We start from the raw sequence: 51,735 nt of genomic DNA on the forward strand, positions 1-51,735 counted from the left end.
CACTGTAAATTAGCATAGTGTAAATCTAGCCAGTAGGACGCATGAAAACTAATGGCGTGATAAAATGTTCTAAAATATGTGTTAAAAACAGTTAATTAAAATTTTAATGAGCTATTTTAATTAACTGCTTTTAACACATATTTTAGAACATTTTATCACGCCATTAGTTTTTATGCGTCCTACTGGCTAGATTTACACTATGCTAATTTACAGTGGCACCTCCAACGTTTAAAACCATAGCGCAAATATTTTATCGTCCTCCCTGATGATGCCGTAGAACGGCGAAAGCTCGGAGTGAATAAAGAAAGAACCACAGTAGCACTTAAAGGCTTCATTTGATCAATATCCCACATCATTGAGTTTCTGAGCTTCACGGAAATTAATTTTAACTTTCACTAAGTAGGGAGGAGTAGCATGCGAGACTACTTCCGTTCACGGTCCACAATGGAAATTCCGCCCACGGAATACAACTTCCGTCCACGGTCGATAACTTCCGTTAACATCTGCTCCACCATGATACCTCATTCATTGCTTTCAGCATGAATGAGCTAAAAATGAATCGATACTTACCAAAGTATGAACTTGGTAACCATCGCTATGGGTGGACTTGTCTACTCGAGCGGTGTAAACAGTCATTTTGTAATCGTACGTGCACTTGGTGAGGGGCTTTAGTCATTCTTGTTTCTGATTGACAATTTTCCTTTACCAACTTTCTGCAAGTAAAATAGCAAAAAAGGCAAACAGGAACTTGCTGCTAATTTTTGTGGTAGCTATGCGCTCTTCTCTTTCAAAATGTTTGTATGGATATACTTGCTTTAATTGGGCCATTTTCACTGGCTGCGCCCGATTAAAAATGCAGCAGCAGATGAATTATTCTAGATCCACGGTAGCTACTAACGCTCTCGTTCAGCGAAACAAGGAAGTCAACACAATCGAGCAACACAGAGCTTATCAAAGAAACGGGGTGTCCGGAGAGCTAAGACCTAAGACCTAAGACCCGGAAAACTAAGACCTGGAAAACTAAGAAATTTTTTAAGGGGAAATCAACAAATTTCAGCTTCCCTTACCTTTAAGTGGTAAAATGAATAAAATAAATGCACTCAAACTTAAAAAATAACAATTTAGCTAGCCTCTTCCAGACATTCATTTTATAGTTAGGGCGCAGCGCGAAAGACGGGGCGCGAAAGAAAATAAAAACAAAAAAGCGCGGCGAGAAGGGGCTACGGTATGGCAAACGAAACTATTTCCGGTTGTCGCAGTGTGGCTTTACACTGTGCACTTAAGTTTGCGAAAACACGAATGAAGTGAAGCAGTGCTTTGTCTACCTTGCAAAACGGTATTTTTCGAAAAGGTGCTTTGCGTTTTTCGTTTTGTTATCTCCATATTATCACTAGAACGTATTACTCTGAAGCTACTTACTAACAAATATTCTTTCATATTGTCTAAACGTTTGAACGTGTCCTTTAGTAGCATGTCGTAGTGATGTGGGATATTGATCAAATGAAGCCTTTAAGTGCTACTGTGGTTCTTTTTTTATTCACTCCGAGCTTTCGCCGTTCTACGGCATCATCAGGGAGGACGATAAAATATTTGCGCTATGGGTTGCAAATGGTATGCGTTAAAACCATAGCGCAAATATTTCATCGTCCTCCCTGATGATGCCGTAGAACGGCGAAAGCTCGGAGTGAATAAAGAAAGAACCACAGTAGCACTTAAAGGCTTCATTTGATCAATATCCCACTTTCATATTGTCCTGATAACTTTCCCAATTTCCGATCCGGTCTGATGATTTCGTCGGCGGAAGCACGTGTTGCCTTGGTGCCAATGCTTTACTTTTCATGGTTAGGTATTTAAATAGCACCAGCTTCCATTTTTTTTAAGTTGTTTTTTTTTCTTTTGTTGTACGCTCACTCACTCTACAGCTTCGGCGAATTGTGACCCAGTTATAGTTACTCAAAGTTTCCGTCAGTAAACAATACGAAACTGGTAGAAATATATTATTCATGATAATTTAATGGCCATTTGGACATAACTGGCTTTGGTTGGGAATCGAATGGCAGCAAGGCCATCAGATAAGTGAAATTCTTTGCCGGTGGAAATTATTGGTTTTATTAGCCGGCCATAAATGTAAGTCTAGAGATGTGTCAAAAGTTATATAACCCAGAAGCACTCGAGATAATAGGTGTTGAAATAATTACTTCACCAAAAAAGTTATTTGACGTCTGAAGTTCCGTCACGGCTGCTTTTTATCGCGCGTAACGCCTTAACGGTTTAATATGTCTGAATGTCTGGAAGAGGCTAGCTAAATTGTTATTTTTAAGTGTGAGTGCATTTATTTTATTCATTTTACCACTTAAAGGTAAAGGAAGCTGAAGTTTGATGATTTCCCCTAAAAAAACACCAGGGTCTTAGTTTTCTGGTTCTTAGTCTTAGCTTTCCGGACACCCCAAAGAAACGTAACAATGACAAAGGCACAAAAAATGGCAAAAAATGAGGTTGGCACGTTTTGTATCATTTGCCATTCAGCATAAATTGCTACTCATGCAAAACAAAGTTAATCACTGAGAAAACGAAAACAGATAAAACAAATAAATATAAGAAACCCAAAATATATCACAAAAATGTCAGATGTCATTTCAAGGTACATGCAGAGAAGCTGAGTGGGAAATCTCTGTCCCAGGTCCACCTTTGTCATTAATAAAACAGCAAGGGATTTCTAGATTTCAAATTGCTCTGACAGTAAATATACCATACCCATTATTAAAGATATGGCATGAAAATATTCAGGATAGATGTGATTACATTGACTTTCTCAATGCCACAGTTTTCAGATCATGCATGGTTTAGAGCTGAGAGACAGGCTACCCTATCCAAGGCAGGCTAGAAAGAGAGGCAGGAGTTGTGTCATGCAAATATAGACAAACTAAAGGAAAAAATAGAGAACAGCTTAATTCATAATGTCTCACTTTAAGCATTCTACATAGTGAACTAGTGTCTATTAAGGGAGTGAAAAGGGACCTTCATCTCACAAAAGATGAGCTTTCAGACTGGAAGAAAAAAATAATGCTTTAGAGGCAGGAAAGCAAAAGCTGATAAACGAAATGAGGGATTTGCAAAGAAATGAAGAGGGAAAAAGGACTGAGTAAAATGAACAAAAACCCAACTTATTTCTCTTCTTCACTGACAATAGGAAGGCACTGCTGCACAAACTTCTATTTGGCTTGACTTCTATATTGCATTGACTTGCTTAACAATTTAAATTCCGCTACCTTTCAATAGCAAAAAATCAGGGAAAATAAAAATCAATTAAAAATAGAAACTTAAAAGCAATTCTAAGCACACTCAGTTTCATATAAAAACATGATTTAATGTTATTGATGACAGGCATATTGTACTGTCTTAAATACATCCAAATGTAACAATTTTATATCCTTCTTTACATGTATCTTTATCTACCAAATATCAATGCTTCGTTGGTGTTACTAAAAATATTAAATAGCTAAAAGTTAGGTTGGTAAATATTCTTTAAAATAAAAAAAATCAATAATAATAATAATTAATTAAAATAGAAACTTAAAAGCAATTCTAAGCACACTCAGTTTCATATAAAAACATGATTTAAAATATTATTGATGACAAGCATGTTGTACTGTCTTAAATACATCCAAATGTAAAAACTGTATGTCCTTTACATGTAACTCTATCTTCCAACTATCAATGCTTTGTTGGCTTTACTAAAAATACTAAATAGCTAAAATTTAGGTTGGTAAATATTCTTTACTGCATGTTTTAGTATTAATTGTGAGAGATAACCACCTCAAGGGGTATTGTTGGAGCTTGAATAAGTTTCCCTACTTTCACAATAAAATGCTTTGGTGAGTTTCCAACGTAAGCTTTCATCTTTAAAGGAAAATCAATAGCCTTTCCCTGAGCATCCACATATATACCACCAATGATAGGGTAGAGACAACATGTAAAAATCTTTAAGCTGAGCATGGTGTATTTAGAGTCCATTGATGTTATTCCTTTGAGTTAAAAAATATCAATAGACATCCTGCTTTATGTTGAATGAGCAAGTGTGCTGCACTTTGACAGCATTTGATTTTTAAATTCACTTGACTGCCAAATAAAAGCCACCAGATGCTGAAGCAATTTCACTTTCTGAGGATTGTGGAGGCTTATTACAAAGTCTAGAGGAGATTCAGAAAACAGATTTATTAGAACAAAAACAAATTTTTTAAAAATTTAAATATTGGAAGCCAACTAAAAAGCCTGTCTTGTTCTGAAGGCACTATATTTACTTCAGCTTTTTAAATTTTTTTTACATTTTAGTATAAATTGAAAAATTATGTTGTTGCAGTAATAATTCATCTCACCAGATAAGCTCTTTAGACAGATGGAGTGCAGGGTCCCAAGTACATGATGACATGGGCCATCCTTTCCACTTGATAAGGTACTCTTTCTCTTATGAGGAAATAAATAAGAAGTGGAACGGTCGAGTAAGTACTTCCATTGCCGCTTTTCCGTTTCGAAAGCAGTCTTTCGACTTGAAAAATCTTAGATTTGGACCGATATCGTTCCTTATCATTTACTTGATAATTATCCGTTGGAAAGAATTCGTAAAGCGCTTTATGATCATTCTGTTTTCATTTCTTGCTCTCTCCGTCCGCCATCTTGTTACATACTCTAAAGCATGCGCAGCTTATAAACTGGTCAGATTTACCGCCGGCGCTAAATGTCCGTGGTTTCCGGTAGTGCCAGACGATTTTTTAAGGTCTAACTAAGTAAAAGAAATTACTAAGCAAACAACTGACAGAAACGCGATATGAAAACCAGCATTTTGACAATTTGCTTTCTGCTCTTGTGCATTGAGATCAATTCGACTTTCTCGTGGAGGCGAAGACGAAGACGAATTCGAAGAGCACCATGCAATCCGGTAAACTGTCGGGTTGGAAGCTGGAGTGTTTGGAGTTCTTGCTCCCATCGTTGTGGAACTAGTGGCACGCAGAATCGCACGCGACAGAAAACTTTTTCCGCGCAGTGTGGTGGACAATGTCCATATCAGTTGGTGGTGACGCGATCGTGTAACAGGGGTAACTGCCATAACGGCGGCACCCCGAATAGTGGCGGATGTCGTTGCCGATTGGGATACGAAGGAACATGTTGCGAGAAAGGTGAGTCTCCATCCTGAAAAATTTTGCGTATTCAGGCAGCGAAACTATGGACTAATGTCTCGGTGTGGGCATCTTGAAGAAGTTAGTTTAGACTATTCAAATTTATAATCAGCGATACGCTAATCCTTTGTGGTGTATAATTGCTTCTAAAACGGGAGTCTATCTGTCTTAATAAATCCGTTTTTTGTATACCTCTTCGGCCGTATAGCATTTTGCTGCTTCAGAACTTGATTTTTTATGAGTAATTGTTATAAATGTAATCTTCCAGATCTTACACAAACTGTTAGTGTCGCTGACGTTCCTACAATTAAGTAGCTAAACGTTCGGCGGCTGCCACGGTCTTAAAATAATTGAACGTCCGGCAGTCCAATATTTTTCCATATTTCTCTTCGAAATCCAAAATATTTATACGAAATGTTCTACCTTAATTCAAAATCGTCAAGCGCTTCTAGGCAGCCAAAAATTTCGAACTTGATGTTTTTCGCCAACCCCGTATACAGAGTACAACGTTATCCGAGCGCTTGACACTTATAAAATTTTCAATGACACGACCGGACACGGTCCTCAAATAACTTCATATTTCTCTTTGAAATATACCAATTATTTTGCCAGTCGAAGAATAGGTAGAATATTTTGCCAGTCGAAGATTAACTCAGTCCACGGTTTTAAACAGCTCCTTTATTGAATCATCGCTTGGAGTAGTCGCGTTCAAAATCCAGTGGTGTCTCACAGTTCTTCTGACTAGCAAGTCGTAATACAGTGAATTCCGTTTATGACGTCATCACGTTATGCGATTAGTAATGATTAATTGAAAATTGTGGCCTTAATTAGCTAGCGCAGTAGATAACATATTAAACAATACACTCCCCCATCTGAAATGAGGTATAGTAAGTATACGATTTACAAGTAAATTTAAGAGTTCAGTCACTGTTCATCAATAGGCAGTATTAATATTAGGCGCTGTACTGGTCGCTGTACACTTATATAGCCTTTTCCTTTATATTTAGTTACAGGCTCATTTGTTATGTTCTTGTATTCGACGTCTACTTTCCGGACTCTCCCATCCGTTCCTGGATATGTATTAGAAACTCTCCCGATCTTCCATTTACCTCTTAACAAGCTCGAGTCCTGTATAAGAACGATATCTCCAGTTTTTAAGTTACGGTGGGATGTATGCCATTTTTGACGTATCAGCAAACTGGGAAAGTAATTTTGCGTCCACTTCTTCCAGAAAGAAGATATTATCGTTTGTACGAACGAAAACCGTTTTCTATTACTCGCTCGCTCGTCAAAGTTCATGCCACTTGGTATTCGTGCCGTTGCTCTACCAAGCAAAAGATCGTTTGGGCAAAGATATGCACCGTCATCAGGTGACGCAGGGTGCCTTCCTATTGGTCTTTCATTCAGCAAGTTGGCGACCTCGTAAAGTACTGTTTGTAACTCTGAGAATGTTAAGGTACTATCGCCAATAGAAGCGTTAATAGCTCGTTTTACAGATCTTATGAGAGCTTCTGTGACTCCGTTCTGCCAGGGTGCGTCTGCGTATGTAAAGATCCACTCAAATCCCTCAGTTATGCCAAAACCTTTTAGTTTGTTCCAATCCCAAGTCTTGGTCATATTAGAAAGCTCTTTATTTGCAGCGACGAGTTGGGTACCGTTATCTGAGAATAGCTTAGATGGGTAGCCATGTAGTGACACGAATCGTCTGAAGACCATTAGGAATTTCTCTGTACTATAGTCTGCTGCTATATCCAAGTAAACTGCTCTTGTCCCTAGACAGTTGAATATCACTCCATACGCCTTAGATGTTGTTTTTTTCTTTACTTCATCGCGAATCTTGTAAGGTCCAAACAAATCGATGCCTGTACTGCTCCATGGAGGGGCTGGTTTCAGCCTTTTAGTTGGAAGGTTGCCCATTACTTGTTCACTGACTTTTTTATCAAGTTTTCTACAAACGACGCATTTGGACTTGATTGATTGCACAAGTTTCAACAGTTTCGGGATCCAGTACCTGGTACGCACTTTGCTGGCTGTAGTTAATATTCCATGATGCCCTTTTAAGTGTATTTGCTCTGTAAATAAACGTGAGAATGGGTGATCGTATGGAAGGAATATTACTTCTCTCTTGTTGTAGCTCATCTCCATCCATAACTCGCTTCGTCCTCTAATCACATATATACCATCTTCTCGCATCTTAGGACATAATCTTATGTAATTCCCGTTCTCGATATATCGTAAATTCCGCTCAATTAACTCCAGTTCCCTTTCTTCCTGTATGGTATAATCTTTGGCGCCCAAGGAGCATTTTCCGCACTTGCATCCTCCGCACTTCGGTTTGCACTGTACACCAAGTGCCTCGATAGTGTAAAAATCTTCGACATTGACTTTGCCTACAAAGTGTACTCTCGCGTTTCCAAGATTATGGGTCATGCACGTTTCTTTAAGCAGTAGATGAGTTCCTCCAAGGCATCTTCCAAAACGATTTTTCAGTAGTACAAGATGCCCATTATTCTGTTCCCTTTCCGGGTGAAAGGCGGCGTATTCATAACCGATCAACACATCAACTGGACTAGCGGGTCACGCTATTTCATCCTTTGAAACGTTTCTAAATAGGTGGGCGATGCTCTCTATGTTTACATGCTCGATATCAGAGGTGATTTTAATGATCCCATATACTTCGAATTCCACGGCTTGACCTCGCTTGTCCAAAAGTGGTAGCTTGTATTTCATTGTTTCGATTTCCTCGTTCTGCCCTCCTATCTTCACTATTGAAAGATTCACTTTGACTCCACTGAGTTTCTCTTGTTTCGCTTTGGCGTTGGTTATGAAGCAAAGTGAGGCTGCGTTGTCCCACATTACATTAGCTGTCCCCTTCCTGGTTTTTACTCTCTGTACTTGGAGGAGACATGTATCGACGTTGGAGTCGCTGCATACATTGGCGGAGGCAGAAGCTTGCTGGGGTGTACTTTCATCGTTTTCGTGAATTGATGGGTGATGTTTCCTCGTGCAGCCATTCACGCCGCAATCTCTTTTTATCCTACAAGTCCGCTGCTTGTGACCAGGCTTAAGACAAGCCCAGCATGCTTGCTTTTCTTTGAGAAAATCCTTTTTTTCGTCAACTGTCTTAGCTTGATAAAGTCGGCAATTTGACGTCCAGTGCTTACCATTCTCGTGAATCAGACACTTAGGCCTAGGTTCTTTGGTACTTTCGTCTTTTCCAACTGTGATACCCTCCGAGTAATGTGCTGCGCCCTTGTGATATTGGTTGCTGCTTCCTGCACGGCTTGTAGCACTTTCGTATTCAATGGCATCCCTTTGACTCTGTAGAAAGTCGAGAAGACTTGGAAATTTGTTGCTTTTATCAACAAGACTGTCACGAGAGCTTACCCGTTCGGACCATTTCCGTTTGATATCTGACGGGAGTGCTTTCTCAATTACGCTGACTGAACTTGTGGTTGTGATCTCTGTTTCCAAGCCGAGTCCTTTTTTAGGTTACGATAACCATCCTCTATGAGGGTTACAAATTCTATAAAGCGTTTATCTTCTCCTTCTCTGAGCATTCTAAATCGCTTTATTTCGTCAATGATGACATCGGCAACTTTGGCTGGGTCTCCATATTTGTCGTCTAAACGATGCCACATCTCGTCTATGTCGTCGTCTACGCAGTTCACCAATCTCGCTGGCTCCCCCTTAAGACAGGTGCGTAGGACGTACGCTGCGTCACCTTTTCGGATTTGAGTCATAACTTGCTTCTGGAAATCTCTTTTAAATTGCGGATACTTGCGCAGTTCTCCGTCAAAGTGAGGCATTCGTACTTTTTCTAGTTGTAGAAAGGAAGCTGAGGCGTAGACTCCCGCTTTGTTTCTTTAGCTTCTTCCACATTAGTGTAGCTTAGCGCTATTTTCTCCTTTATTTCATGATAACAGGTTTGGATTGTAGCGATCCAATTTATTTCAGCTTCTGCTGAGTCTTGAGTTAATAATTGTAGCAGTTCTGCGTTTGATCGTTTGCATTCCAAAAATTATTCTTCAATTTGCATTTGTAAATCTCTCAATGCAAAATTGGGAATTTCTTTAGATTGCAGCGCGTGCGAGATACTTTTGTATGAAGCTTCGAAAACTGCGCGCGCTGTTTTCTGTCCTGTTCGTGCTTTATCAATGTATTCTTGACGCTCCGCGTACGCACGTGTTGATCTTTCTTTCACAGTGATTTGTTCCACATATTTGATTAAATAAAAAACTTCTCTTGGACTTCTGTCATCCACACTTCTGCTTCTTCAGACTGATCGTCTGGCAATAGCTCGATGTAGGCTTCATGTTTGCCTTCGAGTTCATCGTACGCTTCCGCGAGTTTCGCATAGTTTGTTTCAACTATTTCTACGCCTTGGTTGTTGTCTATCGAGTTGGTGAGGAAGTTCTTCTTTCTTTTGAATCTTCCTTTAGCTGTTGTACGCTTGCTTTTAGCCTTCTCGATTTCAGCTGCGTTTTCCATCTTCGCTTATCCAGTTGTCGCTTTGTAGCAGACCACCGTGGATTTTGAATATTTTGCCAGTCGAAGATTAACTCAGTCCACGGTTTTAAACAGCTCCTTTATTGAATCATCGCTTGGAGTAGTCGCGTTCAAAATCCAGTGGTGTCTCACAGTTCTTCTGACTAGCAAGTCGTAATACAGCGAATTCCGTTTATGACGTCATCACGTTATGCGATTAGTAATAATTAATTGAAAATTGTGGCCTTAATTAGCTAGCGCAGTAGATAACATATTAAACAATACACCAATTTTCCTTAAAAAATAGTCTACTTTCATTTACAATCCTCAAGCGCTTCTAGAGAATGAAAACATTCGAACTTTGTCCGTTTCGCCGACCCTGAACACAGACTACAAAGAGATCCAAGCGTGACACTTACAAAATTTTCTTCGGACACTATCGGACACGGTCTTTGAATAACTAAACGTCCGGCAGTCTGATTTTTTCCATATTTCTCTTTGACCAGTACCAATTCCTATTGAAAAATATTTTATCTTTATTTAGAATCCTCAAGTGCTTCTAGAGAGTGAGAGTCTAGTTTTTATTGAGGCGAAATAACTCCATTATTGACCAATATCGTTCATTTCTTTTTTGCGTCTCTATGTACCTTAACTTAGCGTCGGTCCATGAAAACGCAAGAAGAAGAGACCTCGACTAATATCCAGCCATCTTGACCTCACGCTTGGTCAATAACGCATTTTTAATTTATGAAATAAAAACTGGTGTTTTTAAATGATTCACAATCAAGCAGCTTTTTGACAATTTTAATATCGAGTGTGATAGGAAGTTGTAATGTTCAGCAATTTGATTGTTTGATCATTATTACTGTCATTACTATTTCTTTACGAGATACAAGTAATTTGCAAGTTTTCGCTCATGAATTGAAGATCTTCGTATTTCCTTTTTACTGTATTTCAACAGACGTTGATGAGTGCATCAACAATCCATGCCAACATAACTGCACCAACACACATGGCAGTTACACATGCAAATGCAATTCTTGCTACACCAAGCTGGGTACACAATGTGACTTGAGGCAGTGTAAGATCAATAACCACTGTCACGCGTATGGTACAGTTAACCCTAGCAATCAGTGTCAGGTAACATTTCTATTACTGTATAACTTTTTATACGTATTGTTCATCGGATAGAGGGAGAGAAATGAAATTTATTAGCGTGGGATAACATCTTGATAAAATCTAAAAGCTTCAAGGAAAACTTATGACGTCCACAAGGGAAGATTAAATTGTCATTTTTTCACTAAAAGGTCAACACAGGTCAAGACTGCCAGACGTTATACAGTAAAGAATACAGTTTCACTAATAACTCCTGAAAATGCCTATTCTCCCTAAAACTGTTACTGGGAAAATATTACCCTCTCTATGTTGCGATTAAGTCCATGAACTCCTCAATGTTTCGCTTGCCCGCTAAACAAAGGTAGACAACTTCTTCGTGATTCAACTGATTAATGTTTTATCTTTTTTTGTTGTTGGATAGGATTGTAACGACAGCAACAAGTTCGCCTGGACAAACAACGATACTTTACCATGCACCGATGGCATAGCGTGCACTATAAACGATCGCTGTTCTAATGGGGTTTGCTCAGGCACGCCTTTCTCGTGCCTCACGTGCGTGGAGTGCCACAATGACGTGTGCCGCGTGAAAACAGGATACTGCGTAATCAACGAAAGCGGTATACGACAGTGTTTCGATCACGGTTCACTAAGACCAGGTCATCAATGCCAGGTAATATGGTTGGCAGCCTTGTGTCTTTCATAAAATTAATATAGAACTTCCTGTAGGAATAACAATGAAGCACTATGGGAAGAAGGAAAAATATGCATGAATACTGAATCCTCTTGTGGATATCAATGGAAATATTATGAAAAAAAATTGGAATTGCTAACATTTTCCAATTTGTATCTCAATCTTAACGTGAATCAGTCTGAGAAGATAATAGAGAGACTATTTGTTCTGCCTGGAAGGCTCAATCAAGCTCTTGGATTTAATATTCTGTTTACAGAGATGCGACACTAGTAAAAATGTAAGTACTTGGTCAGACAATGATGGGGTAGCTTGCAACGATGGTGACCGCTGTACTCGAAATGATAATTGCAGTAATGGCCAATGTAGGGGCACACTTTTCAGTTGTGACTCTCTTTGTCAGTACTGTAATGGGAACAGTTGTAGCCTAAAGACTGGGTGTGGATTTTCCAGCAGCAAATCCAAATGTAAAAGAATCGGTGAGACGTTTATTTAGCTTACTTTTTCAATAAGACTTACTCAGTAATGCAGAAAGTTCAAAAGACTGAGAGGAAATGGCGCGACTTGGTCTTCAGTACACCAGACTACGAGGGATTTTTATTTTCTCTTGTTGGTTTACTTTTAATATGAGCTTGAATATAAAAGAGATCTTCGCAGTAATGAAAACTACTGTAGCAGTAGTGAAAATAAGACCCGAAAATTCAGGCCTGTATGGGATGTGAACCAATAACCTCTGCGATACCGGTGCAGTGCTCTGGTCATTACGCTGGTTCATAATGAAATTCGTCAAGTAATGAATCAATCGTTTTGAATATATGAAAATTTTCTGGGAAGATAACTTTCATATTCATTTCTCATTAGGCATTTCACATACATGATTTTCATATATCCACTTTCAATTAAACTGAGCTTACCCTTTTTTCCTTTCATTTAAGGTAATTATGTTTCTGTTGTAATACTAAAAGGGCCTATATATAAATTATAAGACAGCTTTTTAAGGGGAAAAACCGACTTTTAATTTCAGGCCAAGACTACGATTATCACGCCTTACATCCCTCAAATCCAAATGTAATGTAAATCCAAATTCTGCAAGGTCTTATAATGGCTTCTGTAATCAATTAGAATGTCACTTATGTTGATAAAAGGTAATCTTTCTGCCTTCTGCGCGTGAATTCGGCCTCATACAACCAATCCTGAATGGTTTCATAGTTCAAGACAAACGGATTTACCCACTGTCTATACGCCATGATATTCCTTTCATTGGTATTACTATTTCATGGACGCGATTTTTTTTTTCTGCCTTCTGCACACGATTTCGTTTTCATACAAACAACACCGAACGATTAAATGGTTTTTGGCGAACAGATTTGTTGGAATGTTAATAGTTTGAAAATTTTAAGATAAAATTTCAAATTTTATTAATAATTTCTCTACTCTTAGCATCTTATAAATTTGAATTTGGAAAACATTTATAAGAATCTAGAGAGGGAGACGTAAAAGCCAAAATGTTATATAAACCATCTTATAACGTGTTGGAATGTTCATAGTTTGAAACTTTAAGATAAAATTTCAAATTTTATTAATAATTTCTCCACTCTTAGCATCTTATAAATTTGAATTTGGAAAACATTCATAAGAATCTAGAGAGGGAGACGTAAAAGCCAAAATGTTATATAAACCATCTTATAACGTGTTGGAATGTTCATAGTTTGAAATTTTAAGATAAAATTTCAAATTTTATCAATAATTTCTCTACTCTTAGCATCTTATAAAGTTGAATTTGGAAAACATTTATAAGAATCTAGAGAGGGACCGGTACTGCTACACGATAAAGAGAATCTTTACACTTTCATTTCATCATACCATTCACTTAACCTGCAAAGCTTACTCATGTTAAAAGTTAAAATTATCATGATTTTGATACGATCTATTAATAATGTTTTTTTCTTTTTATAAGGTCTGAATCTACTGCTGCCCAAACTGTTAATAAGTTATAGATGTTAGCTGACTCAGTCGATTCAGTTGCCAAGCCGAACGAGGAAAACAAGTTTAGAAATCTTCATAGCTAGTTTTATTTCTCTTGGGTCAAGATTAGATGCCACGAAGGAAAGAAAATGGAAAACAAGGGTTTTTGAAAGTTTTTAGATAATTCAATATCAGGTTCAAACTTTTACCAAAATTTGAATTGTCTTATATCAGTTAGGTCTCGGCGAGTCTTTCTAAGGTCGAGTTTATCTTTAAAATTAGTTACTTCACAATTTTTCAAGAGCCAGTGCCTGCCATGCAGTTTTTTTTTTTATTTCAAATCATGCCTTGTGACTGAAAGCAATATATAGATCTATGGCTAACTCGTATTTTAGCGTTCTTTGGGAGTTTTCATCCACAGAACTTTGATGCAATGGTAACGTCTGACAGGCAATATGTACCTAGAACAACAATAACACGTCTTGTAAAGAACAAACAGTACCAAAGCTTCCAACCTATCGTTTGGCCCGAAGAGCCGAAGAGTCCGTCTCCTATGTAAGTCGCCATATGGAAAATCGCGTTGGAAGAGGAATACTCTCGAATGTCAACGACCATAACAGGTGGAGAAAGATACATCGTAGAATTTTAAATTTGTTTGCCATATCCTTATCTAGTCGAGTGTAAAACGACTCCCTTGCATGAATATCAATGCTCACTTAGAATTTTGATAAGGTTTAACCCGGCACTTTTAATCTCCACGATATACAACGCTTTTCATTTAACTAATTTATTCGTTTTTTTTCCTCGTAACCGTGTTCCCAACAATAACGTTGCTTCATTTTCATGCAAAGAAAACTGACACAACCCAAAATTCTTACTAATTTATCATTTTACACCCCTCGCCCACGCAGCACCACAGTTTCTTAAGGAACTTACCCCCCTCTATTCCAACAATTCTACATGTGTGGAAGTGATTATTGGAACAGTATTTAAGTCATGTGACAAACATTCACTTTCAATTTCCGCAAGTTTCTTATCATAGCGGGTAAATTTGGTAAAGTGTTTGTAATGGTAAATCTTAGACATAAAATTTTCCATGAACAGCGTCAACATTTTTGTTTCAGAGCAATAATACTCCGCAACATGGCTTAAATGATGTTGTGATCGAGCCTTTAAAGGTATGAATATGGAATAAGCTAATATTTCACATAACATTTACCAAACGTCTCGATGCAATGTTAACAAGAACTTTATGAGGGGATATCGAGAAAGAAATCTGAAAATAATACTATAAAAAATAGTATAAAATTTCTCTTCCAATTTTATGAATTCACAAAAAAGGTAGTAGGAATCCCCTCACAAGCAGAGAAAAGGACTGAATGGAGTTGTCTCGAGTAGTTTTTATTGCAATTTTATATATAACTTTTTTTTACTTAGAAGAAAAGGAAAGAAAAAAATTAAATCCCTCAAGATCACTCAATTTTGGCGGTATTCTGCTCCACTAAACCTTTTCAAAGAGGTATTTATGAATGACAAACAATAAAAATGTTTTGTTTACAACAGGACATGTGAGATGCTTTCTTAGCCATCTGTCTCCTACAAACCTTCCAAGAGGAACTCTACGACTCAAGAGAAATTGCTTCGGTTACTGACTTCCTATCGCTTCCAGGAGAGCTGTGACTTTAATACTTTCACAAAACAGACAGATAATCTCAACAACGATTTTGAGTGCAAGAATATTGGATTAATGAAAATTCGTTCATGAGCCTCTTTATAACATCTGCTTTACAATCGAAAAAAAGCAGTCAATTTTGCTTAAGTAGAAAATTAAAGCGATGGCATGTGTAGAACAATTTAAAATTTCCCAGCAAAAAGAGCTCGAAACAATTTTTTTAATCACAAGTTATTATCAGATTAAGAGTATATTTAATACCAACAACTGATTTGATAAGAGACATTTAATAATGAAAAAAAGGCAAACAGGTTACAAAATACAGAAACTTATCTGTAATGGGCTGGTGACAAAATAATTTTCTTAGCCTCTTATGAATCAGATCTAGTTTGGTTGACTTGTTAAGACAGCTATTCTTTGATTGGTGTATCATTAACTTTAATTCTAGATATATTAAAATAAAGAAATATATTTATTTATTTATTAAAAGGAAGTGATGTATAGAAACTCAGTATCTATACGAATTCATAAAGCCCGTACCTTTACACATGTAAATAAACACACCATAGCTAAACTTTTAGGTGATATGCAATTATGATGAATTAAAATTCTTTGATGGCTCCGAGGCAAGTGGGAATTAAAGAACAGAAACGATTTATTTATCCCTCAACCTCGATGTGATTTCTTTTGTTTAATTCCCCCCTAACCTCAGAGCTAAGTTTGAATTTTAACATATCCAAAATGGCCCTTTGGATTAAGTTGGACTTTGAGATTTTAACTTTCCAAAGGGTGCAGGGGGTAGGGAGGGGGTCCTAAATGACATATAACTTCGGAACCGAAGTCCTGAATAAGGCTTGAATGTTATCAACGCGCCGGCAGTACTTGCGAAATTAGTATTTTGCAAGTTTATTGGCCCTCTTGAGGCCAATTTCTTAAAATAAGTTCTCCTTACGGTCGCCATTCCTTTCCAATAATTTTAGCTTTTGACATTTTTTTGTTTGTTTGTTTCCGTCACCTTTCTGCGTGGCAATTGACTGATATTAAAAGGAGAAATCACTTATTGGTCACCTCTGAAAGGGATGGATTTGGCATCATAAGGTGGACATGCCACAATATATAAAATTGTTTCTTTATAGACTGGAGGGTGCAATGATGGGATTTGTCTAAAGAAAATCTGGGTTTAAGGGTCTTAGTTGCAAACTACTACCCAAATTTCCCCTCAGAATCCCCCTTCCAAGATCAGACTTTCTATTCACGCGTTCAAAAAACCCACATTTAGTTTCGACCAGCATCCTCACATGTCTTACAACAGAGGTCCAGCCACCCCCTTGTGGAGCAGAGGTCAAATCTCAGCACTGCTCGGCACTGCTTGCTGGAGTACTTATCTCTGTGACACACTGTCTCTAACACAACATCTGGTAAAAAATCATATTGAATAAAAATACGTTCGACGTTTTTCCCACAAGATTCGAGATGATGTTAAACAAAGCGTTTGAAAGCTGATGGTTTTAAGGGGGCGAATGATTGCATCGATGAAGGCACGGTTAGATAACCGTGAGTATTTTTTAAAAACGCAATTTTTCGGTAAAAGCCTTACAGTAATTAATAAGAGAAAGCAGTTATTTCAAAGGCGCCTTTATGTTCTAGCTATTCTCTTCCCTTTTGTGGATAAATGGAGAAACAAATAATGCTGAACACGAGTAGAAGTCATAAATATTGGCTCGAGTTCCCCTTAGCTTCTTGGAGGGGGGGCACCTTGGTTTTAGACGATTAACATCTCCGCTTGATAGAGCAATCATGACCAGTCACGGTTAAACCTCAAATCTCTGCAAAATTGGTAGAAGATGACTTACAGCTTTAAAGGAGCAATTGCTGTCCAATGAACACTATTTTAATTATGCCATGCATGGTTAAATACGTACACATACCTATTTTCTTGCATTCCTTGACTTTACACTGCCTTTGTGATGCTGGTTTAGAGTCTGCGCTGCATTTTTCACCGACTCGCCTTGTTAGTCTGTGCAAACAAGTCACTGACCGTCTTTGTACTCCTGAACCACAACCAGCGGAACACTGACAAAAAAAATATAACAGGGATAAAAAAAAAAAATGAACAGGAAACAGGAGAGAGTTTCGTTTATTAGGAATATTCATAATCGTCCCCCCCCCCCCTAAAAAAACATATTAGCTAGCGCTGAGCCTTAGCACCAAAGCGCGTTCGCGCTGAGGCTCAAGATGAAAAAATGCCTTGAATCATTACAAAAACAATGGGCGTAATTTTCAATATACAAAATTCTCGGTTATTGACTTTGTCCTTACCGACAGAGTAAGTCTTTCAGGTACACGACCAAAATCGGCCTGTGGCAAATCTTTCAGCAATCGATTATCGTTCTCAGCGGTGAGAAACGTCATTACCAAAGTCACTAAAAACATAACTTTCGGTTTTTCTTTTCGTATTTGGTTTTCTTCCGGTTCTAGAAAAGTTTAAACGTCATTGTCTGTAAGCGTTAGGGATTTGACGAAATTGTAGGTGTTGAGGTGAAATAGATAAAGTGCTTATATATTAACCTTGAATGGCTATATTGTAGTCTTAGAGGTACTCACACTGCTCCATCGTCCAATAATCCATTGATAGCACGATTCTCTTGAGCAGAATTTTCGGCTGGGCGGTTTCTTCCCGTGTGCACACTTACCAGCCACTGGACAGCGGACATTCCTCACACGGTGTCCAACACCGCAGAGACCGTGGCACTGCGAGATACCACAAGAAAAAAAAAAGTAAAGAGAAGTAAGGTGGTATGCACAGCAAGCTGGTTTATGATCAGTTTGTGGCTTGTGTCACTTCAAACAGTCAGGTAAAGTGTCAGCTACGAATTTGACTCGTGTGTGAACATTTCGCGAAAGCGATCGCGGGAATTTCAGCTGTTTTACAAAAACTTGCTTACGATTAGAACTTACATGAGACCATGGACCGACCACCCAATTCAAATGGCACGCTTTCTTTATGCAGTTTTGGACCCCAGAAGGTTTATCTCTGGGACACAAATGATTAGGGCTCTCCACAGTGGTGCCATTTGTAGTTTGACGCATGCAACGAACCGAGCGGTACTGGAGACCCTTTCCACAAGTCTTAGAGCAGGGTCTCCAGGGCGACACTGCCCACCTGTAAGAGAAGAATTTCATCAGCGCTCTTGTCATACGTTATCAGTTAGAACGCGTTCACTTTTTGGCCATATTTATTCTTATATAATGCTTCTTGCAGGAGCTTCACAGAGGATCAAGAATAGTAGTTGTCTACGTCTATACATCAAACATTGATACACTAATAACTAATAGCATATTTCATACAGGGGAAGCGTACCACTATCAGTGTTGTACCCTCAAACTTAAAAAGCTAGTATTTAAACAATGTACTAACTTCTTTTTAATCCCTGTTAAGTTAAAATCATTATGGATGACGTGAAAAGTTGAATCGGATAGTCTTTTTCTACAAACAGCAGTGTTCCTGCTGAGGTGAACATGCGAAATATTTCATTCACAATTTCGCGTGAAAGAACAGTTTGTTACTTTTAATACAGAAAAAATAAAACTGAAAAATGTGATCAACAATCTTACCATTTTTCAAAAATTTCAGACTTAGCTACGCCAATAGCATTCATTACTCAAGCCACATATGAAAATTGGACCTTGATGATTGTACTTAGGAAGATGTACCACTCACTTTACGACTTCAAGTCAGAAATTATGATGAAAGATCATTTTGACTTCTCTAGAACTGGCCATAGTAAATATACATCATTCCATTACTAACTCGTTTGTGAAAGAAGATAGCAATTTTAGTGTGCAATGCAGTTAATAGAGCCAATGGAAAAACAAACGCGAGAAAAAAATAAAGCATAGTTGCAAACTGACCCAAAGAGGTTTGTGGAATACTACAAAGAGCTATGTCAATGCAGTTGTTAAATTCCATACTTTAGGCTTCAGGGATGCTCACGACAGGCACGTTTTTAACACCTATAGCCAAGGGAAACGATGTCAATGCAGCGTACAAGCAGACCATAAGGACAAGAGGAGTACGACTTCCCTTTGATGATTTCAAAGACTCGAAATGATGGACAACGTGCTGGTATCTAACGATAGCTATGGCAGCCAGGCTGCCAAATATAGTCGATCGCCAAGTCCCTGAGAAGAAAAATACCAACTTGCAGAGAATTTGTTTGGTTGCGGACCTCGGAATGACAAAGTAAATAGTCAAAGGAAAGACAAGCAGGCGATAAACCAACTCTGTTGAACACAGGTGAAGTATAAAGAAGTTTGATGCGTTTCTTTTGTAACGCTTCCTCCTCACCATGGTCATGCAAATTCTGACGTTTAAAATGATTCCCAGAATTATCAAGAAGAGGATCGAGAGCCAATGAATAATAAATAGATTCACTGCGTCCTCATATGAGCGAATGCTGAGGAACACAGAGTTTCCCTGTCTACTTGAGTCATTTGCGCTATCGTTTTGTTAGTTACAGGGGAGCACCATTTCTCAACCTGACAGTCGAAAGAAAGACGGATGAAAGTTAGTTTGGTTACGCAATATTTTCACCCTTCTCAATCCGATCCTGAAACCGAGAATTCAAAAGATAATCTCTTGCAACATAAACTAACAGAGTAGATACTTCGGCAATAATTTCATTAAGAATGAATGCGAGTGTTAGCTTTTAGTCGGAGCGAAGGGAGAGCAGTTGGCCAGCGACAGAATGATCTGCAAGACTGATAAATGCGTAGTAAATCGTGAAGGATCAACAACCTACTTTATCGATTCTTCAAATTTTCATGTTTTTTTTTTTAATCTGCCCAAATAAAATCTTTTGTATGAAAAGGATGAAAGCCGCTTACGTCATACAATAAACAAAAACTGGAAATGAAACTGACAATTCATGGCAAATCACCAATCAAAATGAAGGCTCACGTTTTCATTAAATTCATTACTAGACGAGATCAATTTTTATCTCGTTAAGTTTGATTTTCTTACAGTTATACTCATTGGGAAAAATGATTTGAGATTGGATGGGGTAAATGCAATTTGACTTCCATGTTTAATATAACAGAGATTTCCGGGAAACTTTTTACAGTAATACTTATTGGGAAAAATGATTCAAACTTGGATGGGAAAATTCAGTTTGACTGCCATGTTTGATATAACAGAGACCTGCAAGAAACTTTTGAGTGAATGAGAAGCCTTAATAATGTTAAAAATGCGCATTTATGTACAAAGTTAAATAACCTAGTCACAAAAAAATTGTAAATACGTTACTATCAAATCTTACAGTACAGGTGTATATCTCTATGGGCGTAAGCTTGACAACATAGGTGAAAAGTTAATTAATTTTTTACTGTGCACCATCTGATTGCCGAAGACTATTTACATTCTATATTGTGCGTCAACACATTTTACAAAAATTAGATAGAAAGTCATCATATAAAACATCTCTACGTCTTAAGTTACAAAACTTATGGCCTACATCATAGTAGCTGTTGCTCATACATGGCAGAAAGTCTCTTGGCAAATGATGCTTTTCCTTCTAGACGGCTAGGCAAACCGCATCATGGCATTTTTACGGCAAATTTCCCTGTGACTAAGCAACAGCTGAAAAATGCTAGGCAGATTTCATAACTTTAACGCTTGTTGAGACATTTTAAATAAACACATTGAGAAACATCGCATGTCGCTGCCTTATAAAGTAAACAGGCCCACGTTCAATTTAAATGTTCATCTTTCGAAGGAAATAATTAAATTTTAAAAACCTAATCAAAGAAAAAGCTTTTTGATAAAAGCTGGGATTATTTGCAAGATTTCCAAGTAAGTAAAATAACTATCAAAAAGCGAGACTTAAATAAGTAAAATAATGTTTTGAAATCTAAGAGCACAAAATTAAATTTTTAAACTCCATTTACTGACATTGAATCCAAAACTTTACCATGCAGCTAATGGGGGTTAAAATGATTTCACATGTCACCATTTCGAAACTTAACAACATGCTTATATTACAGATCTAGAGTCACAGTTTAATGTCGAACATGTCACACATTAACACAGCTTGCCCTTCAGCATTTGACGGATCATATTACCGTCATCCCACATAATGCAAAATTGACTCTGCTTTACACGATTATCGTGAACACTGCCCTCGGTAGCAGTTATCTCTCAGAATATTTATAATTCTCAACACGTTTTCAGCATATCTAAAAGTTTCTTCAAACAGTCTCAAGGGCTGACAAGAGGATTTTAAATCTAACTTGGTTCAGAGTAAATAATACGCGCTTTCTAACTGCATGTGCGCGACTTGTAATTACCACTTGTCTTGTCCCTGAAGCTGAACCAACTCAACAGTGTGATATTCAGCTCCCACTGCGAGCCGTTCGCTGTCGAACGTATTGAACCAGACAAGAGAGATAAATCAAGACAAGAAATAGGGAATAAATCTCTCTTAACTTTGTACAGCTAAGTACTTAAAATGACCATAAAGTTAACCTGACAGAAGCACGTACACGATATACATTTCATTATAGCTAATTTTGCGCGTAAGCCACTCTGATTTTACTATTGCTGTCTACAATTTACACAACTTGGTTAGTTATTTCCCACCTAAAAATTCGAAATCACTCAGTTAGTTGTTTGTGTTACAGTTTACAAATGTCACTGCATATGAGGCAATTTTTTTATCTTTTTTTCTGCGACAAACCCGGACGATTTCCTTTCGAAAATCTCCATTGTAGTACGAATAAATCAGGGGATTTCCCATTGAGCTTGAATAACTCGCAAAATCCACCAAAGCATGAAATAAAAACATGGCCGCAAATGAAGTTCCGTTAAAAATGCCGTAAGATCTCAATACTGCCACAACAACACGAGGACCGAGAGAAATCATGTATCCTAATACAGTTATTATTAGCATTCGTATTGCTTTGGACGTAGATCTTACCGCTACTTTGTGCATCATCCCATTCTTGCCTCTATTATGCAGGAAGATGGCTATTTTGTTGTAAAATATAAATATGACGACAAGTTGAATAACAAATGCAAGAAGAAAATATAAAGTGGTTGAAAATCGACCCAATGAGTTTTGAGGGATATCACACAGCTTCTTGCCAGCACAATCGGCGTCGCAGATCATACCTTTAGCCTCCGGAATCTCTGAAGCTGGAACGGCTTTTACGCTGAAAACAGTTGGGATTGACACGACGGTAGCATACACCCAAACCACAATTAGGAGCAAACTGGGCTTTCTGTTTGATTTCAAGTTTGCCAATGGATGGACAATGTTTTGATATCTATCAGCAGCAATGGCAACCAGACTAACAAATATGGCCGATGCAGAGACGTGAGAAAAGAATGATACAACTTTACACTGGAAACTTTGAATTCCCGATGCTGGAATGGCGAAGGAAATTAAAATGGGAAAGATAACCAAGCGATGAACCAGTTCAACCACCGACAAATGAGTAATAAATAGATTGGAACTGTTTCGCTTATAGCGTTTCCCACGCAGCATAACATAGCATATGATCGCATTCACAATTATTCCCAACACAATGAGGAGTAAATTTAAAGACAGAGAAATAGCGAAGACGTTTCTCGCTTCTTGGTACGAGCGAATCAGCGAAAGTGTTGAACCCGGATTAACGAACTTGTACTGCGTGTCATTCCTCATGGCATCTCCCTCAGCCATCACACATAACTTGAGTTTCGATACCAAACCAGCTGAAAAATGTTTGGAAATTAAATCGTTTCCAATTGATGAGTAGTTTTCAGTTTAATGAGATCCTTCAAAGTTTCTCAATAAGTAAGAGCTCGTGATATTGTACCTGAGAGTTCACTCTTCCGCTCAACGACTCATTGCTCTGTTTCTTTTTTTCTGTGTTCTACGTCAGCTTCGAACATTACATCTCCAGAAGATAAAGTTCCATTAGCATGTAAATCAAACGCCATTAGCAGGTTTCTGTACCTATGAATGATATACTTAATCTGCAAATCAGTCATCTACGTGCAGCAGCTTTAGTTACATCCCGAGGCGTTTTAAAAATGCTAATGTTGTTAGCAAACTCGTTTCTATGGTTTTTAGCAATTTTCAATTACGTATTAAAATTGTGACCTCTTAATGACCTCTACTTAAAGGTAAGGGCTTGAAAAAATCAATTTCTACCGCTCCTTTTAAAGAAAAGTAGAGTTAAATGTATTTTATCATTTCCACTTGAATAACAATATGAAACCACAAACAATGCTCCTTATTTTGTCTGCTACCTACCCAACCGTTAATGTGTCGACTTTCCGATGAAAATCTATTGGATTTGCCAATTAACTTCTACGATAATAAAGTCATCTCAGTAGCTCCTTATCATATTCTTAAAAGTTAATTAAAGCTTATGAATAAAGATTTGATTGATTGGTTCGACAAACTAATGAGGCGCCTACATCGACGTTGAGAACCATATCCAAAAGTTTGGCTTATAATGAAAGTTGTTTGCCTCCTCTTACAAAAAAATATCAATATTAGACTATTTGAGCGCATCTAAAATAAGTGCCATTACTAAAGTTATAATTTTTACGAAATTAAATAATCCCAAACCGCTATCTCAAACTCATGACAAGTGCAAAGTTAATGCAAAGCTTCAAAAATGTAGACACGTGTGATTTCCCAGGCTGGTATAAGGTACAATTCCTACAAATTCATAATTCGTTGGAAATGTTTTCAACCCTTACAATGTAGAACTCATCAACTGGTTAATGAAACTGTGCCAATCATTCAGCGCTGTCTTTCTTCAGAAAGAAAGAGACGCAAATGTGATTAGTTATTCATTTGTGAATTAACAAATGTCACTGCATATGGAGCTACCTCTCCACCTTTACTTCTACAACAAAGCCGGACGATTTCGTTTCGAAAATTTCCGTTGTAATACGAATAAATCAACGGATTTCCAAGTGAACTTGTATGATAGGCAAAATCGACCAGCCCATTAATGAGAAACATGATACCAAATGGAGTTTCGTTAAAAATACCGTAGGATCTGAGCATTGCCACAACAACATAGGGACCAAGAGACAGCACATATCCAATAACGGTTATTGTGAGCATTCGTACTGCTTTGGATTTTGACCTGGCCTTTACTTTGTGCATCATTCCATTCTTGCCTCTGCGATAAAGGAAGATGGCTACTTTCGTGTAAAGCCAAAAGATGACGGCCAGTGGAATAAAAAATGCAAGAAGAAAATAAAATGTGGTGGAGGATCGACCCAGCGAGTTTTGAGGGATATCACAAAGCTTCTTATGAGCACAATTGTCGCAAGTCATTTCTCGAGCTTCGGGGATCTCTAAAACTGGAACAGCTCTCGCACTGACAACAACTGGGATTGACACAACAGCAGAATACACCCAAACCGCAGATAGGAGCAAAGTGGGCTTCCGTTTTGATTTCAAGTTCTCCAAGGGATGAAGAATGTTGTGGTATCTATCTGCAGCGATGGCAACCAGACTCACGAAGATGGCTGATGCAGAGGTACTTGAAAAGAAAGATCCAACTTTACAATGGAAACTCTGTATTCCTGATGATGGAACAGCAAGGTAGACAAGCAAGGGAAATATAAGGAAGCGATATATCAGTTCCATCACGGACAAATGGGTGATAAATAGATTGGACCTGTTTCGTTTGTACCGTTTCCCACGAATCATAATGTAGCATATGGACGCGTTGACAATTAATGCAAACAGAATGAGGAATAAATTGATAGTCAGAAAAAGAGCGAAGAGGTTTCGCGCTTCGTCGTACGAGCGGATTAACAAAAATGTTGATCCAGAATTGGTTTGGCCTTCTATATCACCCGGGACATTCTGGATCATTGTTTCTCCCTCGGCCATTTTGCAAGAGTTCTGTTCTAGAATCAAGCCAGCTGAAACTTATTATTAAAACTGTTTCCAGGTACTGGATATTTTCCAAAAGGACCTCCCAAATTTACAGCTTTTTAGCAACTTTACCCTCTAGCTATTGCTGCATAAACAGCAGTTCAACATTCCGCTCAACGATGTAGTTTATGTCGTACGCCAACTTTGAACACAGTATGTACTTACCAAGGTGAAAATTTAAAATAGAAATCACGCTATCTAAGACATGGTTTGGAAATTGTTTCCAATTGTGGATAGTTCCACATTGCTTTGTTGTAAGTATTGTTAGTGTTGTACGCCAACTATTAGCGCTATTTTATTAATAGGATGAAAGTTCGTTAGCGAATAAATCAACTGCAACTAATAGATGTCTGAAAATTTTAATGGAAATATGCTAATTGATCTCTGAGTAGGCGATAAAACTTTATAATAACATTAGGCTTAATACCTTTTTGTGGTTATTCACGTTTATCACAACATATTGGTTACTTTGTATGTTTATGATTACTATTTTTAAGTTATACTTTCATTTTTCTTTCGTAATTCAAGGGCAGTTCATACATGTACATGTGCATGTACAAGCAGCGGTGTTTAACGAATTTACTTATTTTCTATTTCGGCCTGTTATTTCCATTCGAAGTGTTTAACCAAGGAAGGCTTTCAGTTAAGTTAAAATTTCGGAACTTTGGCATGCATAAAGAAAGTAGTGCGCCCTCGTATGTTCTATCTTTGCGGCCTTTCAATAGCTTTGTACTCATTTAATTATACTAGAACTACGTGTACTTAAGAAGTCGAGTTTAAGGAGCTGTTATTTCAATGGTGACGTTAATTCAAAGGCGGCTAAAACTTCATAAGCAGTGACAACATTTTGAGTATTCATTTGAAAATATGATGTGGAAAAAAATGATAATACACGTTTGAAGTCTGAATTGAAATTGTCTGGCTTGAAAAATGCACCACAACTGAAGATGTTGAACGATGTCGAGCTGTACCTTTTTTTGTTTTTTCTCTCTTTTTCCCTGCAATAATTCCCGCCTACGCGCCACTTTCGTATCAGTGAATGTGGTGTTTAATGAATCTTGATTCCATTCGAAGCGTTCAACCAAGGAAGGCTTTTAGTTAAGTAAAAATTTCGGAACTTTGGCATGCATTAAGAAAGTAATGTGCGCTCGTATGTTTCATCTTTGCGGCCTTTCAATAGCTTTGTACTCTCACTTAAGCATACCATCATGAGAACATTATCTTGATTCCATTCGAAACGTTTAACCAACGAAGACTCTTAGTTAAGTAAAAATTTCGGAACTTTGGCATGCATTAAGAAAGTAGTGCGCGCTCGTATGTTTCATCTTTGCGGCCTTTCAATAGCTTTGTACTCTCGCGTAAGCATACTATCACAAGAACATCTCTTTATTTCAATTTGACAGTGTATATCAGACAGAGAGACATCAATATTTAATTTTAAGGCTCAGGGTCGTCCTGCTATCAGTAGCAGCCCAGAGTACAATTACATTAAATTGATGTTAAACTACGGTTGCATAAAATTAATGTTTACAGGTAATATAAATTTTACAATTAAAATTAATGTTTATGCAATATATAATCGTCTAGAAAATCCATTAAAACAAGACATCCGTGGTGATAAAAGAATGTATGTAAAATTTCCGTTCTGACAGCAGGTGAATGAATTAGTTGCGCCCGTGTGAATTAAATATAAGGCGAGCGGATTTGAAAATAGATGGTAATTTTGTTCTAAAAACGATCTTCATGGTACTTTGCAGGAATGAACAGTCTCTTGGTTTTAAAAGCGCTACTTCCACAGAACAACTCCAGTATCTCTTTTTTAAAGTCAGTATTGTAATACGCATAAATGATCGGGTTGCAAAGTGAACTTAACAACGTCTCAAACTCTAGAACCCAAGTGACAATTAATATGCCAGAAAAAGACATATTGTTAACAAAGCCATAAGATCTTAGCACCTTAAACAGAGCCGAGGGACCTAGAGAAAGTATGTACCCCAATACGATAATAGTGAGCATGCGCACAGCTTTCAACCTTGATCGAGCAGCAACTTTGTGTATGACTTTATCCCTACTTCTTTTGTATAAGATCGAAATTTTTGTGCACAACGAAATAATAACGATAAGTGGTACAAAAAAAGAAAAAGTTAGGTACACTGTTGTGGACAGGCGACCCACTGCATTTTTAGGAATATCACAAATCTTTTTCTCAGAGCAATCCTGGCAATCAAAACTCTGGACTTCTGGAGTCTTGCTGATGTAGAGAATTCTGACACTGAACACGAGCGGTATTGATATGACTGAGGCGTATAACCAGACTGGAAGAACGAGGTAACAATATCCTGTCCTCTTGCATTTCTTCGTCCAGGCTTTCATAGCATGAACGATGTTTTCGTGTCTGTCCCTTGCAATGGCGACTAGACTTATAAACGTAGCAGAAGTGAAGACGGTTGAAACGAAGGTCAGTGCTTTACAATGAATGTTTTCAACAATGGTTGCTGGAACGAGAAAATAAATAACCAGGGGGAAGACAAGAAGGCGAAAAATCAATTCTGTGACTGATAAATGCAGGATGAAGAAGTTGGAAGTGTTCCTCTTGTAGCGGCTGCCGCGAAACATTATGAGGCAAATGACCCCATTCACACAGATTCCCAACAAAATTAAGAGCAACGCCATAGATAGAATTGTGGAAAAAGAGATTACCGATACCTTCCGTGAATGAATGAGGAGAATCATTGCACCACTTTCCAACTCTCCTTTCGTAAACGAAGAGAGAGTTGAGTTTTCTTGTTCAAAAGTTACATTTACATTCTGCTTTTCTGTTTTCGGATGTAAATGTTAACGACTTTGATACTTTTGTTTTAAGTTACGGCATTAATTTTTTCCATACTTCTATCCTTGGCAAATCCTTCTGAACTGCATTAAACTGATCAAAAAGTAAGTGAGCAGGGAAGTCTTCGTTGTTATTCTATATCTTAATTATTTTGCAAATTTTCTGGCGATATCTTCGATCTGCGAAAATTGTAAAAGCCAATACTATGATGAGTTTGGAATAACTATGGCAATACCGAAAATTGAGTCAACTTTTTGTCTTCGGTAGCCGGTGAATGAACACACTTGAACGGAAGACAGATTAGAAAAAAAGATTTTATAACCGCCATGCTAAATAATTAATAAGGAAATCAAGAAGAAAATCTTCTAATCAACCAGCGTTTGCGTTGCTCTATTAAGTTCTTCTAAAAAGTTCATTATGATGTTTGCGCGGCAGCCTTATGTTTCCCTACCACAATACAGAAAACCTTTAAAAATTATTTACCTAGGGAGGGAACCTCCCATAAAGAGGAAATACCCCGACAGCTAACCCTACTTCATTTCCGTTATCGATCTTAATTGTGCTTCTGCTCAATAAGACCCAGAAAATGAAATAAATTTGAGATGACTGAAGGAAAAAGAAAGATAATATTCTTAACGTCAAGTGTAAGGAGCAACGAAAAAAAGTCTCAGTCAACATGTCGAACCGAAGCACAGTTCTTCGGATTTTCAGGCTTCGATGGACTATTCGTTTTGTTCCACGTTCGCCACGAGAAGTGATATCTTTTTCAATAACTTTTAAAAAAAATCCATGCAATGAGATGTTTTTTTTTTCGGTTTGATATATCTATCTCGTTGCAAATAGCATAAGTGAGGCTCGTAACATTCGCAGTAAGAAGCTACGCCAGGAGCGTAATGAGCCTGAATCACAATCTTCTTCGATGCTTGAATATGAGTCAAGTATACATACTCGAAAGAAGAAAATGAGAGTTCTCAGGTTTATTTGACTTGCATGAAGACTGCGAGAAGAAAAACGTTTTTTACAGACCAACGGATGGTCCGATTTTAAATCAATTCATTCAAAACCCTTAGTGAATCACCAGTTGCCATCCACAGGGAATTTTCACGAACTTGATTACTTTTTGAAATAATTCTTAATGAAGCGATTTGAGCTTCATTTAATTGCCTGGAGGGATATAGGTTGAACTTTTAAGCAAACAAAAACACCTAAATTTAGTCCACGGCACTTTCATTAATTTCTGTGTTCTACAAAATGACAGCTCAAGTTCCTTTTCATCACTGTGTGAAATTTTGACAGGAACTAATTTAAAGCATCTTCAATTAATTTTGAAAAATTCCAATTTCAATTTTAGATTGGCGAGTAAGTGGATAACAAAGGTCAACATCGCACTTGTCGGGGATGCTCAGAATATTTACAGAAATCTTCGAAAATAACAAGAACACAAATGATCCGCGCAGGGAAAGTCACAAGCTACCCTTTCTTCGGCACTTCTCTTCGTTTTAAGAAATGCTTATATTCTGCTATAGAAGGTTTTCAATGGATATACCCAAGTGGTATAACACATTTACAAGGCCAACTCGATATTGAAAAATGAACCAACGGTCTACCGTCCTATCAAACGTAAAACAAAGAAAACTATCGCAGAAAGCAAGACAAATTTTCCATAATGATCGGTTTGACTTTCTATTTCACTAAGTTTTTTTTTTCGTGCGATGGAAACAACCCACTTCTTTTGGTCTCTTCAAGTAAGCGACAACTCTGTGTAAAATGTGGGAGACAAAGGAAGAGTTATTCTTTCTTGGTTTTTCCTCCAGAAGAACTTAATAATGAAGAACGACTTCAATTAGAAAGGAGGAAATCAATGACTATTTCATTTTTATTTTCTGTATTTAGCAGTATGTTGTGTGATGTGATAATACAACACAGCCATCTCACTCACCATATTGGACACTGGTGGACATTGCAGACTCGTTCCTCTTGCCGTGGTTTCGTTGCCCCTTTGCAGAAGACGTCGTCGACTGAGGATATATTTCCACGGTAAAAGCGAATGCATTTTACCCGCAAACTTTTTCTAATCCCTGAAACAAAAGGAAAAAAAAATTACAGCTTTGACAAAATTAACGAAGATCTGAAAGTCAACCTTAAACTTTAAAACGACAGCAAATCCCGTACAGTGTATAGAAAAATTAGTTATAATTGCAGCTATAGAATGTACTCCATCCGCAGACTAATCAGAATAATTAGACAAGTCTATAGGCGCAAAGAAATATTTCACAAAGATAAGAATCAAAGTGCTCTGTGTGCAAACTCGTGAATTGACAGATGACTCACATGATTTTTTGGATTATGTTTAATGTTATCTGGTTTAGGGAAATTTGTGGTTGATTGTCTAATTTAGAGTACGAGCAGTAGTTCAATGTTGGCTAATATGGCATAGAAACAAAGTAACGTTGGGATAAGAAGGCATTACAGTTGAAATGATCATGCTATTGCATTTGACAAGGGTGGATGACGTCATGTGTTGAAAACATATGTCGTTTTTGTTTCTGGTTCAAAAGAAAAGGTTGGAAGTAAATGAGGGTGAAAAGTGAAATTTACTGTCGGTCATTGTAAATATTGGAAAATCAAGGCAATACTGTCTTAATGAAATCATTAACGATTCCCTCTTGATCAAATGAGGCAAACGGGAACGAGTTTTGAGTGATATAACTAAGCCCAGACTGCCACCGTCATTTTAAATTTCCGCCTGGGTAGATTTTGGTCACGTGCTAGGCAACGTACAATCAAGAACAAGATAGAATTTCATTTAAGGCCTGTTCATCAATTTTGTGGTCTATAACTTTCGCATTTTAGTACGCAGTATTTATTTTGAATCTTCAAATTGTCTTGAAACTTAAAAGAAAATTGTTCTTTAAAAATTCACTGAAAATCAGTAGCCAAAATTATTTGTGAAGGTTTTATTTGATTTTCGTGTTAACCTGTAATTTCGTCTGTCGCCGGCACCTTTTGTTGCTTCACACAGAAAAAACACACGATAAGAAATGTAACGATCGATTTTGTCTCTAGTCTCACGCCTTAACAGAAAAAGTTTTTAAAGCTGTTAACTCCGAGCGCTTCGGAGTAAGTGATATTTTTAATGAGTCTTCGGATTGTTTTCAAGTTCAAGGTTTTTAAATTACAATTCTATGAAAAACGAAGGTTGTTCTTATTTCAGTGTGAATCCTCGCACGCCTACCAGTCGCTGGCGCCGCTTGTTGAAACTAAAACGAAAAACAAGAAACTCTTTTAAGATTATCATTGGCTTCTTTTTCACCCCACCACTATTCTTAGCAACAAAGGTCGCCATTTCGTTTGTTTATTACTTGCCAAAAACTATCAAATGCACTCAAAAGCCTAAAATCGAAAAAAAGTTTACAGGAATCGACTAATCGAGCGAGCGAGCGAGCGAGCGAGTGCCATTCTTCAAATCATATCTAGAACTCGCTCTTGCGCATTCGCGCAATTCACGAGTTAAAAATGACGGACAAAATCAAGTAACAAAGTTGCCCTTGTTCAACACTATCGTAAGTTTGATAAATTATCAATTAGTAATATGCCTTTGCCTCATAGTAACAATTTCAAACAAATTTCTGGTGTATTGGAGGATGCGATTATTAAGGCGTAACATCCCCAAAGAGATTGTTACTTTGCGGTAGACTTCTACGAATAATGTCAGTTTCATTGAACCATAGTATATGCTGCTTTTGATTTTGAGCTCAGAGTTAACTGTTTTGATGTCTTGGTACTAAGGCTAACACTATACTCTTGAAATTACCGCTGAAAATGATTTTCAAAGAGAGAAAAATGTTCGACTAAGCATTTTCAATTACTGGTTATTGCAAGTGATAGAACCAAAATGATAAAAACATCCATCTTTCGGCTTTACCTCCTCCACAATGCACATTACACTTTCCCCAGCCTCCATGCACCCATCCGTATGAGGCGTCGAACAGTAATCGGTGTTTCTTTGCATCTTCCTTGCCCATTTTGCTATCGTGGAGAGGCACTGCATATCGATATTCCACTCCAAGGTTAAATCCATAGTACAAAACCTGAAAAACACCGACATATTTGGCTCTTTCAAATTGTTTGATGTTCCTTATGAAGGAAACAGTTAGCAAATTTTCAGAATGAAATAATTCAAAATTAATCCCTCCTAAGTTATATTTAGGTCACAATTGTTTTTGGAGATTAGAGGAAGTATCTAAAGATTACCACTGAATCTGTGTCGCACATGTGCGCAACGTCTCTTATCAAATCATCAAAGTGCTAAAAGCCTCCATTTGGCGCGAAAATGTGCTAAGATGTTTGTCGGCGCAGGTTAGTTGTTGAAAGCTGCAAAACTGAATTCATCCTAGGGAAAAACTGTTGGAAAACCGTTGACGGAACTTGTGTTCGTCATCTTTCAAATATTTACGAAGCGATTTGAGTGAAAAATTGACTGAATTTCTTAGTTTAGCTATATGGTGTTCATCACTCTAAAGATATCTAAATAGCGCTTGGAGCGAAGACGTTTTTAAATTTCTCAGTTTAGCCGAGGCATAGTGAGTCGCGAGAAGCGTTTAAACTAATCGCCTGCGAACCAAAAGACTTGCTGGATTATAAATAATTTTGTTACCGATAATTTTTTCAGGATTCTCTTTGGAGCATTTTCATTATGGAAAATACAGTCTTCAACACTTATCACATCTTTGATACTTAAATTGGCTAAAATGGCATCAATACAGCATACTTGCTTCTCACCATAATGTGTAAAGGAGCATTTGTGGGCCCACGAGCGACGATTTTTTCCAAAGTTCCTGTGCGCATATACCGAAAGATCGTTCCATCTGCATTTACGTCACCAGGAAGTTGAATTCTCCAGTTACCGTTAATGTAATAAGTTCCGGCGTCTGCCCTCAGAGCTACAGCATGTGTATTAAAAAAGAAGTCACCTTAATGTAAAAAAGATCTTCCTGGGGACTGCATTCATGTAATAACTCTTCATTTGTCATTTTTTTGTCAATAGCATGGTTCTTCACCATGATAGGGTTTATCTTTTGTTACATGGACATCTCGATAGATCCACAATTCAAACTCACCTAAAAAACTTGTACACGGTTTTGATTCGCTGACGGTTATACTTCTCGCTCCTTCAGGGATAACAGCAGCTTCCACATAGCCTGAACAAATAAAATTAGGTGTGATCTAACGAAGAAGTATAATCATCGGTAGGTTAATATTTTGAACTCAAATAGATCACTTGGCGTTAAGATAAGAACAGCAACAAAGTCATAGTGGAGGTTATGTTGAAATAATTTAAAAAATGAAGAAAGAGGTTGTTCGTCTAGTTACGAGCGAGGGATAAAGAAAAAATTCTGAGTCCCCATGAGGAATCGAACCTTAGACCTTCGGATTCCGCGCTCCTATGCTCTACCACTGAGCCTCAGAGACTTCACGGTAAGCGAGGTCTACTACGAAGTTCAAAAATTTATTTAATAATATTTAAAATATTTGCATCTGTCTTTCATAATCACCATGGTGGTTTACGCAAACAAAATGGTAAAAATTTGCTGAAAGAAACTTCAAGCGTTTCTGTTACGCCAATGGATGGAGCAGTAACTCTATTCTAGCGTGGGAGCTTCCTAGTCTCGAACTCAGATCTTCCAAGGCCAGTTACACGGTAGGATCTGAGCACGAGATTAGGTGCCTTCCCCCCTCTTCCCTCCCCCCTCCCCCATGACCACCAAAAAACTGGTACTTCATGGGGTTGAAAATGCATCTCCTCCGCCGCGTTTAGAGAAGGAAGGGAGCAAAGGTTCAAACTTTGATCACTTTACCCTCACCGGGAGCCCATTACATGCAAAGAGCAGCCATGGCTTAAAACTCGAAAGTTTAGTTCCTTGTAGGTTTTTTTTTTTTCCCTGCGGGGTTACCTGATCCTGCCAGCTGGTTAAACCTGCCCTCTACTGTTCTACATGTTGTTCCGTTTCCTTTACAGACACCGCATATGTCTTCCTGTGCTCCTGAACCTATCTTGAAGTCACAGCCAACATCCTGGATAAGGAAGATGACACAACTATTAATAACAGGTGGCAAAACTAAGGGATATTGGACAAAGTGCACAAAGGATTCTTGGTCAGTTGCTAGAGAAATGGACTTCTCGTGAAAGTGAGAGACTGGCAAAATAGGTAATAAGGGTTCCCACTTGTCAACGGTTCAGGGACATAAAAATGAAAGAGGGAAAGTTCCTTGGAAAAACATGTGCGATACTTCGTATTCTATTGAAGAGTGCTATCGATGATAGCTTTATAAAGGCGCAAGCAACCATCACCACCTTTCTCCTACGCCTTCTCAATATTTCCGACCCAAGATATTCCATATGGCAAAGGTCAAATAACGATACCTGGCATCTGCCGTCGATACAAATGTCAATTGACCCAGAACTACATGAGGTACCATCTATGACTTTAGAAGCGAGTTTGGCTGAAAAACGATACTGTGGATCCTTTGGTTTACAGAATAACGAACACGGCTGACCTATGGAGGGAAAAATAAAGATCATGAACAGGATCATGAAGTGACATGAATAATGATGTTGATGACCAAAGTGTACGAACTGTATGCATGCTATGGTACGCTTACGGTAACCTATTTTAAAAAGCGGTGATTATTCTATATGGAAGTGATTCGAGTGTAGCGTTCACGTGAAGTTTCTCTCTCGCAAAACAAGTCGATAATACAAGTATTACTCTATTTATTCCCATAGGTATTTGGTACATATGAGAGACTAAACTGCAGCTTTTTTCACCAATTGTATAGGATAATTACGAAACAAAGCTAATGTGTTCTTTAAAATACGATCTGCTCCGTTGCGGCTACAGAGGCACTTACCATCACTTATCACAGGAACCCATTCATGTTTCTCCCCTCTATATTTAATGCCGTTAAACGACTCACATTGCAAGGTTCTGAAATCCTTAGATGTCGGAGGACAGGGCTGAAAAATAAAAAGTAATATATTTGGGCAACCGCACTTAGGGTATATAATTAGATAAAGCTTCTTTTGGGGTTGAATCTGTCGCAAGAACACACCTTTTTAAAATCTGAATTTGAGTGCAAAATCTTCGAGGAAACTCTGAGTCCATAATAGAAGGGATTTTGAAATATTTCTTGGCCTTCTCATCGTTCTCACGAATAAGTCAGGCTTAATTCTGACAAGCCCTTCTTACATGAAACATTAATAATGATTCATCATTTTGAAAATGCTCGTGGAAAGCTGCAGAAGAAGCCACTTAGAGAGGCTTGGGGCGTAATTCCCCTTATTTTCTATAGAGTATTCCTTTTTGGATCAAACAAACCTAATGTTCGTTTGTTATTTCAAATACTGTTTACAAGAAATTGTCTATAACATAAGAAAACATTTGATCTTTTCCCCGACATTGAAAAATACTTCAGCAACATGAAAATATCTTTAAAAAGCGTTTGAATGTTTTCCTTCGAAGGCTACAAATATCAAACAATAATTTTTCATTTCTTTTCCTTTTTTTTTTCTTTTTTTTTCTGGACTAGTTGTTGAGTGGCAGGAACATCAAGCAAAACTCAACGGAGTTTCTAAGATAATGAGTGATCAGAAATAATAAAGCAAATTGTCATACGTTTCATTAAAATCACGGGAAAATGTATATATCGATCCAGTTTAACTATTGCTCAATCAAAGAATTGGTGCTTAATCCTTAAACTACGTTAAACTTATTGGATGTCAAAAGTACCTCTAAATTACATGTTCGAAACTTCCTTGACTCCCCCTCACAATACCGACCACCGTTTAAAGGACTAGAAAAGAAATCGTAAACAAAATTAACACTAACTAATTAGCAAAATTCAAATGGTGACGCACTTCCTTCTGAGGGCGTTAACTGATAGAATAATTTGGTTTTATGAACTAGGTTAATATTGTGAATTTCCCAGCGTTCGAAGATTCTAACCCTTCGTCAGAGTGAATTCTTTAAAGGATGGCATGCTTAACGTATCCTTGAGGTCAAAAAGTTTTGTTAAAAACTTTGGAGCTTGTTTAAATCGTTTTTTGCAGTAGAACTTGTCACATAAATCTGCACCTTTCAGTCCACGGATAATTTTATTATGCCATTTACAATTATTTCCAGTTTGACGATGAACATCATCCCGACCCAAATCTTACAGTTTTGTCACCTGAAGAAGCAACCCTCCATTTAACCGACAATTGGTGTCCCGTTCTTCCACACCAAAATACTAAATATCGGTTTTCAGAATTGGAAAACAATTTTCCATACATGATACCTACCTTGGTGAGTCACAAGTTCTTTTTTGAGAACTTACGCCCATGCCACAGGTTCGGGAACATTTGGTCCATTCCGTCCAGGAACCCCACCCACCGTCTCTCTTCAAAGGTATAGCTTTGTTATCGACACATTCGCCGTACATACACCACTACGACAATAAAACCATAAAAGTTATTAGTAACACGTCGCGTGGAAATGAACAGCTTGCACAAGAAGCCGTTGAATATTTTGTGTGGTTTAATAGATACGAGAGTTGCGCGCTTTTGAAACAAGAAATAGGTTCGTGTCTTTTAAAGGCCCATGAGAAGAAAGGCAGTTTATGGTATCTTTTGGTTTAAACGAAAACTTTTCGACACCAGAGTACTAACAAATCGCCTCCTCATTCAATGCAGTAAGCCCACCTTTTGCGACGAATCCGGAGGAAATTAAACATCAAGCGCTATCATGTGGGGAGGCAAGTTCCTAACGAGTAGCATTTGGCTCAGTTGGCGGTGGTACTTTACTACTATCTGTTACCGCCGGGTTTAAACCATTTATTGTATGATTAAGTTTTTAAAACGACCAAAAAGTGATGAGTTATTAACCCACCTTACCAGGTGCACAAGCTGTTCCTGTCGCTGGAGGATTCAGTTTACTTCTACACAAGTTTTCTCCTTCGATCTCGCACCAAAGTTGTTGGCAAACACGAAACTACCCAAAAGGAAATGATAACTATCATCATAAAACAGTTTAAGAATGATATCTGCCCTCTCTTTAGTTGAAATAACTAGCCCACAGCGGTTATCTAAAATGTCATCATGCGATATCACTCTCGAAAAGGTGGATAGTTTGGTGCAACAATCTAAGTAACAGCCAAATGTTTGCTTGCCCGAATGCGACAATTTTCACAGCACGTCAGTCAATTAAAATTTACCTATCTAAATTTATTTATCTGGATCGAGAAAGAAACCGAGGGGTAACATAGTATAATCATTATGTGACTCCCTCGATGAAGCTTTATAATTGTCCAAAATGTTCCCGCGCCTTTTTTACATGAGAAATGTTTGCAGCAGTATATACAGCAACTTAGCTATATATTTACATGTTTAAAGACGATAAAAAAAACAAGATAGTTTTAGTTTATTTAATTTTTTATTTATCAGCAATATTTCACCACGCTGGCCCAGTTCAGCTTCAAGTTGGTTTGAATGGGGACCTGTGAGGCCTGTTTAATCATTCGCCCAAACAGTCAACTCTTTATTAAAAAGCCTGCGTAATGAAGATGACAACCGAGTTATTTGCCGTCTTCTTTCTTATATTTCTATATAAATTTCAATAACCCTCAAAGAGCATCCTGGGAAACAACAGGCCATCTTGGCAGAAAAAAGGCAACTCAATTTGACTGAGCTACCTTTGCCAATTTTGTTCTCAACCATTCTTAGACATTCAGGTGAACGTGAGCGGGAGTACAAGAGAACAGATGGAAGAACAAAGCAACTTAATGAAGGAGGGAAACCAATTCAAGAACCAAAGAGGGAAGGAGGCAGTGAATAGCAGCATGTGCATGACAAAACTGTCAAACGACTCTCTCAATACGATCCTCATCATTTTCAAATCAGTATTAATAGCTTTTGCCATGCATCAGCTGCAAGTCCTTGAGGCTGAATATTCAGTGGATTTCCATCACGGCGTGCAGCTAAGACGAAGACTTTTCGCTTCACAAAATTAAAGGCAAAAAATTGAGATACCTCGTTGTAAGCATGCAATGTAAAAATACTTTTTTGGCAATAATTTTCAACATCTGTCATGGTAGTTACTCTTTAGCGAAATGGGAAAAATCGATGAATACGTCACAACAAAAAGAAAGCATCAACTTCAGAAGTTAAGCGGAAATGAGAAGTAAAAGTCAAGAGGCATACTAATCATTTTTCAAACCTACCACTAGCAAAGAAAAAGATGGTCAATTAAAACGCTAATAACGTACATGAGTCACTCAACAAGGGGAAGAGAGCAGAATAGGAAATCATTTTTGATTAAATGGAGTGCTGCCTTTATATGCTAATCTATTTACGACTTTGCAGAATACTGTCGTGTCTTGACAGGGAACAGAAGTGTGCCATACTGATCTAAAAGTCTTCTTGGTAAAGGACCTAAACCAGGAACATAGTCCTTACAACTTCCCTGCATAGCCTGAATTTTCTTTGGATGTTCGTGCATAATTGTCACAGTGATGAAATATTAATACCGACGTAGTGTATACTTCAAAGCAATATTACAACTCAGCAAGCAAAACACGAAACTAACGAATTTGTGGTAAGGTTTTTTCTGAATCGTTTCTTTTTAAACTATTCCATGGCATTTAACAGCACGGTACTTTTTGACAACAGTTCAATTTCTTTGCCTGATCACGATGTAGCTTTCGCAGTCGTGTACTCCTTGATCATTGTCATCGGCATTCCCACTAACTGTGTGATAATCACCATTGTTCGAAAGACGCCTTCAATGCACTCCACAACAAACTATCTCCTGCTAAATTTGGCAATCGCCGATCTACTGACGCTGATACTATGCCCGGGTAGCTACGAGTACCTTCTCACTAAAGTGCATTTCGACAAAACAATTGGAGATTTTGTCTGCAAAGTCTTCTCGGGAAATGCATTTATTCCGATCACGATGAACGCCGCTGCCTTGACAGTTAGCACAATAGCCGTAGAGAGATACTTGGCGCTTGTCAGACCCTTTGAAACTGGTTTAAGACTGACTAAAAAACAACTTCCTTACGTAGTTGCTTTATTGTGGACATTGTCCGTTTCGTCCTGCGTTCCTGACTTGTTATCAAATACTGTGGACTCAAATCCTCACTCAGGCTATCCGTGCAAACGACCTTGGAGAGTTGACGAATATTCTCATCACGAAGGCTTTATAACGTTTACTAGTATTGTCTTTGGAATTGTTCCAACCGTTCTAGTAATTTTCTGCTACTTCGAACTTTTCCGTGGATTTTTCATCACGCATACAATATGTGCGGCAGCTTTGCAAGGTTCAGGCAATCAAGTGTCGGCAGAACATCGCTCCAAAAGACAGCTCTTTATGCTTCTTTTGTGGGTTATGCTCCTATTTTGCGTTTGCACTTTGCCATTTTCTTTATTCTTTATATATTTAACCACTATCGACGAAGAGACCGCTGCAAGTGACCGCCCTCGCCTGTTTTTAATTCATAGAACCGTTCGCTTTCTTCTAATCGCCAATTCATTTTGCAATCCTCTAATTTACGCGTTTCAAAGCTCGAACTATCGACAGGGATTCAAACGAATTTTCTCCAGTAAACTGTTTCCCCAAAGAAAGGCAAGGAAACACAAAAATAACAGAGATTCAAATGAATTTTCTCCTGTAAACTGTTTCCCCAGAGAAATGCAAGACAACACAAAAATTTCACCATAGATAAAAAATACCAACTTTGCCAAAGTCGTTTTTTTTTAAACAGTTTTAATGACAAACATCACCTACATGAATGGCAACGATGAAAGGTAGTTTTGATCACGGCAGGTGCTCTTTAGATAAAAACAAACTCTGGAGAAAGAAGAGGATTTCTGACCATTGCAGTGAAATCATGAAAAAGAAGTCTTTCGATTTTGCCGTGTTTTTTTAAAGGCATTTAAATCCAAGTTCGAAACTCATCTCTCCCCTTTTTCCTCTCCTTTTCTTCGGTTTTTTGTATTGTTTTCGCTTTTAGCAATTTTTTTAAAATTGTCTTAAACGTCAGCTGTTTAAATATTGATATAAAGACCATCCTCAATCAAATGTTATGTTGAGGACATACAAAACCAACTTAGCTCTTTAGAACGAATATATCCTTACTTAAGGCTACAGCTAAGTGCATCTCTATTAACTCTCCATATTAAGCTCACTGCCTGATTCATTCGTTAACAACAAGCACACGAAAACCGATAGTTCTCAAAAAGCAAGCGATGTTAGAGTTCTTAGCTGTTTTTTAGGTTTAACTAATATTTTATTATATTTCTAGACGTTTTTCTTAAGTAATTCGTAAATAAAAAGCACTGTCGTGAGTTTTAAATTTATTTTATTTTTTTTTTTTGCTTTGATCATTTACGCTAATTGTTTGGTCCGTCTGCATGTTTAAAACAGTAACTTAGTGAAGCATATCTACGTAACCCTTATATTGACTTGACTGCACAGTAAAACAATAAAGAACTGAATGTTTTTAGCCTTCGATCTTCTTTCCTTTTCAAAATATATCAATTGAAATAGTGACAACCGTGAATTCTCAGCGCCGCGCAAATTCCAAAAAGAAATAATTAACTGCTGTTTAGCTTTCTTCGGTGATGCCCGTTTCGCTCAACGAACAAAAGAAATGAATATAATTTTTACATCTTTTATCAGTTATGTTGAATTGATCCAATACACCTGCCTGCCTGCCTGACTGACAGGGCTGATTAATGACTGAAAGAAAACCTCAATAAATATGAAATGAGACTCTTCTTTCATTGTTTAGGTTTTAAGCCAACGAATCTACCCAGCTTGGATTTCGTTCGCTGTCATAAATTTCGTCCCCAGTTCCCCTCGTTCTTGCAGCGATCTCCCAGACATTGAAGAAAGGGAAACATTAAATTAAGGAAAATAAGAAAAAAGAAAATTAAAGCAAAATACTACTATTACCACTATAATAATAATAATAATAATAATAATAATAATAACAATATTAATAATAATAACAATAATAATAATAATAATAATAATAATAAGGCCAAACGTTTTAAGAATCTCTCGCCTTTCTGGAAGCTAAGTCAAGAAGTTAAATGTTTTTTCTCCGTCCTTATCTTTTTTTAACTCGTATTACCAAATGTGTCATGCCCTTGTCTTCCTCAGCCAAAATGCTTTCAGGTCCATAGAGTTAGACAAGTATTTCGCCAGTTATAGTAAGTGGCTTCATGAAAATAAAACTCTTTTACAGGCAGCTGAGTCAGCAGGTATCTAACAAAGTGGACACTGGATCGAAAGATTCTTGTTATCTCCTCTAACAAATAACTTTACTTAAACAGTGCCTCTTTCCATCTAAAATGGTATCGCAAACTTTCAGTGAGCGTAAAGACAAGACGGGAGATAACCTTGGTATCCCATTCTGGAGAGGGTTGGAGGGTAGCTAAATTTCCTAGTGCTTCATTTTAATAAAAACGGGACAAGTGACCATTAGGCTGGTGAGACTTAAAATACCTTGTATTTTTGACAGTGTCGGGCTCTGTTTCCATATTGCTGCTTGCACTGCTCGTCTACAGTGAATGCAACTCCTGGCACTTCTGTAGGCAACTGCAATGGTTTCTTCTTGGCGTGATTTCTCAAACACTTGCTGGCTTGGGAACTAATGGAGAAAGGAAATCAGGCTCAATTAAGCATTGGCGAAAAAGCGATGTCCAGTGAAAAAGTAATGATACAATATTCTGTACAAAAAGGCCGCTCCTGGATTGTTTGTCTTTCAAAACTTTTTACGTTGTTTCATTTTCCATTCACACTTTCGGTCCTTGTTCAGCCTTCTAAAATGTGTTGTCTTTGGAGAAAATAAATAATAGCTATAGATGTAAGTTCTTCAGCGCTCGGGTTCTTACTTGAGAAAGGACTTGATGTAAGCTTTACTGCACCATGACCACTTCATTGTTCCACGTCGATTCCTTGCCAGCCACCGCGATGACATAAGGTGAGGTGTTAATCCTGCAGAGTCTGGGCACGTGTTTCCGTCTCCATCATGATATGCACCTAGACTATTTTGAGACCCAAAACAAGATGATGAGCACGAGAGGGTAGAATAAATTGTGCTTTGCAGACCAAATGACTGATTGGTTGACCGATTGACTGATTGATTGATAACTGAGTTAATAACGTAAATTGGCTACCGTAAAGAGTTTCAAAGCTGAATTTTCGAGCGCTAGCACTTCGTCAGAGCGAATCATTCGAATCATTCACCCTATTATACTCTCCCACCGACGTAGCATCACAGTTTCTTTAGAAACTTACCCCCTCTATGACTGATTGATAGACTTACAAAATGTTTGACTGAATAAGTGACTGACTGACTGACCAACTGATGAAGTGACTGAGTCATCAACCGAATGACTGACTGAACAACGGACTGACCGACCGACTGACTGACTAACAGACTGACCGACCGACCGATTGACTGACTGACAAGCTGACTGGTTAACCGACTGACTGACTGACCGACTGACAGACTGACTGACTGACCGACTGATAGAGTAACTGTGATAATTAGTAAAGCAGTTCGTGAATTACTTGTGTCCGATTTCATGTGCAACTGTAAACGCAGCATTTAGCCCATTGTCTTGTGAGACACTGCACCGTTTTTTTGGGTCGCACATTCCATGCAGAAACGCCATACCTGTGGTAAACAAAAGAAATGCTTCTGCAACAAACAGTTCGCTGAGGTAGAAAAACACAAAGTTTTAACCTACCCACGGTGTCACAAGCGGAAAAACGTTTAGCGCAAATATCTTTCCTGTGAATTAAAATGGAGAAGAATGTCAGACAGTCGTCATTAATGCGTTTGGGTCGGCTTTCGGGGCATTGAGAGGACGAGTGGGTGGGGTGGGTGGGTGATCGATTTAACAGATAAATTCCATGTTACTTTACTTCTGCTCAGTGATAGATCACAGATGACGTCAAAATGTGGTAAGAACAAAAACGTGGTACATGAGGCGCAGCTGAGTGTGTCACTAATGTTCTCAATATATCTTAATAAAGAAACCACAACTTTTAGTTTGCAAGACATGTTTCGACATTCTTATGTCATCTTCAGTTGTAAATGCGATTTTAACGGTTGTACATTTGAATTTATATGAAATTACGTTACAAATTACGTCATATTGTTTACGTACGATTTGAATATTAAATACGAAAAAACGTGACAAAGCACGCGCTAGATGGGGAAAGAAGGAGAAAAGAAGAATAATAATGATAATAATAAGAAAAATTATTATGATAACAGAATCAAAAGGAAAGAGACAGCTCTAGATGCTTCAATTGCTGATTAAGGATGGGTTTGTCCCACTTAATATGCAATGCCTCTTTGATCTTAATTTCGTATTTCGAAGCGGCAGAATCTAAAATGGTGAAACATTCCGTACCACAAGAGTCGAGACAGGCCTTTGATGATTGTAGGTGCTTGTAAATGTGTGAAGTTTTTTCAGACAAGAGGTGCTCACGAACCCGTGTACAGATGTGGCGAGTGGTCTCACCAATATAACTGGCATTACAGCCAGCACACGAAAATTTATAAACGACACGCGAACGTAGACCTGGTGGTACTGAATCTTTCACACTGAACAAGTTTCTGAGCTTAAACGTATTGAAGACTAACTTAATATCTAAATCAGGTCTACAATAACGTTTCAGTAGTTGCCTTAACTTGGTTTGAGCGATGTCAGAAAACCGCCCAACATAAGGAAGTTTAAAATAATGCGAAGAAGGTTTTCCGGAGTTTAATGTGGCGTTATTATTATTATTATTATAATTATTATTATATATTATTTAAACACCAGACACCCTAGTATTCGCTTCACAATGGAAAAGGAAATTAATGAGAAATTATCGTTCTTAGACATATTGATTGACAACAGTAATCCATCCATAATTACTAGCGTCTACCGCAAGAAGACGTTTACTGGTCTTCTGACGAATTATTTTAGCTTCACTCCTATGATGTACAAATTAGGTTTAATAAGAACTTTGGTTGACAGAATATATAAGATCAACAATTCCTGGGTTGGTTTCCACAAGGATGTACAAAAACTTATTTTCTTGCTACGGAAAAATTGTTTTCCTTCTCCCACGCATAACGCCACATTAAACTCCGGAAAACCTTCTTCGCATTATTTTAAACTTCCTTATGTTGGGCGGTTTTCTGACATCGCTCAAACCAAGTTAAGGCAACTACTGAAACGTTATTGTAGACCTGATTTAGATATTAAGTTAGTCTTCAATACGTTTAAGCTCAGAAACTTGTTCAGTGTGAAAGATTCAGTACCACCAGGTCTACGTTCGCGTGTCGTTTATAAATTTTCGTGTGCTGGCTGTAATGCCAGTTATATTGGTGAGACCACTCGCCACATCTGTACACGGGTTCGTGAGCACCTCTTGTCTGAAAAAACTTCACACATTTACAAGCACCTACAATCATCAAAGGCCTGTCTCGACTCTTGTGGTACGGAATGTTTCACCATTTTAGATTCTGCCGCTTCGAAATACGAAATTAAGATCAAAGAGGCATTGCATATTAAGTGGGACAAACCCATCCTTAATCAGCAATTGAAGCATCTAGAGCTGTCTCTTTCCTTTTGATTCTGTTATCATAATAATTTTTCTTATTATTATCATTATTATTCTTCTTTTCTCCTTCTTTCCCCATCTAGCGCGTGCTTTGTCACGTTTTTTCGTATTTAATATTCAAATCGTACGTAAACAATATGACGTAATTTGTAACGTAATTTCATATAAATTCAAATGTACAACCGTTAAAATCGCATTTACAACTGAAGATGACATAAGAATGTCGAAACATGTCTTGCAAACTAAAAGTTGTGGTTTCTTTATTAAGAATTATTGCCACTCTGCTGTCTTTACGTCCTTCTCAATATATCTTGAGTCTTCCGTGATCTATTACTAACAGACCCACGGCAACACGGAATTTATTTGTGTTATATAACAAAGGAGAGAAAAAATGTTAATAGTGGCGTCTATCCTCCGATAGATCATAAGTAGAAACCAATCAAAATCCGTATGTAATTTTTTTTGTCAGAAATGCATATTGAGTACAATTTTCTCTACTTTGGAGGGGTGTATGGGTCATTACTCCAAAATTTTCACATCGTTAATATTTGGAACCGTTTCTTAAAATTTCCACAAAGCAGAGGATGACGCGACAGTTTGAATCATTTTTTGTTGTCTTCTACAGCCTGTCACATTGTGTTGGTGTTGTTGGACACATACCTAGTTAACAGCACCGCCCCGTCATATTTTGGGTTTTCTTTGGATGTGTCTTTTGTAATCCATTGCTGCCACTTACAGAAACTTTCCAGCGTCCTGTCTCCATGATGGGTGATTGACAGGCCTTTCTATCGAGTAGAAAGGCAAAAACGAAACAATTAGGTTTTGAAAAGGTTTCTGTCAGCCTGATTGTAAAAGATTGCGCAATGTATCTCATAAAAGAGAAAAGAAGAAAAGCAAAAAAAAAAAGTAGCAACACACAAGAAATGAAAACGGCTCAATCTTTCTACAACGGCCACGTTGGAGAGAGTGGAGACAGTCTTTTAAGGAATGGTAGACCTTTTTCACTCACAAAAATACTTGGTGTAGAATGTTGATGCAAACATAATCAAACATGATAAATCAAAAAGATAGAAACAAATATTGAGGTACGTTCCAAAAAAGCTTTTAAGCACATCTGAAATTTCATTTTTTCTCTAGTGAAATAGTGTTCACGAGACTGTCTCACAAAGAAAGTCGTGCTTCACCATTCAACAGTCTACTATCAAGTGGGAGAGACAGAATGCACATATTTTGGAGGTTACTTTAATAGTCGTTGACCTCATGAGGGGTTCGTCGAGTGGCCCTTCTTAAAAGGCTAAAACAAGAGTGAATTAAAATGTCTTCCCCAGGACGAAAAAAATGCTGTGTTGGGTAAGCGGCCGTTATTGAAGGTTCGACTAAAATTGTGTTGTGCTGTTGCACTTTCTTACTTACAGGCATGTTGTACAGAAGTATTAGCTTGGATACTTCAATATTTATCTTTTCTCCAATACTTGGGTCTCGGTACAGGTCAGCCACCTTAGAATAAAAAATAGAAACTATTTTCATCATATCATCTACGGCGCCAATTTGAAAACCACAACTTTATCAAAGAACTCAAAGTCCTCAATGCCATTCGCATTCATCTTCTATATTAAGTTAAAAATATATTTTTTTCTGACAGTTTTGGAGACAAACATACTTAAGTCAGTCTAAATTTTGAAAACCACGATGACTTCTAAAATTTCTTCCGTTTGCAAGGAGATAATTTTTTTTTGACCTCGGCTTCGTCTCCATCCAAAAGAACCAAGAGAAAAGAAAGGGTCCCATCATTTTCTCTTCATAATCATAATCATAATAATGATAATAATAATAGTAATAATAATAATAATAATAATAGTGGTAGTGATGATAATAATGATAAAAATAATAGTAATAACGACTGACTGAATAATAACCAACGAACTAGAACGAACAAGCGTGCCAAATGGCGCATAGGTCTATCTCACCATATTCATGACAGTTAAAACATATTCCTCCACGGACTGGTTGCCATGGAAATTTATCATTTCTCTATCAACAACAACCAACAGCTGGACAGTGGCCTCATCATCCAAAGAACGACGCTGAAGGCGAACTGATTCTCGCCAAAATTGCCTCTTAGCGTGTTTCAGATTCCTATGAGCTAAAGAAATTGAGCAGATGTTTTGTTAACAAATCCAGAAGAATGAATTTTGATAGTTTCGATCAGAAAGAGCTCAGTTAGAAGAGGTGAGAGGTAACGAAAGCCGTCATGAACCAAACAGAAAAAGCATCGTTGGGGGCAATTATGTTGGGAGACCCCTTCTGTGTGTCATCTTTATTTAATGTCCACAGATTGTGACTGTATCAAGGATCTGTTGGTTACTTCGTTCAAAATCACTAAAATGCCATTACACGTCGTGCATGATCGGGCTCAAAAAAACGTTACAAAAGATTAAACAAAGAAAGTTTCCTTAAGAGCCAACATTATTAAATCTGGACAAAGAGACATCGTATTCGACGATCAATATGTTCTATTTCTGGGTAATCAGCTGGTAAATTGCCAGATTGTTAAAAAATAGGATTAAGTTTTGCAAAGACCTCATTAATCTTGCTAACTTGCAGTTTGCCAAATTCATATTATGAGGAGGAATTAATTAACTTTCTCCGGTGGGAAGGATTTTTATTCAATACTTAACCTCATAATCCATGGATAAAACTTGTAACACTCTCAATACACGAAAAATTAACGGACTGTCAGGTCCATTTAGCTAAACAATATTGGGTTTTATTGCTACGGAAGTAGATCTTTGTTATGGCCTCTGCTTTGACTTGTCACAACGGAGAAAGAAGGGAACACGAATTGGGTGAGCCATAATTTGTGCATGGACTCCATTAAGGGTGCAAATTTAAGCAGTTTGAGAGATTAAAATAAGCTTAATTAAATCACTGAATTTCCTCATAATCCTGAGATTAAGCTTAACAAGCTCTCGAGACAAGAACAATCAAAAGACTGACAGGCCATTTGGCTCTGCAAGGTGGGATTTTATACCAACTGGAGGAAATCTGTTTAACGGCCGATCCGTTAACTGGTCACAGCAGAGAGAAGAGGAAACATGAACCGGCTCAGACAAAATCTCTTTAAAATTTCCTCTATTTTACCTTCTTAGGGCTTTTACAGAGAATTCATAACGAGGCTGTTAAAGCTCTTTTGGTCAGAGTATCACGCACGTGATTTGTTCATGACTGCATTTTATTAAAAATGATGATTTTATTGACTACTTGACAGTGGAATCGTATATCAATTTCTCCCTCATTTTTTTCATTTTTTTTTTTTACAGAGAATTTATAACGAGGCTATTAAAGCTCTTTTGGACAGAGTATCACGCATGTGATTTGTTCATGACTGCATTTCATTAAAAATTATGATTTTATTGACTACTTGACAATGGAATCGTATATCAATTTCTCCATCATTTTTAAAGTCGAAACAAAAGACTTTTATAATTTATGAGAAAAATATCTGGTGACGGCTACTATTATCAAGAAGTTTATTATTAGTTATTAATTTTAAATAGCCTATAATCCGTGCATTAAACTTGTTCTCAGCGCGGAGCACGAAACCATTCCACAAATTACATTGATAAGATAGTGTCACGAAAATTAGTGAGATCTTACTAAAAATGCACAGCTCATCAGGTCAATTTTGCACACCTGCATATCTTAAGAATGGAAAGAATGCCATGAGAAAGTAAGTTTCAAGTGATCGGAAGTCCTCTAAAATGAATAATAATCTATAAAATTGCTACAAACGGCAAGATAAAACGTGGCTAGATCAGTTTACAACGTCTACATTTAATTAGAATCATGATTTTGTTAATTGATGTAGGGTTTTTGAGTAATTACAGACATTATACGTCATATTTGTCAAATTTCTACTAATAACCTTTTTATCGATGCTGCATAACATTATTTCCCTTCTTATTTTCCGTCGACAGACAGAGCGCAGCAGCCTGCCTCCATGGGAACGTTGCTGTGACCAATCCAATTACAGCTTTAATATAAAACTGGAGTGTCAGCGTTTTAATCGAGTCGAATACGTAGCACTTAAAATTGTCGTGCAGATTGTTTAATGCTTTTTGTACAAACATGGCTTTTTCTTTCCTTGCTGTTTATTAGGTGGAAATTTTGAACTTCAGTCTTCGGACCTGCTCGCTTCAAGCATTGAGTCGTAGGTGAATCCCTCTATTAATGAACAAACAACTGCTCTACGCGCATCAGCCATGTTGGTTTCGTTTCCAGTTTTTGTATTCATTTGAATTCCTTTGAAACTTGAAGCACTCGCTAACATTTCGCACTTGCTGTCATGGTAACTGATGTACGTACTTAATCCCCTTTCCTGTAGCGCAACATAATCCGAGCGATTTCGGAAGAATCTTCCATAGGATCCCCCTCCTAGCTTAGTGCATTGCATCGCCTTCCCGTTCAAGTCAGTGAAATTAAATCGGACCTGCGTCATCCTAGAAATAATTTTAAGAGATTTAAAATAATCCTATTCTTCGTTTACCTGGCGAATAAGGAGCTGATGGAGAACATTTCCGGGAGGTGGGTGAACTTTGCGGTAGTGATGCTAACAATGAAGACCTCTTGTAAACCAAATGGGATTGGATGTCCGCCTTGGCCATAGGTTCTATGAAATAATCTTCGTCCATCGTTTGTATAAGTCCCATCTGTTACAACAAAGATACAAAGATAACCTTTTAGAGCAATCGTCTGGACCTGGTAACTAGAGAAGCAAATATATATGTCTTTCAACCTTTCATCCATGAAGATCAAAGATAAGTTCCCCGGGATATGCTACAACATGAAAACAGTTTGTAAACAAAGGCAACGTGAGAAATAAACAAAGGAACGTTATCATCGCTTACCAGCCCGTGACATCCGCTTAGGGCAACACTGGATGGCGAACGAAACCGTAATCTTCCGATATAATAACAATTCCTGGATATATTCCGTTTCGCTGATGAATGTAAACTATTCAGTATTTCACTAGAGAACTTGGAATCCACGAGTCTGTAATTTTTCTTCAAATCAAGCAGGAATTCCTCTCCGAAAGCGCGGATCTTCACTTGCAATCTTTCGCTCCCAATGACATCTTTTAACTCGCTAATCTGTATCAAAGCAGTACCAGAAATAATCTCGGGAATGACTACTTCATATTCTTGTAAATTCCTCGCAAGTTGCTCTGCAGAAAGAATTGATATACCGAATGAGTTCATCAGTCTGCAAATCTCCAGTCACGAAATGATATCGCTGTAAACAAATCCGTGACGATTAAAGCAAATATAATAACAACATGAAAAGCACCTTGTTGTTTATCGCGAAACGCTATTTCTGTTGAAGTGAGTCTCACAAAACACAAAGCGAAAATCCCAAAACGAGTGAGTAAAGTGAAAACCATGCTTTCATGCCGCATAGTACCAAACCGGAGGGGACCTTTCGTTCAAATCACGAAATACGCTACCTAAGCCACGCTTAATTGTCTCAGGTCGAGTGAGCTTATTTGTCGGCAACCTCTTCTGTCATCGCCGTGTCTTGGGGGTTACCTAGACGGGGTATCATTTGTTTGGGTGAGCACTGTTTATATTTTACTAATCTAGACAAAACATGAAAAGAGGCTGAACATTTCGTGTGCGTGGTAAATTGACCAACGGAAAAGAAAAGTCGAGTCACTTTTAGTCAACTCGAGAAGGCTAAACACCACCGGGAGTTCCCACGTTTTGTTCCGGTTAAGGGTTAAACCGCGTGAACGTACTTGTGGATAATCTGAATTCTCGCCAAGACTTCACCATCTTCATCTTGGAATGTTACCGGGAGGGAGAAGGGCTGGAGGGGGTTGAGAGGGAAGGTATTCTCTACGATAAAAGCAACGCACAATATGATGTTAAATCGATTCGCGTTCTCAAGAAAACCTTTACAATGCATTAATTGTTTGGTCTTATGTCTACTTGACATCTAGTAAGTCGCATTGAAAGAGAAGTAATAAACCATGTTTATCACTCGAGCTATATTTTGGATGAATTTTACTAGTTCGTGAATTCTACCCTGACGCAAAGCTTTATCATCTTACAATTACGAGTGGTGGATTTAACTTTTCGACGCCATGTCTGGAGACAGTCATTCTCTTACCCACCCCCCTCCCCCCTAGGGATAAACTTTGCGCCTTATGAAAGGAAAATCGGAAGGATCGAGCACTTGCGGAGTGGAAAGACTTCTTAAAATACCTGGAATATTATGCGCAACCTTTAGCTATGACCTTTCAGTCGTGGATACTGTAACGAAGCACTTAGTTCGCGATAATTTTGTTGTGCTTGGCGGATTAGAGCTGATTAATGATTGACATCAACACTTCACCAGAATAAAATACAATTATTTCATTACATCGGCACTTCACCGGAATAGTGCAATTATTTCATAACATCAGCACTTCACCGCAATAGCGTGTCATTATTTCATTATATCAGCACTTCACCGGAAAAGACTGCAGTTATTCAGAAGCCAATTGAAAGAAATTGTGCAGGAACACTTTCTTGGATAGCCTGAGCGTGGAAGGCACTCTGTGAGAACGGGAGGAACTCGTGCCGGCCAAAGATCTATTTTTTGCTCACATCTTCTGATCCGAAGCCCTTGAGCGTCTTTTGTACAGGTTACATATCGAGCTGATAAGAGTGTGAAGGTGTAGCAGCGGAAGCGATTTTTTTTCCACGTTTGCTTTGTGGTATTCGTCCCGCTACGGCGGGTATGTTTGCTATGAGATAATAACGCGCTTCAGTCAATAATCGTTTCGGTTTACTTGGACAAAGGAGGTCCATCGACCACACAAATACAAAGCCAGAACGGTGTGCTATGGACAAATACGTTCTTAAGGTCTCTTTGCAAGGTTTCAAGGTTTCTTTACAGAGAAAAAGGGAGAACACGAACGAATGTCTTGTCAGTCTAAGGAGCGATAAAGTCATGGCTTTTTTTTTTCGAAAGCACAAGTTGGAAACACGAGCCTACTGTTAGTTGAATATTCTCTAACTTCATTGCACAACAACTTACTTGTAATTACGAATAGAACTGTTCTCTCTGCTGTGACCGGTGGCAAGCTTTCAAGTCAAGAAAATCCTCGAGGTTTCCAATTATAGATACAAGTTGGCT

The 51,735-nt window shown here is 37.8% G+C and overlaps 6 protein-coding genes and 1 pseudogene across 7 annotated transcripts; 2 read left to right on the plus strand and 5 right to left on the minus strand.

Annotated features, from left to right (window-relative positions):
• Window positions 1-4,712: 4,712 nt before the first annotated feature.
• Window positions 4,713-15,592, plus strand: LOC113677791 (uncharacterized). The gene is made up of 7 exons (XM_089204589.1): window positions 4,713-5,174; window positions 10,624-10,802; window positions 11,200-11,448; window positions 11,726-11,945; window positions 13,424-14,051; window positions 14,556-14,609; window positions 14,995-15,592. Exons 1-5 carry the CDS (start codon window positions 4,826-4,828, stop codon window positions 13,468-13,470), a joined length of 1,044 nt encoding a protein of 347 aa, XP_089060715.1. The 5' UTR covers window positions 4,713-4,825; the 3' UTR covers window positions 13,471-14,051; window positions 14,556-14,609; window positions 14,995-15,592.
• On the minus strand, window positions 15,312-50,063 carry LOC113677779 (A disintegrin and metalloproteinase with thrombospondin motifs 7). 2 transcript variants are annotated; one of them, XM_027194624.2, is made up of 24 exons: window positions 49,903-50,062; window positions 49,464-49,780; window positions 49,103-49,265; window positions 46,524-46,699; window positions 45,970-46,053; window positions 45,217-45,341; window positions 42,684-42,727; window positions 42,505-42,610; window positions 41,823-41,975; window positions 41,434-41,578; window positions 36,811-36,912; window positions 36,225-36,370; window positions 35,674-35,737; window positions 34,796-34,901; window positions 34,308-34,441; window positions 33,838-33,958; window positions 33,004-33,084; window positions 32,666-32,826; window positions 31,809-31,974; window positions 29,823-29,961; window positions 18,062-18,266; window positions 17,708-17,854; window positions 17,032-17,176; window positions 15,312-16,518 (listed from the first exon to the last, which is right to left on the minus strand). In XM_027194624.2, the coding sequence occupies exons 1-24, from the start codon at window positions 50,009-50,011 to the stop codon at window positions 16,379-16,381; spliced, it is 3,279 nt and encodes a 1,092-aa protein (XP_027050425.2). In that variant the 5' UTR covers window positions 50,012-50,062; the 3' UTR covers window positions 15,312-16,378. The 2 variants fall into 2 exon arrangements, with proteins under 2 accessions (XP_027050425.2, XP_089060704.1); XM_089204578.1 differs by lacking the exons at window positions 15,312-16,518; window positions 17,032-17,176; window positions 17,708-17,854; window positions 18,062-18,266 and adding an exon at window positions 29,553-29,702 and having other exon boundaries at window positions 49,903-50,063.
• LOC149046574 (neuropeptide Y receptor type 6-like) lies at window positions 18,742-19,610 on the minus strand (annotated as a pseudogene).
• Window positions 20,172-23,009, minus strand: LOC113677781 (neuropeptide FF receptor 2-like). Its single transcript, XM_027194626.2, has one exon. It carries the CDS (start codon window positions 22,822-22,824, stop codon window positions 21,763-21,765), a length of 1,062 nt encoding a protein of 353 aa, XP_027050427.2. The 5' UTR covers window positions 22,825-23,009; the 3' UTR covers window positions 20,172-21,762.
• LOC149046575 (galanin receptor type 1-like) lies at window positions 23,165-25,100 on the minus strand. The gene has a single exon (XM_089204587.1). The coding sequence runs from the start codon at window positions 25,006-25,008 to the stop codon at window positions 23,941-23,943; it is 1,068 nt and encodes a 355-aa protein (XP_089060713.1). The 5' UTR covers window positions 25,009-25,100; the 3' UTR covers window positions 23,165-23,940.
• Window positions 26,655-27,854, minus strand: LOC149046576 (neuropeptide Y receptor type 6-like). Its single transcript, XM_089204590.1, has one exon. The coding sequence runs from the start codon at window positions 27,784-27,786 to the stop codon at window positions 26,782-26,784; it is 1,005 nt and encodes a 334-aa protein (XP_089060716.1). The 5' UTR covers window positions 27,787-27,854; the 3' UTR covers window positions 26,655-26,781.
• Window positions 37,341-40,415, plus strand: LOC113677780 (tachykinin-like peptides receptor 99D). Its single transcript, XM_027194625.2, has one exon. The coding sequence runs from the start codon at window positions 38,554-38,556 to the stop codon at window positions 39,640-39,642; it is 1,089 nt and encodes a 362-aa protein (XP_027050426.2). The 5' UTR covers window positions 37,341-38,553; the 3' UTR covers window positions 39,643-40,415.
• Window positions 50,064-51,735: the final 1,672 nt, after the last annotated feature.

This window comes from Pocillopora damicornis, chromosome 4 (genome assembly GCF_964200805.1).
Source record: "Pocillopora damicornis chromosome 4, jaPocDami1.2, whole genome shotgun sequence".
Taxonomy (NCBI): domain Eukaryota; kingdom Metazoa; phylum Cnidaria; class Anthozoa; order Scleractinia; family Pocilloporidae; genus Pocillopora; species Pocillopora damicornis.

Excerpts from the sequence above, each read along its gene's own strand:
- LOC113677791 (XM_089204589.1), top strand. The coding sequence starts at position 4,826 with ATGAAAACCAGCATTTTGACAATTTGCTTTCTGCTCTTGTGCATTGAG. Across the intron at positions 5,175-10,623 it reads AGGAACATGTTGCGAGAAAG|ACGTTGATGAGTGCATCAAC; the intron begins GTGAGTCTCCAT and ends GTATTTCAACAG. Across the intron at positions 10,803-11,199 it reads ACCCTAGCAATCAGTGTCAG|GATTGTAACGACAGCAACAA; the intron begins GTAACATTTCTA and ends GTTGTTGGATAG.
- LOC113677781 (XM_027194626.2), bottom strand. The coding sequence starts at position 22,824 with ATGGCTGAGGGAGATGCCATGAGGAATGACACGCAGTACAAGTTCGTT.
- LOC149046575 (XM_089204587.1), bottom strand. The coding sequence starts at position 25,008 with ATGGCCGAGGGAGAAACAATGATCCAGAATGTCCCGGGTGATATAGAA.
- LOC149046576 (XM_089204590.1), bottom strand. The coding sequence starts at position 27,786 with ATGATTCTCCTCATTCATTCACGGAAGGTATCGGTAATCTCTTTTTCC.
- LOC113677780 (XM_027194625.2), top strand. The coding sequence starts at position 38,554 with ATGGCATTTAACAGCACGGTACTTTTTGACAACAGTTCAATTTCTTTG.
- LOC113677779 (XM_027194624.2), bottom strand. The coding sequence starts at position 50,011 with ATGCGGCATGAAAGCATGGTTTTCACTTTACTCACTCGTTTTGGGATT. Across the intron at positions 46,700-49,102 it reads ATCAGCTCCTTATTCGCCAG|CTCATAGGAATCTGAAACAC; the intron begins GTAAACGAAGAA and ends CAATTTCTTTAG. Across the intron at positions 42,728-45,216 it reads GGGGCGGTGCTGTTAACTAG|GAAAGATATTTGCGCTAAAC; the intron begins GTATGTGTCCAA and ends TTTAATTCACAG.